The sequence below is a fragment of the Euphorbia lathyris genome, chromosome 2 (assembly GCF_963576675.1).
Source record: "Euphorbia lathyris chromosome 2, ddEupLath1.1, whole genome shotgun sequence".
In the NCBI taxonomy this organism is placed as follows: Eukaryota; Viridiplantae; Streptophyta; class Magnoliopsida; order Malpighiales; family Euphorbiaceae; genus Euphorbia; species Euphorbia lathyris.
The window spans coordinates 4,042,129-4,113,916 of NC_088911.1; the positions used below are offsets into that span (position 1 = coordinate 4,042,129).

General features: G+C 35.9%; 4 protein-coding genes, 1 long non-coding RNA gene and 1 other non-coding gene across 10 annotated transcripts in view; 4 read left to right on the plus strand and 2 right to left on the minus strand.

The window, feature by feature from the left end:
• Positions 1 to 2,532: 2,532 nt before the first annotated feature.
• Positions 2,533 to 2,614, minus strand: TRNAS-UGA (transfer RNA serine (anticodon UGA)). Its single transcript has one exon. It is a non-coding gene; the product is annotated as a tRNA-Ser (tRNA).
• A 7,753-nt stretch (positions 2,615 to 10,367) lies between these two features.
• On the plus strand, positions 10,368 to 21,154 carry LOC136220842 (flap endonuclease GEN-like 1). Its single transcript, XM_066008657.1, has 8 exons — positions 10,368 to 10,616; positions 10,698 to 10,874; positions 10,967 to 11,137; positions 15,054 to 15,235; positions 16,349 to 16,595; positions 17,838 to 17,970; positions 18,682 to 19,169; positions 20,479 to 21,154. The coding sequence occupies exons 1-8, from the start codon at positions 10,422 to 10,424 to the stop codon at positions 20,713 to 20,715; spliced, it is 1,830 nt and encodes a 609-aa protein (XP_065864729.1). The 5' UTR covers positions 10,368 to 10,421; the 3' UTR covers positions 20,716 to 21,154.
• Positions 21,155 to 21,634: 480 nt separating this feature from the next.
• LOC136220843 (uncharacterized) lies at positions 21,635 to 38,648 on the plus strand. The gene is made up of 3 exons (XR_010684746.1): positions 21,635 to 23,032; positions 23,130 to 23,457; positions 38,154 to 38,648. It is a non-coding gene; the product is annotated as an uncharacterized lncRNA (long non-coding RNA).
• Positions 26,733 to 32,801, minus strand: LOC136220841 (uncharacterized). 2 transcript variants are annotated; one of them, XM_066008655.1, is made up of 4 exons: positions 32,702 to 32,801; positions 29,964 to 32,115; positions 28,047 to 29,643; positions 26,733 to 27,193 (listed from the first exon to the last, which is right to left on the minus strand). In XM_066008655.1, exons 2-3 carry the CDS (start codon positions 31,026 to 31,028, stop codon positions 28,972 to 28,974), a joined length of 1,737 nt encoding a protein of 578 aa, XP_065864727.1. In that variant the 5' UTR covers positions 31,029 to 32,115; positions 32,702 to 32,801; the 3' UTR covers positions 26,733 to 27,193; positions 28,047 to 28,971. The 2 variants fall into 2 exon arrangements, with proteins under 2 accessions (XP_065864727.1, XP_065864728.1); XM_066008656.1 differs by having other exon boundaries at positions 29,964 to 32,801.
• Positions 38,649 to 42,865: 4,217 nt separating the features above from the next.
• On the plus strand, positions 42,866 to 51,135 carry LOC136216622 (two-component response regulator ARR2-like). Its single transcript, XM_066003177.1, has 5 exons — positions 42,866 to 42,971; positions 44,704 to 44,856; positions 47,039 to 47,365; positions 49,593 to 49,669; positions 50,833 to 51,135. Exons 1-5 carry the CDS (start codon positions 42,866 to 42,868, stop codon positions 51,133 to 51,135), a joined length of 966 nt encoding a protein of 321 aa, XP_065859249.1.
• Positions 51,136 to 63,241: 12,106 nt separating this feature from the next.
• The window catches only part of LOC136220845 (ribosomal RNA small subunit methyltransferase, chloroplastic), a 10,232-nt gene continuing 1,685 nt past the window's right edge, over positions 63,242 to 71,788 (plus strand). For 2 of the 4 annotated variants that reach the window (XM_066008664.1, XM_066008663.1), the window contains exons 1-10: positions 63,242 to 63,496; positions 64,085 to 64,234; positions 65,375 to 65,431; positions 65,551 to 65,649; positions 66,677 to 66,772; positions 68,135 to 68,219; positions 68,756 to 68,808; positions 69,816 to 69,899; positions 70,055 to 70,165; positions 70,253 to 70,432. In XM_066008664.1, the coding sequence (XP_065864736.1) occupies positions 63,290 to 63,496; positions 64,085 to 64,234; positions 65,375 to 65,431; positions 65,551 to 65,649; positions 66,677 to 66,772; positions 68,135 to 68,219; positions 68,756 to 68,808; positions 69,816 to 69,899; positions 70,055 to 70,165; positions 70,253 to 70,318 (1,008 nt within the window). In that variant the 5' untranslated portion in view covers positions 63,242 to 63,289 and the 3' untranslated portion in view covers positions 70,319 to 70,432. Of the gene's footprint in view, positions 63,497 to 64,084; positions 64,235 to 65,374; positions 65,432 to 65,550; positions 65,650 to 66,676; positions 66,773 to 68,134; positions 68,220 to 68,755; positions 68,809 to 69,815; positions 69,900 to 70,054; positions 70,166 to 70,252; positions 70,433 to 71,525; positions 71,595 to 71,788 lie in introns of all 4 variants that reach the window. The other 2 variants (XM_066008666.1, XM_066008667.1) reach the window with 2 other exon arrangements.

Here is a 71,788-nt window from a genome sequence, read left to right on the forward strand (position 1 = left end):
TTTCCGATCTAAGAAAAAAAAAATACTTCAATATTAAGTAGGGCTTTTAATATAGATTCAAAATATGTTGTTAAAACTTTTTTAAAATTTAAAATTGGAGCGTGATATTCTTAACTATTTTCAAATGAAATTTTATGTTTCAGTGATTAAAAAAATATAAGAAAAAGTTATTGAAGGAATTGTTAAAATTAAAATATTGAAAATCATGGATTTAAATGGTTTAGGTGAAGCTACAAAATATTAATAATAGTTCATTTTCAATGTTTTGAAATTGGAAATCTACTACTACCAAAATAAAATTTTAATTAGCTTGAGTAATTCATGCTTTAATTTAGACTATTATAATTAAGAGCGGATTAGTAAATTAACAAGCTAAAACTCATATGCAAAAATATCATACGATGTAGATCATTATAACAACCCAAATTAATGATAATGGCAAACCATTATTCCTTCTAAAAGAGATATTTATGCATGATTAATGTAAAATTAATGCAGGGGTGAATATGCAAATAATGAGGAAAGGGAAGGAGTCTCTAGCATTATGCCACGCCACGTGGACCATGGCGAGATACGCCATAACGAGATACGCCCGATGAGAGCGAGTAGTGGAGACCCGCCATAGCTCTCAAGAAGAGCGTACATACGCCTTGGCGGATCAAAGAATACGAAAAGGCGCCTTTATTACCATCCATGAATGGGAATAAATACAATTAAATGGCAATTAATAGCCATTAAAGAGGAATAAAGACTTGACTGTTCGAATACCTCAACTCTGAGGGTTTCGATGCTAAATGCTGGGATTAATGGAGAATTGATGGCAATTAAAGATGAGTAATGACACGACTCTTTACCTGCTTCCCCATTAATGCTGAAGGTTACAGAAACTTATATAAATACCCCAGCTTCCTAGGATCAAAGGTACACTTATCGATTCTCTACTTTTGTGCTTACAGTTTATTCTCAGAAATATTACTGACTTTGGCATCGGAGTGTCCCCGGCCGATCCCAACGGCGCCTCACAGGGAAGTGCTCCGATCAAGGATTTTTCCACAAGTTATCAAATGATAATTGACCAAAGACATTACCAAGTGTGCTCCATACTCGATCTCATAGATACCTAAGAGAATGATTCCGAATTTGATTTTTTCCACTGATTTGGTTTGTGTAAGCCTTCAAACTGATTGAATCATTATATAAAATGAAAGATAGCGAAACTCTCATCGTGTTCCGAATCACATTTCGTGTATTGAAAAGGAAAGAGTCGAAGGAAGCCTCAAGAAAACAAACAGCCTACCCCAATTAAAACTCCACCCAATCTCTGCTTTCCGCGAGAAAAGGAATGAGATCCTCAGGTAAATGCTCTAAGTCAAGGAAAGCTTCTACGCGGAAGACCCGAGAGTAGTCTTATGCTTCTTTCTAGATTGGCGTGTGAGGTGATATATCCGGAATGGGAAAGTAAGGAAGGATGAGATAATGTGATCTTGGTCATTAGGATTAAAAAGTAAATAAGTAAAGGGAAAAGGTCGCCGATTTCGTCGGGCCGGAGCGGAAGCCACTTATCGAATAGATGCATTTTCCACAAGAAAGCATCATGGCGTCTATTCTTTCTGTATAAGAGGTGAGAGCTCCCTTAGCTCGAAAACTTATTCAATGGTCACCGCTAACCGCTTTTGGTCTCAAATCTTTGGGGTTAGGATGTAGATCTAATGATGACTGACCAGGTGAAAACCACCGGACGAAACTGTTATCAAAATTTTCTTATCTCATAATTAAATTTTCAACCTTAAAATAATGAAAATAAATGATACATTACCAAAAAAAAAAAAAATTTGAAATTACCATATCCATTGAAATAATTAAAACAATATAGCTTGTTTAGATCTGTTCACGGGTCCAGGTATCCGTCTAGACCCGTTTCCCTTGGACCGGGTTTGAACATGATAATTTGTCTCTAGGTCCAATCCGATCCAGGCCCGCTAAAGTCCGCCTCTTTTTTGGATGGGGTTAGGATTTATAAAAATAGTATGGACCGGTCCAGTCCAGCCCGTATATTGATATTAATTAATAAATTTTATATATTTATATATATGAATATTTATTTTTAAGTATAAATTTAAGGCTTAATACAACATTTGTCTCCTGAACTTGTCCAAAATGGTTGATTGGCCCCCTAAACTTTCAAAGTGTCTCGATAAAAAAAAAAAGAAATTCTAAAAATTCCAAAATGGTTGGTTGGATCCGGTCCGAGTCCAACCCATGACCAGGTAATTAAAGGTTTTTCCACCTTAAAATTCTAAAAATAAATTGTAGATTAAGGAAAAAAAATGGAATAATTAAAGGAGTTTTGCACCTTAAAATAAAAAAAATAAAAAAATAAAAAGGAAAAAAACGTCAACAGCAGGGTTTTCCACCTTAAAATTCTAAAAATATTTTGTAGATTAAGAAAAAAAATGGAATGATTAAAGGGGTTTTGCACCTTAAAATTATTAAAAAAAAAAAAAAAAAAAAAAAAAAAAAAAAAAAACAAACCGTCAACAGCAGGGTTCGAACCTGCGCGGGCGTAGCCCAACAGATTTCAAGTCTGTCTCCTTAACCACTCGGACATATTGACTTATTGATCAAGACTGATGCATTCTATATTAAGTTATATAGCTATTATATTATAAGTATATAGTGACTGACTACTACGTGAAAAATGGAGGTGGTTAATTTTATTAAAATATTATATATTTTTGGCTTAATACGTTTTTAAACATTTTATATCATTTTTAGATTAGTATGTTAACACTAATTATCGAAAAGTTCGATAATATCATGTTAGAGGGTCATATAGTTTGTTTATAACAATTTAGGAAATTCAAATCAATATTTGCAATTAATAATTATAATTTTATTATCTTTATCAATAAAGTGACATAAAAAATACGAGATAATATAACAATAATTTTCAATATCCGTGTCGTTTTCGGGTTCACATATCAATACTAACCCAACCCAAAAATTTGCGTGTCAGTTTCGTGTCAACCCAAAAATGACCCATTACCTATTAAGCTCAACACTGACACTAAAAATCTATGTCGTGTTCGTGTTGTGTAATCGGGTCGTGTGTCATTTTGCCACCTCTACCTATAATTGTCCCAAAAAAATCAACTGGCCCTTGTATTTTAAAAGGGTTCTATTTACCCCCATAAATTTGCTTAAATTGACCTATTAACTCTCTTAAAGGTATATATTTGCCCCGTAAACTTTCTTAAAGTAATATATGCCTCCTTAAACTTACTTAAAACGTACACATTAATTTTTCCAAAACCTCCTCTTACTCTGTCACGTGTATTTTAGGGGGTTAATAGATCGATTTAAAAAATCGATAGGTAAATAGGATATTTTAAAAGTATAAGGGCAATTGATTTTTTTAGACAAGTAAGAGGAAGTAAATATATATTAAGTCTATATATTTTTTAATTTATTATAAACAATATTTTTCTTCGGTACAAACTTCTATTGGTTCTTTTAGTATGGTGGTTAGGGATTGTCATGGCTTTGTGTCGTTGTCTGGTGGTGGACCAATTGGTACTATATTATTGGCCCTATATACAGAGCTTATAGCTATTTTATCTTCGTTAAGGGTGGTTTGAGATTGTGGTTACCAGACTATTTTGGTGGCTTCTGATTCTGCATCTGCTATTCGGTTGCTTAAAGGTGATGTTGCTTTGTCAAATTGGTTGGGGATCATTTTAGGTGATATTTTTGAAGTGGCCCGATCTTTTACATCTATTGAGTTCGTGCATTAGAGCCGATAAGCGAATAATGTTGCACATATCTTAGTTGCTTGGGTACACTATTGATAACATCCACCATAAAACATGAAGGATTAAAACTGAGAATATTCCCACAAAGGAGGACCTGAAGGGAGAAAAGACAAGATAAGACCTGCCTCCCTGACATATAGGGCGTACGACTGGAAATACGGCGTCGTACCATGAGTTCATCCTGAGATTCGCCTAGAAGGGTACATCTGGAAATACGGTGTCGTATCATAGATCCATTCCGAGATTCGCCTAAAGGAAAAATATGGGATCCGCCCCACATGACGGTCCGCCCTTATGGAAAACTAAGCAGGCATATAGCGAAACTCATTATCATTAAGTTAGCACTAATGATACCTTAAACACAATAACAACTCGGAGGTAAAGGTCAGAGTTAAGCTGCATTAAAGGTCTCTAAACCACTATCAAGGAGAAACCTCCAATATTGATGATAGTAATAACTCCATTAATACTTAAACTCTCAAGTATAACTAAAGTAACATCAAAACCCACATCCAAGGACAATGAAGGGGATTAATGCGATTGTTACAGAATTGCATATAAATACTCAGCTTCCTGGTATCAAAGGTACACTTACACACTATTCTCAACCCTACTTTGTCATTACAGTTTATTCTCTTGAGCAGTTTACTGACTTAGGCATCGGAGTGTCCCCGGCCGATCCCAACGGCGCCTCACAGGGAAGGGCTCCGATCAAGAATCTTTTCACAAAATATCAACTATCTTTCTCAAATGGAAATCCTTGTTGAAGATTTCCCTAGTTGTGTTTCTGTTTGTATTCAAAATGATATTAACTCGGTACTTTCGTAATATATGCTTTGGTTCATAAAAAAGGGTAATTAATTTATTAGTCCCTATATTTTGCCAAAACACATTGCTTAGTCCATGTATTTTCAAAAACACACGATAAAGTTCCTAACCTTTTTCTAGGTGAACTGTTTATTCCTTCCGTCTGTTTGTTAGATTTTTTACCGTTTATGAATTCGGAAATGACTAAATTACCCTTTAATATTTATCAGTCAAAAGCAATTCACACATCTATGTCTTTCTCTCATAACTCACGCTCACAAAAAATGGAGAAATGATTGAATCCCTAACCCATAATTGAATCACTCATGCTCACTCTTCCTGTTTGAATTGAAGGTAGAAATCGACTCAAATATCTCTCGCTTGCTCTTCTTGTTCGAATTGAAGGTGGAAATCCTCTTACACTCAAAGTTGATTTCAGATGCAGTAAAGTCTAAAAGAAAAGAAAACAATGGAAAAGAAGAACGCATAGATGAGAAACAATGAAGATAATGGTCTTATATATTTGATTTTTTGGTAAAGGGTAGTTAAGACATTACATTTTTATTTTAAATAGATTTTGACTCAAATCCAAATTGACTAACAGAATCTTCATGAGAGTCTAACAACAGGGACTAAACAGTTCACCAAGAAAAACGTTAGGGACTAAAGAGTTCATCAAAAAAAAGGTCAGGGACCTTACTAAACAGTGTGTTTTGTCAAAACATAGGATTACCCTAAAAAAAATTGTACCATATTGTGAATTTTAATTTAGACTATAATTGTAGGAGAACATGTAATATAACATTTTAGTAGTGTTATTTTTGTCAACTTGATGTTTAAATATACAACAAATAAGTGGTACTTAGAATAATTTGAAATACGTCAATGTATTATATAGGGGTGGGAAAAAACTCAACCAAACTGTAGTCGAACTGGAAACCAAAAATTCAAACCAAAAAACCGGTTAACCGAACCAATAGATACGGTTTAGGTTTGTATATGTTGATTATAACAGTTAACGGATTAGGTTTTGATTTTGTACTTTTCTATTAAAAAAACCCAACGATTTTGGTTAATCCAACCGTTATATTATTATTATTATATTATATTTTTAATTTAATTATTAGTTAAAGTGCTTTATTATAGGTATGATTGTGTTTGTATATTAATTATGATATGAATATTTATCTAATTAAGTTATATTCGAATGTGTTTAATTATGTTGTAAGAATTAATTTTGTTTTAATATTTAAAATAATATTGAGTAAGTATTTTGGTTTAAACATTTAGATAAAAAAAATACGGTTAGCCGTTATATTGAAAAAATATGCTTAACGAATTTGGTTAACCGTTATATTTAGGTTTAGATAAAAAAAATATGGTTAATCATTGTTTTTGTTTAACCATTGAGATAATGGTTAAAACCCATGGGAGAAAATCTGTTGTCCCCATTTCGGTGTCCCCATTTCGGTGTCCCCTTCCATGTTCCTCTCACAAAAGTGGCCCCTTTTAATTAAAATAATATATTTTATGAGTCAAGAGGACCCACATGATTAAAAGGGACCACTTTTTGTCAGAGGGACATGGAAGGGGACACCGAAATGGGGACAGCAGATTTTCTCCCAAAACCCATTGATCGAAAATTACGGTTAACCATTGGTATAGTTAGCCGATATACTTGGACTGGTTTAAGGTTTAATTTCTCATTAATTCTAAAACGTTTTCCAGTTGACTCTATATTAATAAGTTGTACTTGTTTATCCTAGACACATAGAGAATTGCAAAGTCTCAAAATTCCTTCCAAACAGTCATTGTTCTTGTGCTTGTGCTTGTGCTTGTGCTTTTTTTTTTTTTTTTTTGCTTCCAATGGTAATTTTGCATTCGGTTAAAGTTCACCGATGGAGTTCATTGTATACTAAGAGACAGTCACCAATCACGGTATATTATGTCTTGAGGGAACTGATTATTCAAGATTCAGATTCAATCTTTTCGTTCTATTTTCAAGTTTGGTAAAAGTTTTTGTTTCATTTAATTTCTATTTAGTTTTATGTAATTTCTATTTATTTCACTTGAATTTCAGTCAATTTTATTTATATAAATATATATTCTTTAATCATATTTATTTATATAATAATATTGGTGTATCTTCGTTTATATCTTTCGGAAGTATATGTTTAACCAATTATAATTTTATTCCCCAAAGTATCTATTTAACCAATTATAATTTTATTCCACTGTAATTTTGTGGTACCTGTCTCCCTAGGATGACTCGTATCGGTTAGTTTCTTTTGTTCTGTCGGGGTTCTACCCTCCATGTTCACAAAAAAAAAAAAAGTATTTCTATCCAATTATAATTTTTTCCTTAAATCTCTTTTAAATCAAAATGTAAATATTAAATGTTATTTTTTCAAAAAAAAATGTTATAATTTTTTTTCCATCATTTATCTAATTATAATTTTTTTCTTAAATTAATATTATTACACAATTTAATTATCTTTTTTCATTATTATTAATTAATTTATTTTAAGTCTTCTTCCTTTTTGCATATGAGACCCATCAGTCTTTGTAATGTTCTTTACAAAACGATTACAAAGATTGTGGCTAATAGAATCCGGGACATTCTTCCGATGATCATTTGTCAGAATCAGGGTAGCTTTGTACCCGGTAGACAAATGATGGATAATGTGGTGATTGCCCAAGAAATGGTGCATACTATGAAGATTAGGAAAGGAAAGAAAGGCATTGTGGCTCTTAAGCTGGATTTGGAGAAGGCCTATGATCGCATCAACTGGAATTTCCTGATGGAGAGTCTGGAGAGAGCTAGGATTCCGGACAGTTGGAGAAAGCTTATTAAGGTTTGCATTACTTCTCCTGTGTTTCAGGTTATGGTAAATGGGGATATGTCGGAGGAGTTCTCTCCGGGTCGGGACATCCGTCAGGGTGATCCTATGAGCCCCTTCCTTTTCGTTATTGCTATGGAGAGGCTTTCCCACCTTATTCAAGATGCCATTGATATTGGGAGTTTCCACCCGGTGGCCATCAACAGCTTCTGTCCCCAGGTGACTCACTTATTCTTTGCTGACGATGTTCTTATCTTTCTGGAAGGTAATGAGGAGCAGTTGAGCATCATTATGGATATTCTGGATTGTTTTTGTTCGGCCTCTGGTCAGAGACTTAATATCCAAAAGTCTAGGATGATGTGCTCTAAGAATATGAATCCGAGAATTTGTAAAAGATTAAGTGATTTGTCTGGTATTCCTCTTACTAATTCTCTTGGGAAGTATCTGGGTATTCCCCTCCACAGTGAGAGAGTGTCTAAAGTTTCCTTTAAAGAGACTTTGGACAAAGCCAATACGAGGTGTGCCACGTGGAAAGCCAAGACTCTCTCCCTCGCTGGCCGCCTGACTTTAATTCAATCGGTGAATTGTGCAGCTCCCAACCACATCATGCAGGCTTGTCAGCTTCCGGATCCTGTGCTTAATGATCTTGATAAGATTAACAGGAGGTTCCTGTGGGGGGAAGCGGCGGAGGGAAGAAAGATCCATCTGGTGCCTTGGAGTGAGGTTTGTCAGCCCAAAGATTCAGGTGGTTTGGGCATTAGGAAAGCTAAGGATAGTAATAAGGTTTTATTAATGAAACTCCTTTGGCGTATGTGGTAATGCCCCTCCTTTCTCTGGGTTCGCCTTCTTTGTGGTAAGTATCGAAAAGATAAGATCTTCGGGGGCCCTAAAGAGAGAGTTGTCAATTGTTCCTTCCTCTGGAAAGGGCTTAGCGCCATATTTGCTGAGTTCTGCTCGGGGGTTGGTCTGGAGGTGGGTAATGGTAAGTCCATTAGCTTCTGGTTTGATACCTGGATTGGGGATAAACCTTTAGTGGATGTGTGTACTTCCCCCCGCCTAGTGATATCCACAACTGGAGGTTAGCCGATGTGGTGGACTCTGAAGGGGACTGGATTTGGCCTAAGTTTGATTCTTTCTTTAGCCTTGAGACTCTCCTTAGAATTAGAGGAGTGAAGGTGAGTAATCAAGAGGAAGATATGGATAGGCATTGCTGGGCGCTGACTAACAATGGAGTTTATTCTTGCAAATCTGCCTTTGAAGCTTTTTCCCTTAACAGGACTGATAATCCCTCGGATATTTGGAAGACCATTTGGTCCCTTAAAGTCCCCTACCGTATGAGGAGCTTCCTGTGGCTGGGCGTTAAAGACAGGTTACTTACTAACTCAGATAGGTACAGAAGGCATTTGGCGACCTCTGGAGCTTGCGGTAGATGTAGAGGCCATATTGAATCTTTGTGCCATGCTCTTAGGGATTGCCCTAAGAGTGAAGAGATTTGGAAGAAAATTCTCCCACAACATACTTTCTCTTCCTTCATGTCCCATTCAGTGAACGACTGGTTCTCTGATGGTATTAGGGGAAAGTTATTGTCTTATATGGAGCATGGGGACATTTTCTTTGCCATTATCTGTCACCAAGTTTGTAAATGGAGAAACGATGAGATTTTTGATAATAAAGCTGTGCTTTTGCCTAACTTAGCTTAGCGTTTCTTGAAGAAACTCTCCTCTATTATTGATAGTTTCAAAGGTGAGTCCCTTGCCAGATCTTCCTAGAGTAGTGATGTCCACCTTGTGAGTTGGAGCAGGCCGATAGAGGGGGTTGTGAAGCTGAATACTGATGGATCCTGCCACAGTAATGGTAAGATTGCTGTCGGAGGTGTTCTTAGGGATGCGGGAGGCGCCTGGCTTTCTGGGTTTACCCAGAATTTGGGTTTGGGTTCTTCCTTCTCTGCGGAGCTCTGGGGCATTCTCTCTGAAATTCAGCTGGCGATTAGGCTGGGTGTTAAGAGGCTTTCTGTGGAGTCTGATAACTTGGAGGCCATCAATATGATTTTGGGTAATCATGCCATGGGTCTTCATAGCCGCAACCTTATTAAAGCTATTAAGAGGTTTAGCTCCTCATTTAAAACCCTTAGTTCAGCCACATTTTCCGGGAACAGAACCGTGTTGCAGATCACTTGGCGGCGGCTAGCCATGAGGGGGTGTTAGGTGTTTCTACCCTTACCGTTCCCCCTATCGCTCTTTCTCCTCTTCTTTTAGAGGATAGGATTGGGGTTAGCTTCCCTAGGCTAATCCCGGTGTAGTTGCTTTTGTTTCGTTTGCTTTACTTTCCTTTTCTACCAAAAAAAAAAAATAATTAATTAATTTTTTTTCCTTTAATAGAAAATGTGAATATAAACTTATAAAAATTAAATATTTTTAGGGTAAATAATTTATTAGTCCCCTCATTTTTCCTATCACATTGTTTAGTCTTTCTATTTTGAAAAACACATTATGAGGTCCCTATCTTTTATCAATATTAACTATTTGGTCTTTATATCTATTTATTTTTAGATTTTTAACAGTTATATTTGGTATAAATAGACACACAGAAAATAACAGAGTAACATGATCTTTTTGTGTAGTACTATGGTTATCCTGAAAACAAAAATATATTCGGTTTAAAATCTAAAAAATATATACAAAATGACCAAATGATTAATATTGATAAAAGATAGGGATTTTATAATGTTTCTCAAAATAGAAGGAGTAAAAGGTGTGTTACATAAAAATATGTCAACTAATAAATGATTTACCCATATTTTTTTTGAAAAGAATTTACCCATATTTTTAATCTTTGGGTTCAAATTTTTTTTTTTTTTTTTAATCTTTTGCTATTCTGCTTTCTTTCATTTCTTGAAATTGAGCCATTTGAAGCTTCCATTATTACCTTGAACCAATCTTCTACTTCCTAACAAGTACATTATATGGGTGTCGGAGGCAAATTCTGGGATTTACTAAAACCCTACGCCCGATATGAAGGTCACGATTTCTTGAGAAATAAACGGGTCGCCGTTGATCTTTCTTATTGGATTGTCCAGCACGAGACCGCTATCAAATCCTACGTCCGTAGTCCTCATCTCCGCCTCACATTTTACCGTACCATCAACCTTTTCTCTAAGGTCTGTGTTCTTTTTGCGTTTTGTAATTATTCCCCTTTGATTTGAACGATTTTGGTTAATTTTGAGAATTATCGGTTGCAGTTTGGTGCATTTCCTGTTTTTGTTTATGATGGTACTCCTTCGCCATTGAAGTCTAGGGCTAGAATTGCGCGATTTTATCGTTCTTCCGGCATTGATGTTTCCAATTTTCCGGTTGCGGAAGAAGGTGTCTCTGTTGAGAGGAATGGGGCTTTTGTGAGAATGGTTGAGGAATGCGTGGTTAGTTGCTTCTTTTGATCCCTAACTGTCGTTTAAAGCTGTTTTTGCCGAATTGGAAGGTTAATTAGTTGTTAGCTTAAGTGGTTTTGTAGGAATTGCTGCAACTCTTTGGGATGCCTGTGTTGAAAGCAGATGGTGAAGCTGAAGCTTTGTGCGCCCAGCTAAATTCACAGGGTTATGTAGATGCTTGTATCACTGCTGATAGTGATGCTTTCGTTTTTGGGGCGAATTGTGTGATTAAATCCCTCAAACCTAACTCAGTGGTAAGTATTACTTTAGACTTTTGATTTTTTGTGTAAATAACTTGATGCTAGCTTCAAATTCTGAAGCATAGTTGTGAAAGGCGAGCCGAGGCGATAAGGATAAAATACCGCCTCGAGGCGACAAACAAGTTAGAAGAACACAAAAAATAAAACTATAACTCAAATTGACTAGTTTAACTTCTGAATCATTTGAATTCCTTGCTTGACCTCTTGCACATACTTCCAACAAGGATTTGTCGCTTTCCATGTGTTAGAATTACTAATACTCATGTCCAAAAGCCTGCAAAATTTGGAAAATTACACTTGTAAGCCACTGTTTCATACATTTTCACAAACTTTCATACAGTTTCAAAACACTTTCACACATTTTCACTTCACACACATTGATAAACTTGCATAATAGTATCATTAGCATAAAATTTCACACTTTCACTTCACACACTTTTATAAACTTCATACAAAACTTTCATAACTTAGCAATAATAACAGAAATCACAAAATTTGGGCAGCATAACAGTAGGATGAAGAAAGAAAAATAGAAGAAAGTACAAGAGTATGAAAAGAAAAATAAAAGAAAGGAGAACAGAGAGTACCTGTAATCGGCGGTGGGTGGTTGCCAGCCTTCTGTCTATCGGTGCTGTTGGGTGGAGAGTAGGGACAACGGGTAGTGTACCCGTGGGTACCCGGCACTACCCGACCCTAATGGGACTACCCGTACCTAGGGATGGCAACGGGTAGGGTACCCACGGGTAATGTCATTCCCAAACCCTTACCTTTTTATTTTTTAATTACCCGTACCCGTCCCATTACCCTAACGGGTATACTTTTTGCATCCCATGCCCTTCTCATTTAATTCGCGGGTACCCGCGGGTACCCTTACCCGTTAAGAATCAATAAATAAATAAAAAATTACAAATTTAACAAACTATAAATTTAATAAATCATCAATCTAAAAAATCAAGGTTATCAAACCCGGACCGGCCCGGCCGGTTCAACCGGGTTGAACCGGACCCGGTAGGTATTCCGGTCCGGAAGTGACTATTTTATTACATCTTAGAAAACCGCTAAAAAACCGGTGACCCGGCCGGTTGAACCAGCGACCCGGAAACCCGGTTACGGTTTTTACGGTCCAAACGGTTCAATATTTGAACTGTAATTTTAAAAAAAAAAAAAAAAAATTTAACTTTCAATTAAAATTACTAATCCAATTAAGAAAAAATTAACTTGAATTTCATTTTAAAAAAATAACTTTCAAATAAGTATTGATGTAGTACTGGAATATTTTTTTTTTGAAGAAGGAATATTTGTTAATGGTTTGGTATTCATACTTTCATTTGATTCCGTTGATAATTGATTTTTGTTTGTTCACATCGAACAAACCAATAAATTAAATCATGCTTGATGAATATGTAATAAAAAAAATATTAATAATATATGTAATAAAATCAAGTTATATTATTTAATTTCATAATTTGGTTATATAACTTATATATATCAGAATATAAATTAATCAAGTTATGTTAAGCTTTTATTACATTCAGAATATGCAAGTTATAATTGGTCATGATAATTAAGTTATATATTAGAATATAAAATTCAAATTAACATTTTTATTATGTTGGAAGGTGTAAATAAAATGAAAATTATAATTTTTTAGGATTATTTGAACCTCGGTTCAACCCCGGTTTAACCCTGGTTAAACCTTAAACCCTTCACCTCTTCCGGTTCTTTGACCGGTCCGGTTTTGATAACCATGTAAAAAATTGAATAAATTGAACCTTAATTAATAAGAATAAAGTAGCTTAGTGGTATCACTCAATTGTTGAAAAATAAATGGTTGGGGTTTAAATTTCATGTTTTACATCTAAAAAACAATGGTATTTATTAATATAATTTCTTTTTATGACGGGTAACGGGTACCGGGTACCCTAGGGGGTATTCCCATACCCGTCCCATTACCCTAACGGGTAATGATTTTGATCCCATACCCGTCCCATACCCTTTTATACAGGGTACGGGTAGGGATGGCAATGGGTAGTGTACCCGTGGGTACCCGACCCTAATGGGACTACCCGTACCCTGTATAAAAGGGTATGGGACGGGTATGGGATCAAAATCATTACCCGTTAGGGTAATGGGACGGGTATGGGAATACCCCCTAGGGTACCCGTTACCCGTCATAAAAAAAAATTATATTAATAAATACCATTGTTTTTTAGATGTAAAACATGAAATTTAAACCCCAACCATTTATTTTTCAACAATTGAGTGATACCACTAAGCTACTTTATTCTTATTAATTAAGGTTCAATTTATTCAATTTTTTACATGGTTATCAAAACCGGACCGGTCAAAGAACCGGAAGAGGTGAAGGGTTTAAGGTTTAACCGGGGTTGAACCGAGGTTCAAATAATCCTAAAAAATTATAATTTTCATTTTATTTACACCTTCCAACATAATAAAAATGTTAATTTGAATTTTATATTCTAATATATAACTTAATTATCATGACCAATTATAACTTGCATATTCTGAATGTAACAAACGCTTAACATAACTTGATTAATTTATATTCTGATATATATAAGTTATATAACCAAATTATGAAATTAAATAATATAACTTGATTTTATTACATATATTATTAATATTTTTTTTTATTACATATTCATCAAGCATGATTTAATTTATTGGTTTGTTCGATGTGAACAAACAAAAATCAATTATCAACGGAATCAAATGAAAGTATGAATACCAAACCATTAACAAATATTCCTTCTTCAAAAAAAAATATTCCGGTACTACATCAATACTAATTTGAAAGTTATTTTTTTAAAATGAAATTCAAGTTAATTTTTTCTTAATTGGATTAGTAATTTTAATTGAAAGTTAAATTTTTATTTTTTTTAAAAAAAAATTACAGTTCAAATATTGAACCGTTTGGACCGTAAAAACCGTGACCGGGTTTCCGGGTCGTTGGTTCAACCGGCCGGGTCACCGGTTTTTTAGCGGTTTTCTAAGATGTAATAAAATAGTCACTTCCGGACCGGAATACCTACCGGGTCCGGTTGAACCGGCCGGGCCAGTCCGGGTTTGATAACCTTGATTTTTTAGATTGATGATTTATTAAATTTATAGTTTGTTAAATTTGTAATTTTTTATTTATTTATTGATTCTTAACGGGTAAGGGTACCCGCGAATTAAATGGGATGCAAAAAGTATACCCGTTAGGGTAATGGGACGGGTACGGGTAATTAAAAAATAAAAGGGTAAGGGTTTGGGAATGACATTACCCGTGGGTACCCTACCCGTTGCCATCCCTAGTGGAGAGGAATTTTCTGTCTCGATCGGTCGGTGCTGTTGTGGCTATTTTGCTTTTTTCTTCTTCTTTCAATCGAAAGTTTCTGATTTTTAACCTAAAAATCCCTTTTATACTTGTTTCTAATATTTTTTTAGGAAAAACTGCAACTTATGGCCCGAAGTGCAGAAGGCAACCGCCTCTCGCCTGCAGCGGCCTGCGGTCGCCTTCTGCAAAACGCCCGCCTTCTAGTGCAGAAGGCGGGGGAAGGAATGCCTGGGTCGCCTCAGGCAACCCAGGCGATCGCCTTTCACAACTATGTTCTGAAGTCTGACCTCTTATGGAGTTTGTCTACTGGTTATGAAATTATTCTGAGAAGCATATATATTAGAGTAATTGGTGTTGATCATATGTTTGAAGGATGAGATGATGACATAAAATGACTATGTTAGAGTAATTGGTGTTGATCATATGTTTGAAGGATGAGATGATGACATAAACTGACTATGTTAGAGGTTCTAGAAGACTACAATCAGTCAACTGTTCTGTTTCTTTTCTTGGCTACGCGAATTTCATTTCGAATAATTAATTGAGGCATTGAAAATTCACCTTGTGCAGGAACCATTTGAATGCTACCTAATGTCTGATATTGAAGCTGGTCTTGGGTTGAAGAGGAACCACTTGGTAGCCATTTCTCTTTTGGTTGGAAATGACCATGATCTAAATGGAGTAGAGGGGATTGGAGTTCATACAGCTCTTCGTTTCGTTCAAACTTTCAGTGAGGACGAAATCTTAAATAGGTTTGATCCTGCATTACGCCAAATTTTCATTTATTAGTTGAAATCGAAAGTATAAATAAGGCCTAAATCATACGTAGCCCCCTGAACTTGTCAATTTTGGTCATTTTGTCCCATGAACTTACGGGACGACCTATTTGCCCCCTCAAATATTTAAAAGTGGTTTTAGCAACCCCATATTTTCATTATAACGGACACAATCATGACGTACTCGTTGCAAGCACCAAAGTCATAATAAAAAGGGTCGCGCACTACTAAAACAAGCTGCAAATCAGGTTAGTATAGACAGTACACAAGTTCTCTTGTAAAAATTGCATATAGCTTTAACTCTTTCTAAACTCACTCAAGCTCTTGAGTTCATAGGTGTGTAGGTGGGTATAGCATCCAAGCTTGTCGAGTGCCGTAGATCATGCCCTTTTTAAGGCTCTTTTCCCATGTTCGGGATGCCTGATGTCGAAGGTAAAGTGGCACCATTCGATTAAGGATGTTGTGTGAGTTCCCAAATCGCGTATTCCTTCTTTGCTTCGACCTAGCAGAGCGGATTCCCTCACTTGCACTAGTTCCAACTTCTCTCGTCTTAGTTCACCCTGACAAAAAGAAGAATCCAAAGACGATACATTTAGTAACTCTAGGGGTACCACCGGGCAGATAGCTCAGTGAAGTCTATCAATGAGACAGACTAGCGCTCGATCTCTCTCCCTCTAGTCAGTTCCAAGACTCAATATCGACCCTCTTTCTAAGACAAAAATTGATAATTCTCCAATCAAATGAGGGACATGATCTTGCTCGTGAGGGTAATGAAATTATCCTTGAGGCCGGAAAATGAACCCATCACTTTGCATTATCTGGATCCAAAAAAAGAATCGTCTACATATTTGCAGGATGGTTCCAACACTTCCATGAACACTTGTACTAATGTTGGACTTCATCTTGTTTCAGTTATAATGGACAAAAGAGGTTGCTAATGCCACTTTTAAATAGTTGAGGGGGCAAATAGGTAGTCCCGTAAGTTCAGGGGGCAAAATGACCAAAATTGACAAGTTCTGGGGGCTGCATATGGTTTAGGCCTATAAATAAGGATCATTATCATATAAACTTAAGGTATGCTCTTTTCAGTTTACGTGAAATTGGCAAAGGAAATATTCACATAGTTCAAGGTGTCTCAAAGGTAGCAGAAAATTTTGTGCCTGATCCAGATGAGAGCTCACCAAAGCCGAAAACTTCTCATTGCTCCTTTTGTGGTCATCCAGGAAATAAAACAACACACTATAAGTTCTGTTGTGAACATTGTGGCAACGGTATCGGTGAGGGCTGTACAAAAAAGCCGGAGGGGTTTAAATGTGATTGCTACAGCTGTAGTCAGGTGAATATTTATGTTTCCCTTTTTATTACTCTCTCAGTCCCACGAATATATGCAAAATAATTATTCCCCATGTCCCATGAAATATGCATAACTTCTTTTTTTTAATCAAATAATTATTTTTATTAACTCGAACAATCTTTATAAAGAATGGAACCTAGCCAACTAGGTAAAACTGAAGATGAAAACTCAGTAGCATAGGAATGAGAATGACGAGCAACAGCATGCGCCGCCTCATTCGCTAACCGAGGAGTAAAAACAACACTAACATCCTGTGTATTCATAAGAAGGCTGTGGCATTCCTGTATAATTTGACCAAAAACCGTTCTATCTTCCTCCTGCGAATAAAAACCGTACACAACAGATTGCGCATCGGTTTCAAAAATAATGCAGCTATCCTGATACTGAAGTGCCCAAATTATAGAACAGCGAAGTGCCATAGCCTCTGCCGTCTTAATTTCTACCAGCCCATCCACGAAATGCAACCAAACTACCATCTTCCCTCCTCAGTACTGCTCCCTGCCCTGTTCGTCTCTGCTCTCTGAACGACGCCACATCCAGATTACACTTCAGAAAACCCCGAGGAGGACACTGCCACCGCGGAACCGGTCCCCTGCATCTGGCAACAGCAGCTCCCGCCTTACAGTTAATACGCTGCCAGTCAGAAACAAACCGCCAGGCCGCAGCAGCAGCTAGACAACCCAAAACAACTTGATTCTGCCACAACACATTGTTCCTTTGCTGCCATACCGCCCAAAGCGCTACTGCCACTTTCTCCATTTTTTCCGAGCTCTCCGTGCTGCACATTCGCAAAAACACATCATGGACTTCCTCATTGCCAATGAATTCTAACCGTACTCCGAGTGCCTGCCAGCAATCTTTTGCAAAAGAACAATCAAAAAACAAATGCCAGTCTATGCATACCTTCTTTTTTAACTACACAAATAATCACCACTTTCCTAATGAACACTTATTTATTTTGGCTTAAAATTACTAAATATAGAAGAAATTAAATGCTTTATTCATAAAACACTTCATTAATTGAGGGTATATAAGTAAAATATCAATAACATTTAATGTTTTCTTGTTCAGTGTGTAAACACATTTTTGCATATATTGTGGGACGAATGGAGTAGTATGCAGCTTTTTTGAAGCTTGAGTTTTTTTAGTTACATTATGGACAATTCAACCTTTTGTCCTACGCAATTTTACCATTTTTAAGAGGTTTTGATTTTTCTGTTGCAGAAACGCGAGGAAAAGGAGCAGCAAAAGCGTGAAAATTGGCAGATAAAAGTTTGTAACAAGATTTCCGTGGTGCCAAATTTTCCGAATGAGGATATCATCGGAATATATTCATGCAACATCCACAGATTAACCGGTAATTGTAATTAAGCTAAACTGTTATTCATGGTATGCTTCTTGTTAAGCCATTTACCGGAGGCATAGCTTTGAAGTTTTTCAAACGATAGGACGTGAACAGATTACAGAATCTTAATGAGATTTATTGACGTTGATGCTATAATCTATGATTTCAGTTCCTTGCCTTTGTTGTATTCTCTTGTTTTAGTATTTGGAGCAGGGATGAAACCATGTATGTTCTTTTTGTTTGGGGTGTTGTTGGGCTAGTGATCAGGGGCGGAGCCAGCCCAGGGCTCGGGGGGGCCGGAGCCCCCCGGCCACCGGCTCCGCCCTTGAGTATTTGTCGTTTTGTCCCCCGTAGCCCCCCCTCCCTAAAATTAATATACATTGATTCTATGTAGTATCATTTCAATGTTTAAAGGTGGATGAGATGGTTAAGGATGCATGCTCTTATTTAAGAGATCTTAGAATGCGTTGGAGGCTAAAAAAATTTTGCAGGCTGGACTCTGAAAATTTACCCTTAACCCCCACGGCTAAAATTAGCCCCGCAAGTCTGAATTCCTGCCTCTGCCACTGCTAGTGATGGTCTCTAAATCGAGTAATATATGATGAGTTGGAATCGGTTTTCTCTAAATCGACTCTTACCCTTGTTGTGCTGTTACATCATCTCTTTATTTTATAATTATTCCTTGGTCCTATTGCTGAGTATTGAGTTATTTCCATTTTACAGAAGATCATAGTCCACGTTTATCGTGGGAAAGCCCAAATACGGATATGCTGGTTGATTTCTTGGTTTTTCATCATCTTTGGGAGCCATCACACATTAGGCAGATGATGATTCCAATGCTGTCGACTATATATTTGAGAGAAATGGCAGCTAAGCCAGAGAAAACAATGTTATATGAGCAATATGAGTTTGATTCTATTCGACGTATCAAAATAAAAAATGGGCACAAATATTACGTGATCAAGTGGAAGAAAGCTGCTCACACTGTCAGCAGCAGTGATATTTGTAAAAGGACTGTGGAAGAAGAATCAAATAGGCAAGATGAAGAAGAAGAGATTATGGAAATTGACGAGTCCATTGATGAATTAGAAGAATCTAATATTCTTGAGAGCTATATTGAAGATGGATGTTGGTTTTTGTTGACAGATGAAAATATGGATCTTGTTCGTGGTGCCTTTCCAGATGCTGTTGACAGATTTTTACAGGAGAAGGTATTTTTTTTCCATGTCCTTCTCAATCTGTCTGAAATTGTTTTTGTTTGTGGGATGTTCTGTGATGAAGTATTGGGGTAAATTACACTAATGATAGTTTACACTTTGGTACCTAGATTACATTTTGTCCCAAAAATATATATGAAGTAAAATGACCGGACAATTTAGTTAATGACCGGTTAACGCGAGTTTCATGAGTTAATTACATTAATGGTACCTAAACTTTACCATAATTCAAACTTTGGTACCTGGATTTTATTTTATCCTAAAAATGTAAGTTTTCATTTGATCGGTTAGTGACCAGCTAACGTGAGTTACGTGTGTATCTATATATATATATAGAGAGAGAGAGAGGGAGAGCTAAATAAAGTATTGTAATTTTATGTTAATTGAGTGTATGATGTGTCTCAATTTTTAATCTAAAACGGTCAAACTCGCGTTGACCGATCATTGCTCGGTCAAATGTACTAAAATTTTGAGTCATCTTTACTAATGAACTCGTTTTGGGTCATGAACAATTTTACCCCTAACGTCTAAAATGGTGCACATTTACCCCTAACATTTGTAGCCAAGAGTAATTTTACCTCTAACGTTGATAATTTGGGTCAATTTTTTTAGACACTATTATAAAATGCAGATATTTTTGTTCCTTATTTTGCATCAATTGCATATCAATTCGTTCTAAAAAAAAGGATTTCATGTTTTTTTTAACTTAATAATAGAATTGGAGATTAATATTTATAAATTCTGTGAATTTTTTGAATTTTTTTGTCTAATTCGTACAAAAGACGGTATATTTTTTTTATTTTTTATTTCACGTCCCAACATATGTTTGTGATTTTTTTACTGATAAAATGACGCACATGTGAAGATTCATGACCGAGCAGACAGTTTGATGAATTATTTCTCAAATTGACCCAAATTATCAACGTTAGGGGTAAAATTGTTCTGGACCCAAAATGTTAGGGGTATTTTTGCACCTTAACCCTTGAAATTGTTTTTGTTTGTGGGATGTTCTGTGATGAAGTATTGCCCTGGTATTAGTTGATACAGTTCATGCTGCCCAACTTTTTCTGAGCAACAACACATAGCAATGTCCGAATGTAAAAGTCCCATGTTTATATAATCTTGAGAATTATATTTATGCCCTTGTAAGACGTTTGTGTTCCTTTCGTGTCGAACTACGTTTGGATTTTATGAAATTGAATCGAATCTTACAATTCACGAGTCACAAAATCAGGATTTTGGATGTTAGATTTTCGTCAAGATGTGTTGTGTGATTATTTGTGTTTGTGACTTGTTATGTCAGGAACTGAAGGACTCGAAACGAAGAAAGCCCTTAAGCTCCGAATCTGTGAAGTCAAAAGGTATCCAACGGAGTTTAACTGAATTTTACCGTTCCACCAAAGTACAACTTGAAGCAACTGGAAGTGAAGATTTAGCCCAGAAATCTAATAATCTAGAAGACTTGACCTCGAAAGGGAAGAGGAAGATCTCAAGTTCAAACCTTCCTAAGTCTGTCAGACGCCGACTTCTGTTCAATTAGGACGAGATATTACATTTTCTTCTTCTTCTTCTTCTTCTTCGGATAGGTGTGTCGTAGGTTATTTTGCTGTATAAGTTGTTGTCTGACAATAGTTTAAGCTATGGAGCAGCTATTGTAAATAAATGATACTGAATTTAGAGATTTGGGGGTTAGTAGTAGCTATGTTGCACGGAAACTCTTCTTCACTAGCGTTTCCGTGTTTCTATTAACGTTTCCGCTTAATTTTTCTTAGAAATAACGTTTCCTAGTGTCCGTTTCCGTGCAACATAGAGTAGTAGTTATGTAATTAGTGAAGGGATGTGCTCATGCTGTGTACAAGCTTAATCGGTGAATTTCTAAATTATAGTATTCGGAAGTTTGTTCCATCTTTTCTCTTTCTTTGGATATCGAACGGAACCTGGATGTAATAGCTACTTATTAACATATTCCTTGTTTCTTTCGGATATCTGTTTCTATGCTAGCAAGGATTTGTCTTTTCAGGTTTCAGGTTGATGGAAATGCATTTTATGCTGGAGACGCACGTGAAGAAAACCATAATTATTTAGAAGAAGCAAAGGTATTGATGCATTTTCTATGTATGATAAGTATGGCATCTTTCTTATTAGGCTTAATACATCACCAGCTCCCTAAAATTGTCCATAATAGTATATTGGCTTCCTAAACTTTGCAAGTGTCTCACCAACTCCCTGAACTTGTCCATAAAAGTAGATTAGCTCCTTAACTTTATAAGTTTCTCATTAACTTCCTAAACTTGCTTATTCCATAACAGCTAAGTATAAAAACCTATTAAACCTAAATTCTAAAAATACATCTTCGGTAAATTTTTCTCTTCTCATACCTTTCAACGTTGCAGGTTTGAGAGATCGAATGGATGATGATTGAGAGTTAGTATTATGGTTTTTGTATTTAGTTATTACCGAATAAGCAAGTTTAGGGAGTTGGTGGGACACTTATAAAGTTTAAGGAGTTAATCTACTTTTGTGGACAAGTTCAGGGAGTTGGTGATACAGAATAATCAAGTTTAAGGAGCTGGTGAGACACTTGCAAAGTTCAAGGAGCCAACAAGTTCAGGGAGCAGGCCTTCTTATTATCTATTGATCTATTGACCTGAATTCTTACCAGGAACATTGTACATGTCAGCCTTTTTAAAGATAGATGAAATGCCAACTATGCTCTTTGACTTTGACATTGCCTTTCAACGTCAAAGCCTTAGTCATCAAATGATTCGGGGTCGGCTAAAATTTATGGTAAAACCAGAATGATTTAGAAGAAAAAAAAGGTATTTATGCATTTGCTATTTATGATAAATTATGCATCTTTCTTACTATGGAAACTTATTATCTATTGACAGAAATTGTTACCAGGAACATTGTATATGTCAGCCTTTCTAAAGATAGATGGAATGCCAACTATGCTGTTTGACTTTCTATAGACATAATAGTTGTCAAATTGAGATTTGACTCGTGAATCAAAATCTTCATTTTGTGAATTGTGACTCATGAATCGAATTGTAGGATTTGGTTCAAATTCATAATATTATAAAAAATAAAATATTTACCATGTTGAACTTAAAATATTATCAAATATTAGTCTAGAGTGAATTTAGTAGTTTGTGTTGCTGAAGTTTTTAATAAACTTGATGATGAAGATAATTTGGTTTTGATCAACTTTTTTTGCACCACGACAGAGTATAGACGTTTTTTAAATGGAATGGGATGGGACTTGCGTATTGAAATTGGAAAATCATGTTAATATGTTTTGTTTTGTAAATTAATTATAATAATTTTATTTTTTTTTCTTTAAATTTCTAATTGGTTCCTTTTCCACTAATTTATCTCATACCTTAACTAGAGTTATAGTTCTCCTAAATAACAACCTGGAATCTGTGATAATTTAGATTCGCCCCCATAGATCCGATCATCCGATTCTAAATATCGTACGATTCGAATTGTGAATTGTAAGATTGTGTGGCAATTACAGATCGGCTTGAAATAGAGTTGAATCGACTCGAATCGTACAAATTGAATCGTGAATTGTAAGATTCTAATAACAGACATTGTCTTTCATGAATTTGCTATTTATGTGAAAACCAGAATGATATGAAGCACCGACTCGGGTGCGGACATGGGTGTGGGTGCGGATGCTGGTGCGGCAAATGGCATTTTAAAAAAATATAAGACACGGGTGCAGCGGGACACAGTAAACTTTATATAATTAATTTTATATATATTACATATAAAAATATCCCAGGAGAATCGCAAAAAAATTTGCAGAAGAAGAAAGAAGCCCTGAAAGTTTAGAATCGTGATAACATCAGGTGAGAATTAGATGTATTTTAGGTTCTTTTGTCAAATTTTGTAATTGAACCATATGTTTTAAAAAAACCCTGAACTTTTGCATTTTTTCACCATTAGCCGTGTCCCGCCATGTCATTGCCGAGTCTCCGCAGTGTCCCGAGTTCCGCCGTGTCCCCGGCGAGTCCCCTAGTCCGACGGGTGTCATCTGACACCGCCACGGCAACCTCGTGGAAGAGTCCGTCCTTCATAAAAGGTATTTATGCATCTTTCTTACTATGGAAACTCATTATCTATTGACCTGAATTCTTATCAGGAACATTGTATCTGTCAGCCTTTCCAAGGACAGATGGAATGCCAACTAAGCTGTTTGACTTTCCATAGACATTGCCTTTCATGAATTTGCTATTTATGATAAAACCAGAATGATTTAGAAGAAGAAAAAAAGGTATTTATGCATTTTCTATTTATGATAATTATGCATCTTTCTTATGGAAACTCATAATCTATTTATGATAATTATGCATCTTTCTCAATCTGTCTTTTGAAATTGTTTTTGTTTGTGGGATGTTCTGTGATTAGGGCTGTAAATGAACAGAGCCGCTCATGAGCGGCTCGATAAAAGCACGGCTCGACTCAGCTCGATTTGTAAACGAGCCGCTCGTGAACACGATTTACTGGCTCGGTTCGTAAACGAGCCAAGTTTGAGCAGGCCAAAGCTCGGCTCGAAAGCTCACGAGCAGGCTCGAATAGAACATTTATGGACAAATTTTAGTTTTGTAGAAAACTATATAGTTTTGTGTTAGTTCACAAATATCTAAACTTAATATTATTTCATTTGCTATTAGATGAGTTCGTTCACAAACATAATAAATGAGTAATAAACGAACTATTTGTAAGCATCTTGTTTATTTATTCACGAACTTTGCTTGTGAGCTTGTTTATGTACACAATTAAAGAGTTATTTGCGAGCAAACTTCACAAATATAATTAACAATTTACTCACAAACAATTCATGGTTAGATAATTTTCTTAATAAACCAAGTCCAAAAGAGGATTTTGGGCTCGAAACAAGCTCGAAGCTCGGCTCAAGCTCGTTGAGCAAGCCAAAGCTCGGCTCGGGCTCGGCTCGTTAATTCTATAGCAAGCTCGGCTCAGGCTCGAGCTCGTTAATTTTATAGCGAACCAAGCTTGAACAGGCCAAAGCTCGGCTCGGCTCGGCTCGATTACAGCCCTATCTATGATTAAGTATTGCCCTGGTTAGCGGTTCAGAAAAAAATGCTTTTCTCTTGCGACCATAAATGGAATCGGTTTGACTGAATTTCTTACCGCAGTCAAAGCCAATAGGGAAAGTCAGGGGCTGTCCCGTCTGAAAGTGGCTGTCCCAATATAATAATAAGAATTTTCTTATAGAAATAGGCATTAATTCATAGACATTTAAAAAAAAAATATGATAAACCACAAATCATATTCAAAAGTTGTTATAAAACCACAAATAATATTAGTAACTAACAACTAATAAGTCATTAATTCATCAGAAAGAAACATTTAATACTTCAAACTATTTAAACTACCAAGTCTAAAGACTATTCTAAAACATTTTCATGATCTTCATTTACAAGCATTTAATATGGGTGCAGGCTGGTTTAGTTAATTTTTTGGGAAACAATTATTTAGTCCCTAAAGTTTTACTTAGAAAACTGTTTAGTCCCTTGTTTTTTGAAATAATTATAAAGTCCCTCACCTTTGATTCTATTAAACTAGTTAGTCCCTAAACATATTTTCCATCCATTAATTCATGTTTGACCATTTCAAAGATTAAATTAACTCTCAAAATGACAAATTTGCCCCTGTCTCATCATTTGTTACACTTTTGGAACTCCAGCCCTTTTTCTTTATTGATATCCCTGACCATCCACGGCCTCTTTCACACTCTAAATCATTTGAGTCCATTATTCTTTCTGTTGAGAAAATTAACTATTAATTTAAAATAATTAAATTAAAAAAGAAAATTGTTGTGAAATTCTAATTAATGAGGGACTATTTTTATAATTTATAGTTATGAAAGATTATTTTTGTAATTTGTAAAAAAAATAATAAAAAAAAATTAATGGATTGACCACCGTCGGTGGTCAATGTTTCAATTAATTGTGCCAGCATTGCTGGCACAATTAATTGAGGATGGTTGCTCCTTGGCTTATAAAAGCCAGGGATGCTCCATCAAAAATATTAGTGAAAATAAGCATAGTGGGAAAAAATAAAAAAGAGATTGGAGAGTTGAGGAAGATGTAGTGAGAGGAGGCACAATTGTGCTTTATGAATTTTGAGGGTTTATTTTAGAGGGTAGTCTAATTATTTTGGGGAGAGATAAAAATAGTAAAGATAATTATTTTTGGTATTTTTGGGAAACACCCGAGTGCTACTATTTTTGTTTTATCTCATTGTAACTCTAGAAAGTTTCTAGAGAACACCTTCTTGTAAACCTCATAAATTCAATAAAATTGTTTTATCGCTTCCGCTAAATTGTCGTAATCGAGAAAAATTCCCAACAGTGGTATCAGAGCTATGGTTCAATGTTGGGGCTCCTGCTGATGTTACCGTCACGCACCAAATGAATTGGGCGTGAGAAAATGGAGAAAATAAGCAGGCAGAAGTTTGGGCACGTGCAAAGGAATTGCATGAACAAGGGGAAGCCTCAATGTTTCGTGTAAGAAGTTTGGGCACGTGCAATGGAATTGCATGAACAGGAGAAAAGAAAGTGTCAATGTGGCAAATCATGTTGACGAAAAAGAATTTGCTTAATTTGGAGAGAAGTGCTCCAATAGTTGAAGGTTGATGAGAAGTGTATCAACAAATCGATTTGGAGAGAAGTGCTCCAACAGTTGAAAGTTGGTAAGAAGTGCATCAACAAATTGATTCGGTGAGAAATGCTCCGAGAAGTGTCTGCGGAGAGAAGTGCTCCGGTATGAAAAAAAAAATGAAAGTTTTAAATTAATAGTTAAGGGGAAGATTGTTGAGAAAATTAACTATTAATTTAAAACAATTAAATTAGAAAAGGAAATTGTTGTGAAATTCTAATTAATGAGGGACTATTTTTATAATTTATAGTTATGAAGGATTATTTTTGTAATTTGTAAAAAAAAAATAAATAAAAAAAAAATTAATGGATTGACCACCGAAAATCGGTGGTCAATGTTTCAATTAATTGCTGGCACAATTAATTGAGGATGGTTGCTCCTTGGCTTATAAAAGCCAAGGATGCTCCATCAAAAATATTAGTGAAAATAAGCATAGTGGGAAAAAATAAAAAAGAGATTGGAGAGTTGAGGAAGATGTAGTGAGAGGAGGCACAATTGTGCCTTATGAATTTTGAGGGTTTATTTTAGAAGGTAGTCTAATTATTTTGGGGAGAGATAAAAATAGTAAAGATAATTATTTTGGGTATTTTTGGGAAACACCCGAGTGCTACTATTTTTGTTTTATCTCATTGTAACTCTAGAAAGTTTCTAGAGAACACCTTCTTGTAAACCTCATAAATTCAATAAAATTGTTTTATCGCTTCCGCTAAATTGTCGCAATCGAGAAAAATTCCCAACACTTTCCTCTACGTTATCATTAAACAAAGATGAAAATTCATTCATCATTAAACAAAGAAGATAAATCCAAAAGAGAGTTCAAAATAAACTGGTTGCCCTTTTTAAATAAAAGGTATAATGATGTTTTTTACAACCAATAATGCAAAAAAATTCCAGGCAGCATGTGTAGCAAATCCAAAAATATGTTTTCTACAACAACTATAGTCCAAAAAGACACAGAACCATGATTCTCTAAGCCGTAAGTCCAATTTATGGCTTTCAACCACCTTGGTTGGTAGCCATAAAAGTTCTCCTGCCTCTACTATATGGAGCACCAATTCCTCTCCATCTAATGGATCCACCTCTTAATGTGGAAGATGATGGTTGAAGCCTCTACATTTGTTGGTTGTGAGTTGTTAAAGCTTGTTCTCTCTAATGGTTCAAAGTTGGCTCCCCTACCTCTTCCGATTCCTTATTTCTGCTGGCTGCTCTACCTCTTGCTCCTCTACCTCTTCCGGTTCCCCTACCTCTGCTGGCTGCTCTACCTCTTGCTCCTCTACCTCTATTAGTTGCTTGCGGTTCAGTCCCTTCATTTGTCTGTCTTGGTTCCTACATTAAAATACAAGGTTAAGGAATTTTGTCCTAATCTTGGTTCCATTACACTTTTTCCTTTTCCTTTTTCACTGATCATGGATATATAGTTTATCTTTAATTAGTGGCCTAATACATCAACAGCTCCATGAACTTGTCCAAAATAGTAGATTGGCTCTTTGAACTTTGCAAGTGTCTCACCAGCTCCCTAAACTTGTTTATTTCGTATTACTAGCTCACTAAACTTATCCATAAAAGTAGATTAGCTCTTTGAACTTTGCAAGTGTCTCACAAACTCCCCAAACTTGCTTATTCTGTAACAACTAAATACAAAAACCATAATAATAACTCTCGATCCTCATCCATTCAATCTCTCAAACCTGCAAAACTAACTCTTATAATAGGTTGAAAGGTAGGAGAAACGAAAAATTACATCTCGAATAGATGAAGACGTATTTTTAGAATTTAGGTTTAATAAGTTTTTGTATTTAGTTGTTACAAAATAAGCAAGATTAGGGAGTTGGTGAGACACTTGTAAAGTTCAGGGAACTAATCTACTTTTATGGACAAGTTTAGGGAGCTGGTGATATGAAATAAGCAAGTTGAGGGAGCTAGTGAGACACTTGTAAAGTTCAGGGAGCCAATCTACTATTTTGGACAAGTTCAAGGAGCTGGTAATGTATTAGACCTTAATTAGTAGATCATGAATTAAATCCTATGTATCAAACTAATCCATTTATATATGATATGGGATGTAGGAACCAAACATTAATTAGTAAATCAGAAACAGAGCAAAACACATTGAAATAGAAAAACAAAGGTATAAGAAACAATGGAGATCGATGGAAAGATAATGAAAAATAAAGTTTACCCTTGCATCTTGTGTAGATCTTTGGCATGTTGCCCTGTTATGGCCTAATTTCTTGCAAGTACCACATCTCACAGTTGAATACGTACTAGTTGCTGCAGAAGCTTGCTCGCCACCTTCTTGTCTCCTCCTTGATTGTCTAGGTCTACCAGGTAGTCTTTTAAGAGGAGGAGGAGGTTCAATTGTTTGTAATGGATTATCACTTAAGTCCGCATAGCTTGGAACTGGGTGAATTGCACCATCATATGCCTTCATATATGTTTCAACAGTAAAATACGGATGCACATTATACCCTATGCATAGGGCAGCCAGGGGTGTAAACGAGCCGAGCCGGGCCGAACTCTAGGTAGGCTCGGTATTGGCTCGTTAATATCTCGAGTTGAGCCCTCACGAACCGAGCTTTGACCGAACCTGATCGAGCTTTGATCGAGCTTCTAATGAGCTTTAACAAAGTTCATCATACACGCATAGAATAAGTGGCGAAGAAAATAAAAAAAAAGCCTCATAACATACTTCATATGAGTTTAAAATATTTATGGAGGAAAATAATCATGTTATTGTCGAGATTCCAGAATAGAACATGGTACTTGTGGTCGAAAAACACAAACTGGGAGAAAAATTTCAAACATGAAATATATATTAAAGTTTGTAATATATATGTTCCTTATCAAACCTAATTGTCTAGCTAAAGACTCAAATGTCTAAATTTTTTTTTTGCATTTTTTATGGGTTAAATCTTATTTGAGTTGTGAATTGTAATGATAATAACCAATGAAATATATATATATAATGAAATATATATAGTAATTAAAAATAATCAAGTCTGCTCGCGAGCTTTCGAGCCGAACCTGAGGAAGTTCGGACTCAGCTCGCTAGTGCTCGAGCCGATCCCGAACTCGAGTCGAGCCCTATCGAGCCGAGCGTTGATCTAGCTTTCATCGAGCCGAGTTCGAATAGTTTGCGAACTACCAAGGCTCGTTTGCACCCTAAGGGCAACATGCCTACAGGGAATTCCACTTACTTCCCACCATCCACAGTTACATTTTTTATTTGGCATACTAACTGCATAACTCGCATTGCCATCCTTCACTTCGAACTCTCCATTTCTGCCAGGAATTAGTTTGCATTGTCTGGCACCCTTTATCACCACATTCGTTGCTTTCTTTGTACCGGGTACTAGTTTTCCTTCCATTGCACATCCTTTTGCATGTCTTTTGTGCAATATGAACATACATTTTTGCCTGTAGGATTCGAGAAGATCAACAATTGGACTACTTCTAATTCTTAGAATCCAAGCATTGAATGTTTCTGTCATGTTGTTAGTTATATGCTCAGACTTTGCTTCAGGCCAATATGCGTGTTTAGACCATTCTGATAACGGAAGTTTCAGCAACCATTCATTGGGTTGTCCATCAGATTGATCCTTCATTTTCCTCATGTAACTCCTGAAATCAAAGGCACTAGTTGCCGTCACAGCACCCCAAAACTCTTTCCTTAAGCCTGAACCCGGAAACTTTGATTTGAAGTTCATCCACAAGTGCTGAGCACAATGTCTTTGGCTAGCATTCGGAAATATTTCTTTTACAGCATCGATAATTCCCTTTGAACATTGTACAAATAAAAATTGATTAGAATACAAGATAATTGTTATATTCACCACGGACTTAACAAACAAACAACTTTGACCTTTGTAGGTACTTGTTTATTTTCATTTATCCAAAAGCACACAATACATGTGAAAGTAAAACAGATGAACATTACAAAAACCTAAAAGTGCCAAATCCTAAAACAGATGAACATTACAAAAACCTAAAAGTGCCAAATCCTAAAACAGATGAACATTACAAAACCTACAAATGAATTATAATCAGCATGCCATCCAAGAACAAGTATATCAGAAAATCATAAAATGATACTTACTTTTTGTTGATCAGACATGAAAGTAAATGACTTATCTTCATCCCCATCACCTATGCATGACTTGAGACTATCCAAGAAGAAAATCCATGAACTATAACATTCAACTTCAACTATCCCAATGGCCAAAGGATAGATACCTTTATTCCCATCCATAGAAACTGCTGCTAATAAGACACCACCATAAGGACCCTTCAAATGACATCCATCCAATCCAATAAACGGTCTACATCCTTCCAGAAAGCCCTGTTTCATGCCCTTGAAACACACAAATATACGTTTAAACTGTGGTGGATGATCCAAGTTATCCCTTGGTTGGTATTCTAACTGAAAACATGTGCCGGGATTTGATCTTTGTATTCCAGTGATCCATGTGCGTAGTTTCTTGAAAGATTCAGCATGCACCTTTGCATCAAAACATCTAGCCATATTCCTAGCCTTATATAACTGCCACAATGGAGCTTGGATGCCCCAATCATTTTCTAAAGTCGCTTGCATTGACTTATACATGACACTCGAATCTCCTTGCAGTAAAACTTTTAGTTTGTGAGCAATCCATTTGGTCCTCGCATGAGGATTTTTATTTCCTAATGCTTGAACACAAGAATGCACATCATTGAGTTTCTTAATCATAAATGTTCTATTATCTAGTAGCACAGAAGCATGAATTCTCCATTTGCAAGTCACATTAGAACACTTAGCAGTAACCCTTTTTAAGTCGTTCTTTTTATAGGTCAAAAGAAATCCACCACGGATTGAAAAGTCTCGTAATGCTCCCCTGAATATTGTTACGTCATCAAAAACTTGACCTACTTGAAAATTGATGTAGCCATTTCCAGGATCAATAAAGGTGTTGTCATACAAACTCTCTAATAAATCCTTCCTCTTCTTTCGTCTCTTAGAATGGACAGCTTCATTGTCATTGTCATTGTCATCACTTGAAGAGTATATTTCCACCTCTTTTTCGGATCCCACATCACTCAAATCAGAATCATCAGCTTCAATACAACAACAACAACAAAGCCTTAGTCCCGAAATGATTCGGGGTCGGCTAACATGAACCATCATATAAAACCGTGAAATCAAGTCGTGTCAGTGACACAAATTCGCTCCCTCCACTCCGTCCTATCCACTACCATATTTTCCTCAATTCCCAGTAAACTCATATCACTCTCGATCACCCTCCTCCAAGTTTGCTTAGGTCTTCCCCTACCCCTCACCACTACATCTCTTTCCACTCTTCAGTCCTCCTAACCGGCACATCAAGCGCTCTACGTCTCACATGGCCAAACCACCTTAGTCGGTTTTCTCTCATTTTATTCTCAATAGATGTAACCCCTACTTTTGTCCTAATTATTTTATTACTCACCCAATCCTTTCTCGTATGAGCACACATCCATCTCAACATACGCATCTCCGCCACCGACATCTTATGGATGTGACAGTGTTTCACTGCCCAACACTCCGTACCATATAACAATGCTGGTCTGATTGCCGTGCGGTAGAATTTTCCCTTCAATCTATCAGGCATGCCGGGGTCACAAAGGAAACCCGTAGCACTCTTCCACTTCGACCAACCAGATTTAATCCTATGAGCAACATCTCCATCTACTTCTCCATCCGTTTGGATAATAGATCCTAAATACCGGAAGCAATCCAAGGCATGAACAATTCTCCCATCTAGAGTGATTGTCCCAGCCTCCCTACTCCTAGGGCCGCTAAACTTACACTCCAATATTTTCATCAAAAGTATAATATTCATCCCTTCCTTGCATATGGATATTTTCATTTGCATCTCCTTCATCGTCTGATAAATGATAGTCTTCATCACTATAACTATCAGTACCGATTTCTTCCATTTCATTTTCTTGATCCACACCCTGAGTTCTCATTGCTTCTATGTTAGAGTAGTCGCTACTGCCCCTTCCTCTATTAATTTCTTTACGAGGTCTTCCCCTTCTATTTTGTGCAAACTTCTCAGTCACAACTTGAGGGAATATGTCTCTATCCATAACCTGGTTCAGATCATGGTTAACAGCTTCCTCCTGAATGACATCATTTTCCTTTAGGAATCTCAGATTGACATCGAAAGCATTTTCAGTTCGACTAGGAGATTTTTGGCCCCTTCCATCTTCATTGACATCATTCTCCATATCTAAAATATACAAAAACTTAGAACCATTCATCAAACTCTATTCATACTAAAAACGATCAGACTAAAAAGAGGTTAAATGAGGGAATTGTGTAACAGTTTGATTAGATGATACAGTATCATGAGGATCTTTGATTTAAGTTCTATTTATAGGATTTTATAACCATTAACTAATCATCCATGTTGATTTAGTGCCATTAATCTGTACAGATAACAATTAAGAGAAATGAATTATAGGAGTGGCCCAGGTGGTTCTCATTTTTCAAATGCATTTGTGTTCAAGGATTACACGATAGAAATTAACTAACCAGGGTGCAAGGTTGCCTTGCCATTACTCACCTTTTTCCGACATTGTACAGCAGCAATAGATTAGTAGCTAGTAATAACCACACTGTACTTTGAAGTTCGAAATTCAAATGGGGAAACAAATTAAAATCACAAGAAATATTGGCCCCGAGAACCAGTCCGTTATAATCAGGGGAAGCAGAAAAAATAACCCCTAAAAATCAGGGGAAGCAGAAAAATGGAGAATGCAAAGATCATTTTGGAAACAAATAAACATCTGGATATATAGAGAGAGAGTGCTTACCCTTCCTGAGATGAAGTTTTTTCCTTCTCAACCTCCTCCTCCGATAGAGTTACAGAGACAGAGAGAGTTCTTCTCTTGGTGATTTTGGAGGAGCTCAGAAAGAGAAAGGTAGGTCTTTTAAGATAAGCAGGGTCATTTTGGTCTTTTAATGTCACTCAACAGGATTTTTTCACAGAAGGACTGAAGTTGGAAGTGAAAAAACTAAGGGACTTTATAATTTAGTGAGGGATTAAACAGTTTGTTAGATAAAATCTTATGGGACTAAATAGTTGTTTACCCTAATTTTTTTTATATATTAACCAGAACGATTTAGGTATTTATGCATTTTCTATATATGATAATTATGCATCTTTCTTACTGTGGAAACTCATTATCTAATGACATGAATTCTTACCAAGAACATTGTATATGTCAGCCCCTTTCTAAAGATAGATGGGATGCCAACTATGCTGTTTGACTTTCCATAGACATTATTGCCTTTCATGAATTTGCTATTTATGATAAAACCATAATGATTTAGAAGAAGAAAAGGTGGTGTTGCTGGAGGGTTGGAGATGGTAGGTCAATTGATATACTGAATTCGCGGTGGATTCCTAATGTTCCGTGTAATAGACTGATAGGGACGCCTTTATTAGAAGGCATTACCAAAGAACGAAGAAATCTCCAGCCTAAATACTTTCCTATTCCAAAATTCAAATTTATTTTCTTTTGTTATTTCAGTTTTGTTTCCTTCAATTGTTAGTCTTGATTCCTAAATACGGATGCCTTTATTGGAAGGCATTACCAAAGAAAGAAGAAATCTTCAGCCTAATTACTTTCTTATTCCAGAATTCAAATTTATTTCCTTTTGTTATTTGAGACATTATTTTGTTTCCTTCAACTGTTAGTCTTGATTCCTATAATTTAGCGGGTGATATAATTATCCCTATAATTTAGGATCTAGAATTCTCTTGTATCTGCCTATATATAAAGGCTTTTCTATTCAATAAAATAGCAATTTTCATTCTCTCAAACTCAGAATTAAAAAGGGGCTTTGTCTTTGTCAATTCAATATAGATTCGAAGAAGAATTCTTTTGTGTCTAGACCTGTGACTAGATCCTATGCCAAGGTTCATAACAACTTGGTATCTGAGCTTGGCGTCATGGTGACACACAAAATTTAGCGTCGAAGCTCGATGCTTTTATGGAACAAATGTAATCTCGTCAACGTGCATTGGAGGAACAAATCGAAGAATTATCAGTTTCAGTTCGTGAAAATGAGAAGGGATCCAGTGGCAATAATATAGAGGGACAAAACAATGGAATTCCTGGCAGCAGTAGAAACTCGGGTTTAGGTGGCAGACCTGAACCACAGGCGGGTGGTACCCCGCTATTCCAAGATGGAATTTCCGACCTATGACGACACTGATGACCCTTTAGGGTGGTTGAAAAGGTGCGAGAAATTTTTCTTCAAGAAAAAAACTGCTGAAGGAGATAAGGTGGGTCTAGCTACATTCCATCTATTGGGTGAGGCCCAACTATGGTTTGATCAAATTGAGCAGGAGGAGCCGGAACTAAATTGGGGGCGGTTTAAGGAGTGTTGTCATGTGAGATTTGGGCCAGCTATGAGTAATAATCCCTTGGGAGAATTAGCCAACTTCAAGCAGTCTGGTTTAGTCGAAGAGTATCAACGACAATTCCAATCATTATGGCTCGGAGTTCATGACTTCTTCCTCGCCAACAAGTGGATCTTTTTGCCGCTGGGTTGAAAGAAGAACTTCGTATTGATGTTGGGTTGCAACAACCAGGTAACCTCGGAATTGCTATGAATATGGCTCGAACATTAGAACGTAAGCACAGAATCTCACAATCAACCTTAACCTCGCGATCCAACACAAACTGGTCCATCCCCAAATCTAACAGAAGTGAAACTCTTATCTCCACTAGCAAGAACATGGTTGCAAAAGGTGGGGAACAAATTGTCAATGGGAGGTGGTAGTAAATTGCGCTCTTTCACGCCATTTTTCAAGAAGCTGACACGAGCAGAAATACTGTGCTATAGTCTTATACCCATGGACATAAATGCAAGCGGTTATTTTGGATTGAGGTAGTAGATTCAAATAATGAAGGGGAAGAAACGATAGGAGATCTTGAGATTTCTCTAAATGCGATTAGCGGAACATGCAATTCTCCTACCATGCAGATACTAGGAAAGATATCAGGTGTTATTGTTTCAGTGTTGGTCGATTCGGGCAGCACACACAACTTTCTTCGCGAGGGCTTGCTTCTAAGTTTGGGACTAAAGATTTGGAAACGACCAGGGCTACAAGTCTCAGATGAGGAGGATGCAACATCAGTAGTGGCAATATGAGCAAATCGAAAACCGATGCTGTGGATTTTTGTTGTGTAGTTTTTGGGTTTTTGGCAAGTACGCTTGGTATGAACAGGCTCATGACAATAATAGCACACAACATAGCGGCTTCCCTCTCCCGAGTGTTTAGCGTCTCGAGTGATACCCTTAGTCGGTCCCGTAGAAAGGGCAGACTCATTCTTGTGACTGATAAGAGCACTAGAGGCGGGAACAACAGGAGGTGAGGAGATAACAAGCTCACTGCGGAGAACACGAGTAAGAGCCTCTTGAGAATAAGGAATGTCAACACGAGAAAGAATTTGAGAAGTAACCCCCTCATATTCGAAGCCAAGTCCACATAAAAATTTGAGAACAAACATTTGGTCTCGTTGAGTCTGCAGGACTTTAGTATTATAACTGTCTGTCAACTGTCTAACACCCTATCCTGTATTACCCCCATAATTGTCTGACATATCCTGTATTAGCCATGATTGTATAACCTATTTGTAACACTCCTGAAGATGCAACATGGGAGCCATTAGAACACTTTCAAGAAGCTTATCCAGGGTTTGAGCTTGAGGACAAGCTCAAAATCGAGTTAGGAAGTGACGATACAGACGCTTTTATTGGAAGGCATTACCAAAGAAAGAAGAAATCTTCAGCCTAATTACTTTCCTATTAATTACTTTCTTATTCCAGAATTAAAAATTTTTTCCTTTTATTATTTCAGACATTATTTTGTTTCCTTCAATTGTTAGTCTTGATTCCTATAATTTAGGGGGTGATATAATTATCCCTATAATTTAGGATCTAGAAGCCTATATAAAGGCTTTTCTATTCAATAAAATAGCAATTTTCATTCTCTCAAATTCAGAATTAAAAAGGCGACCTGTCAAGGATGAGCCTGCCTTTGTCAATTCAATATAGATTCGAAGAAGAATTGTTTTTTGTCTAGATCCGTGACTAGATCCTACGCCAAGGTTCATAACATAGACCTCTTTTTCTGTTGAATGCTACACCGAATCAGTGAGTTTCATCTTTAATTGATTTTGACAGCTTCTGTCGGAAAAGGGATTTAATTTTTTATTGTTTTGAACCAGAGGTTGCGGAATCTATTATTCGTTTGCCTTTGAGTCGACGAATTGAAGGTGATATTATGTTTTGGGTTTATTAAAAAACTGGGGAGTATCGGGTTCCAAGATTGCTCTAGAGGCTTTGAAGGTTAGTTTGAAGTTAGCATCATCATCTTTAACTAGTTATCCTTTTTGGAAGAATATGTGCTATTAAAGGTAGGGTTGTAAATGAGTCGAGCTGCTCGTGAGCGGCTTGGTGGTCGGGTCAATTTGTAAAAGAGCCGTTCGTGAGCACGATGTAATGGCTCGGTTCGTAAATACGTTGAGCTCTAGCAGGTCAAAGTTCGGCTCTAAAGCTCGTGAGCAAGCTCGATTAGGACATTTATGAACAAATTTTAGTTTTGTAGAGAACTATATAGTTTTGTGTTAGTTCACAAATATAAACTTAATATTATTTCATTTGCTATTAGATGAGTTCGTTCACAAACATAATAAATGAGTAATAGACGAACTATTTGTAAGTATCTTGTGTATTTATTCACGAACTTTGCTTGTGAGTAGAGCTGTAAATGAGTTGAGCCGCTCATGAGCGGCTTGGTGGTCAGCTCGATAAAAGCTCGGCTCGACTCAACTCGGTTGGATTGGTAAACGAGCCGCTTGTGAGCATGATTTACTGGCTCGGTTCGTAAATGAGCCGAGCTTGAGCAGGCTAAAACTCGGCTCGAAAGCTCGTGAGCAGGCTCGATTCGAACATTTATGAATAAATTTTAGTTTTGTAGAGAACTATATAGTTTTGTGTTAGTTCACAAATATCTAAACTTAATATTATTTCATTTGCCATTAGATGAATTCGTTCACAAGCATAATAAATAAGTAATAGACGAACTATTTGTAAGCATTTTGTTTATTTATTCACACAGCTTGTTTATGTACACAGTTAAAGAGCTATTTGCGAGCAAACTTCATAAATATAATTAACGATTTACTCACAAACAATTCATGGTTAGATAATTTTTTTAATGAACCAAGTTCAAAGAGGATTTTGGACTCGAATCTCGGGTTGAGCTTGTTTATTTTCTAATGAGCTGAGCCGAGCCGAGCTTGACCAACCTAAAGCACGGCTCGGGTTCGAACTCGTTAATTTTGTAAAGAGCCGAGCATGAATAGGCAAAAGCTCGGTTCGGTTCGATTACAACATTAATTGAAGTAGAATCATTGCTTCATGTTTTTAGGGATTGTCGGGTTTCACAAGAGTATTGGAAATTACACTAATGATACTTGGATTTTATCCCAGTTCAAATATCGGTACTGAAATTATATTTTGTCTCAAAAATATACCTGAAGTAGATGACCAGACAATTTAATATATTTTACTGGCTAATGACCGGACAACTCGAGTGTCATGAGGTAATTACATCAATGGTATCTGAACTTTACCATAATTCACACTTTGATTTTATTTTATCCTAAAAATATAACTCAAGTAAAGGTGATTGAAAAATTTAGTTCATTTGATCGGTTAGTGACTAGGTAATGTGAGTTTGACCATTTTGAACTAAATATTGGGACTCAACCTAAATTTAATTAACATAAAATTACAATACTACTATTTAATATATACATATATAGATAGATAGAGAGAGACAGCGCGAGAAATGACAGTATTGTAATTTTATATTAATTGAGTGTATGATGAGTTTCAGTTTTTAATTTAAAATTGTCAAACTCGCGTTGACCGATCACTAATTGGTCAAATGTACTAAAAGTTGAGTCATCTTTACTTAATGTGTATTTTTTGGATAAAATTAAATCTAGGTACTAAATGGTGAATTAGGGTAAAATTCAGGTACCATCAGTGCAATTTACTCGTCAATCTCGCATTGACCGGTAAAATATATTAAATTGTCTTGTCATCATTACTTCAGGTATATTTTTGGGATAAAATATAATCTAGGTATCAAAGTGTGAAATAGAGTAAACTTCAAATACTATAGGTGTAATTTACTTGACTAGGGGTAATGAGTTAACTATGTTTTGTGGCTTATTATAGTTTTTGTGGCTCGAGAGAAACAAAGTAGCGTATAAGCAGAAGCAACTTGGCTGTCGAAAAGTGCTGGTGTCCTTGGAAGAAAATTTTAATTGTTTTGTTGCAGGTGTGCATTCCGACGGGATTCGGACGGATGAAGCTGCTGTTTCGGGTGGACAATTGCAATGGTCACCGCCACTGGATTCAATAAAGAGCGGTCCGGTGCACTACACGTTCCAGTTAAGCGACAGCCCGAGGAGGGGTCCCACCATAAAAGTGTATTGGGGGCAAGTCTTTCCCTGTCATTTTTTTTTGGCAAGAGACCGGATTCAATATTCAAAATAAATTGCGATTTAATAATTGATGTTCAGTTTGTTTTCTTCTTCGGGATTGCTATAGTCGAGTGGCTATGTCTGTCTGGTGGTGGTCCTCTTGGTTCTGCTTTCTCTGCTGAATTACATGGAATTTTAGTTGTTATTCGGACTGTAAAAGAGGCTGGTTTTTTCAGCGATTCTTGCTTCAGACTCTATCCGTAATTCGGTTGCTTCAGACTCTATCCGTAATTCGTTTTTTTCTCAACTTGTATAAAATGTTCAGTTAACTTTCTGAACTTGCGTAAAATATAATCAATTGATCACTCGGTTGTAAAAAAGTAAGTTAAATGCGAAAAATGTATTTCACGCATCTTAGAATGTTATTACATAATTTAAAAATAGATTAAACAAGGAAGTTATTACTTGTTCAACTATAAAACATGTCTTCTCAAATATTGAACCACATATTCCGATCTTAGTTGTTTTACTTTTTTTAAGACGTGTGCAATAATTCTTCTACATTTGATTTATTTTTTTTGCAACCGAGTGATTAATTGATTATATTTTATTTAAGTTCAGGGGGCTAACTGAATATTTTATGTAAGTTAAAGGAGCTATTGAGACACTTTGAAAGTTTAAGAGGTCAATCAAGCTTTTTGGACAAGATCAGGAATCAAATGATGCATTAAACCTATTAAAAAAGAAAAAAAAAAGGTATTTATCCATTTTCCATGGACGACAAATACTGTATCTTTTTATTTAGGTTTAATACATCATTTGCCTCCAGAATTTGTTCAAAAAGTTTGATTGTTCCCTGAACTTTCAAAGTGTTCTGATAGTCTTCTTAACTGGCATAAAACGTTTAGTTAGTCCTCTGAACTTACGTAAAATTTAATAAATTAATTATTCGTTTGCAATAATGTAAACATAACTCACATAAGAAATTAAAAAGGAAGTTCTTACTTGTTCAACCGTAAAATTTGTGTTTTCTAATATTGGAACTGCATACCCCAATTTTAGTCGTTTTACTTTTTTTTTAAGATGCGTGTAATACATTTTCCGCATTTAACTTACTTTATTTTGTAATTGAATAATTAATTGATTATATTTTACGTAAGTTCGGAAGAGTAACTGGACATTCTATATAAGTTCAGGGGTTAATCAAGTATTTTGGATAAGTTCAGAAGCAAATGTATTAATCCGGAAACTTGTTATCTAATGACATGAATTCTTACCAGGAACATTGTATATGCCAGCCTTTCTAAAGATAGGTGAAATACCAACTATGATGTTTGACTTTCCATAGACATTGCCTTTAATGAATTTGCTATTTATGTTAAAACCATCAATTTTAGTCGCTTTGCCCATGAACTTACGAGACGATCTATTTACCCCTTTAAATATTTAAAAGTGGTATTATCAACCCCCTCTATGCTGACCTGTCATGGGTTGTTGCAACCAGGGGCGTAGACAGGGGGGCCCGGGTCCCTCCAGCCGCCAGAACCACCTTGACCCTGGGTAATTTCGGCCCCCTGCCTCAATTTTTTTATCGGGGTGTTAAATTAGTCCCCCCAAGATGGGCCATTAAGTGTTAGCTTGTCCAAAATTCAAAATTTTAATATTTTGGGCCTATTAAGTACTCCCTAAATCCAAATTTCTATTTTTTTTTTGCCTGTTAAGCCTCTTTAAATCCAAATTTCTAATTTTTTTTGACTTGTTAGGCTCTCCTTAAATTTATTGATTTTTTTAGCCTATTAGACCCTCTCAAATCAAAATTTTTAATTTTTTTTACCTGTTCGGCCCTCCCTGAATCCAATTTCTTTTACATGTTAGAATCTTAAACAAAATCTAGCTTAATTTTGAGAAATTGTACATTAATACTTCAAAATTGGTTCTTGACTACTCAAATTATAACACACATATATACAAAAAAAAAAAAAAAATTAGCAAGTTCGATTTAGCAAAAAAAAACTTGTAAACGCACGTGTAAAATCAGCTCTCAATAAAATAATCCAGTATTCGCCACTGATTGCAACAACACTTTAAACGTGCATGAAGCTCTAATTTTTTCCACTGATTCATGTGATTTCGTTTGTAATTGCAATTAACCACTGATTTTTTCATTTGATTCATGTGATTTCGTTTGTAATTGCAATTAATCAGCATAAAAAAAATGCTGACATGGCTTTAAAGTCTTCAGTCAAATGCCACGTGTCTTATGCGAGTCAAGTTACCAGATCAAACTTGTTTTCGTTTAATGAAAAGAGATGCTGATAATACCACTTTTTAAATAATTGAAGTAGCTTGCCCCCTAAGTTCTGAGGGCAAAGTGACCAAAATTGATAAGTTAAAGAGGTTTCATATGGTAGAAGAAAAAATGGCATTTATGCAGTGACATAGATAGGGGGGTTTGGCCCCCTCTGGCCGCCGGAACCACTTTGATACCGAATAGTTTCGGCCCTCATGTCTCGAAATTTTTTATCGGGTGTTGAATTAGTCCCTTTCAAAATGACCCATTAACTGTTAGGCAAAATTCAAAATTTTAATATTTTTGGTGATACTCCCTAAATCCAAATTTATAATTTTTTTTTTGCCAAAAATTTCTAATTTTTTTGGCATATTAGACCTCCATAAATCCAAATTTCTAATTTTTTTTTTGGCCTATTAGGGCATTTTTAAATCCAAATTATTAATTTTGTTGGCATGGTAAGCCCTCTCAAATCAAAATTTTTAATTTTTTTTTACCTATTCGGCCCTCCCTAAATCCAAATTTTTTTTACATGTCATGAATCTTAAACAAAATCTAGCTTAATTTTGAGAAATTGTACATTAATACTTAAAAATTGGTTCTTGACCACTCAAATTATAACACATATATACACACAAAAATTCAACAAGTTTGATTTAGCAAATTTTTTTTTTTGCAAACGCACGTATTAAATCGGCCCTCCCAACCAAGTAATTCAGTATTCGCCACTGCATTTATACATTTTCTATGTATGATAATTAAACAGGCTTAATACATCCGGTGCCTCCTAAACTGGTTCCAAAACGCCAACTGACCCCTGACCTCTATACTTGCTTAAATGACCAATCTAACTTTCCGGATGGTACCTATTAAGCCTAATTATGCATATTTCTTACTATGGAATGCCAACTATGCTGTTTGACTTTCTATATAATGAATAATTTTTGTTAGGATAAATAATTTATTAGCCCCGTAGTTTTTACCTAACACATTGTTTAGTCTTTTTATTTTAAAAAATACATTTTAAGATCTCTATCTTTTGCCAATATTAACCATTTGGTCCTTTTGTCTAGTTTTTTTAGACTTATAACCGTTATATTTTAGCATAAATAGACATATATAAAATAACAGAGTAACATGGTAAACTTGTATTGTACTGTAGTTGTCCTAAAAGCTAAGATATGTTCGGTTAAAAATATAAAAAAAATAGATAAAAGGTCCACATGATTAATATTGGTAAAAGATAGAGACCTTAAAATATGTTTTTTAAAATAAAAGAACTAAACAGTATGTTAGATAAAAACTAGGAGATTAATAAATTATTTACCCATTTTTTTTATAAACTTCAAATTCACATTTGCATCATCAGATAAATACTCACTTTACTTTTGCCTCGTTACTCATATTTTATATTTACTGCTGCTGAGTAATTTGGTCCTTATATTTTAGGGTTAAGGCGCAAAAATACCCCTAACGTTTTGGGTCAGGAGTAATTTTACCCCTAACGTCTAAAATGGTGCAATTTTGCCCCTAACGTTTTTAGCCAAGAGCAATTTTACCCCTAACGTTGGTAATTTGGGTCAATTTCAGACACTATTATAAAACACATATATTTTTGTTCATTATTTGCACCAATTGCATATCAATTCATTCTAAAAAAAAGGATTTCATGTTTTTTGTAATTTAATAATAGAATTGGAGATTAATATTTATAAATTCGGTGAATTTTTTGAATTTTTTTGTCTAATTCGTACAAAAGACAATATATTTTTTTATTTATTTTTTAGTTTTTTTCACATCCCAACATATGTTTATGATTTGTTACTGATAAAATGACAGATGATAAGATTCATGACCGAGAAGATAATTTGATGAATTATTTCTAAAATTGATCCAATTTATCAATGATAGAGGTAAAATTGCTCTTGGCTACAAACGTTAGGGGTAAAATTGCACCATTTTAGACGTTAGAGGTAAAATTGCTCCTCATCCAAAACGTCAGGGGTATTTTTGCACCTTAACCCTATATTTTTATCAATGTTAACCATTTGGTCCGAATATATTTTATTCTATTATTTTCTATCTGTCTGCCTTCTTACTCTATTATTTTGCGTCTGTCTGTCTCATTACTCATATTTTATATTTCCTTCTGCTGAGTAATTTGGTTATGAAAAATGACTGCTGAATCTGGTGCTACAGGTGTGAGAGTATTAGTGGTGGATTGCGATTCTACATGTCTTGCTGTTGTTTCACATATGCTGTATGCACATGGATATAGAGGTATGTAATGGAACCAGTTTTTAATTTGACATATTTTGTTCATATAGTGGTATGATGGATCCATGATTCGGTGGGAATGGATGTCTATCATGGTGTATGGTTACTAAATTAATATTTTTTAGTATTTTACATTAAAAAAAAAAGTTAAAGCCCCTTTTCATAGAATTTTTTAACGTTTTTCAGTGATCAGTGGATGCTCAAACTCCCCCAAATCCTTTGGATCTGTTCCTGCATATATTGATGGTGACTGATCCAAGATTCAAAAAGGGGTGCTTATCATGATTTAAAAAATTAAAGCTCTTTTTACAGTTTATCGGTGTTTTCTAGCGACCAATGGATGCTCAAGCCTCCCCAAATCCTTCCTGGATTCATCCCTGCATATTGGCAGTTAAGGATCCAAAATTCAGTAAGAGGGAGTGCTTATTGTGATTTATAGGTGCTGAATTGATTTTTTTGAGTGTTTTTATGTAAAAAAAACAAAATTAAAGAGATGTTCATTAGAATTTTCAGTGTATTCTGGAGTGGCTGGTCAAGCCCCTTCCAAAAACCCCATGGATCCGTCCCTGCTTATCATGATTTATGATGTTGAATTGATATTATTTTTTTAGTGTTTTTGTTTGTTCATATAGTGGTATGATTGATCCATGATTTGGTGAGAATGAGTGTTTATGGTGATTTATGGTTGCTAAATTGATATTTTTTTAGTGCTTTTACATAAAAAGTTTCATAGCATTTTCGAAGTTTTTCGGCTAATAATGAGTGCTCAAGCCCCCCAACCCATGGATCTGTCCCTGCATATTGGCATTGATGGATCCGTGATTTAGTGAAAGGGGGTGGTTATTGTGATTTATGGTTGTTAAATTAAAATTTTTGAGTGTTTTTATATAAAAAAAATTAGAACCCTGTTCACGGTTCCGTAGAATTTCCGGCGACCAGTGGGTGCTCAAGCCTCCGTAGAATTTCGGTAGAATTTCCTTGCATATTGGCAGTGAATTTGGTGAGAGGGGCTTATCGTGATTTATAGGTGCTAAATTGATATGTCAGAGTGGGACTTATCGTGATTTATGATTGCTAAATTGATATATTTTTTTAGTGTTTTACATAAAAAGTAAACCCCGTTCACAGTTTAGAATTTTCAGCATTTTCTGGTGACCAGTGGGTGCTCAAACTCCCCCAAACCCCTGTATCCGTCACTGCATATTGGTAGTGACGGATACAAGATTTAGTGAGAGGGGGCGCTTATCGTGATTTTTTGGTGTTTTTACATTAAAAAAAAAAGGATAAAGTACCAAAATAAGCCTATGGCAATTTAGGCTCCATTTACAAAATAACACCAATATAGACTTAACGTTTAAAAAATGGTACCAATTTAGGTCGCAATAACGGAACGAGACACGTAATTGATATTACTCCATTAAGTTTTGTCAATTGTACATGGAATGAGAAATCAGAGGAGTAATAGAAATGACGTGTCCAATCCGTTCTCAAGACCTAAATTGATACATTTTTGAAACGTTAAACTTATATTGGTACTATTTTGTACGTAAAGTCTAAATTGATACTTCTCAAAAACCATAGAACTATTTTTATATCTTACCCCTAAAAAAGAACTAAAACCCCATTCACAGTTTTTATAGAATTTTCGGTGTTTTTCAGTGACAACCCCGTGAATCCATCAATGCATATTGGAAGTGAGATTAAGGCAAACGTGTTATATTTATTTGTCTTGCAGTCATTACCGCTACAAATGTCGGTGACGCAATGCGCATTTTGCGGGAGAGAAAATACGAACTTGACCTTATTCTAACAGAGTTTTACTTGCCTGATATGGATAAATATGAGCTCTTTGAAACAATGGGAAAAATATCCAGCTTGCCTATTGTCAGTAAGTAAATGACTAAATAGCCCTCTCTATGGTTAAATATATCATTGGTTACTGAATTTACATGGTTGTCTTGGTTGTTTTAAAATGGTTATGTCTCAATAAAATAACTCAATTTGAGTTTTGTATCAATTGGATCACTCTGTCGATTTTAGTGGTTAAAACGCATCAAAATAATGAAATGAGTGACACGTCAACATGAGTTAAATCAAATATCTAACCGAAACGAAATGTGAGAGCCACATGTCGGGTGTTTTTATGGAAAAAAAATAAATTTTGTTTTTTTTCTATAAAAATAACCGACACGTGATAACTAGATGGCTCATACATGGATGTCATATGTCGGTTTGGTCAGAGGTCTGATTTGACTCATGCTAACGTGTCACCTATATTATCATTCTGGTGCTTTTTCGTCAGAGTGGCCTAATTGAAATAAAATTTATAGTTGAGTGATTTTATTGAGATAAATTGAAGTTGAGTAACCATTTTTTAGATAACCATATAAATTCAGTGACCAATCATACATTTAATCCGCTTTTTATGTGCTATTTATAATTTTAGAGCGGTCTTATGGGCATTCTGGGAGTTTGACTTCCGGAACGATTCGTCTGGAACTTAGAGTTTCGGACACTTTAAATTTTTTAAAGTGTCCGGACTCTCCAGGACAAGCTTTTTTGAGTCTACTTAGGGTCCGAGACTTAGAGTATGTTTAGAATTCGAGACACTTTAATTTTTTATTTGTCCGGGGAATGTATTGTAAAGTTTAAAGGGCCTAATAGATCCGCTGCCTCTTGACTTGGACTAAAACTTCAATTGCCATTTTGAACTTTCAAAAATTCCAAATGATCCGTATTCTTGTCTAATAACCTCTTATTTTTCACATTCCGCCGTGTGTCAAAAAAATGTTAAATAGACAAATAATTAGGAACTTTTGAAAGTTCGAGTTGAAGTTTTGGGGTTATTGAATGTAATTGGATAAGAACAACAGGTTATTGAATGCAATTGGACAAGAATAGATATTATTAAATGTAACTTGACAAGAATAAGGGGTTATTGAATGACATTAGACGTAATAAGAGTCATTTGGAACAGTTGAAATTTTGAGTCAAATATAGGGGGGTTAAATGCATTATCGGTCACTGAACTTATATGGTTGTCTTAAAAGGATCACTCAACTTCAATTTGTCTCAACAAAATCACTCAACTTTGAGTTTGTCTTAATTAGGTCACCCCGTCGATTTTAGTAGTTAAAACGCATCGAAACAATGACATGGGTGACACGTCAAAATGACTTAACTCAAATCTCTGACCGAAACGAAATGTGACAGCCACATGTCGGGTATTTTTATGAAAAAACTAAATTTTACTTTTTTTTTCTCATAAAAATAATCGACACGTGATAGCTAGGTGGCGCATACATGGTATCATGTGTTGTTTCGGCCAGAAATATGAGTTTACGCATGCTGATGTGTCACTTATACCATCATTCCGATACTTTTTAATCGCTGAAATCGGCAGAGTAATGTAATTAAGACAAAATCCAAAGTTGACTGATTTTATTGAGACAAATTGAAGTTGGGTGACCATTTTAAAGCAACCATGTAAGTGTAGTGACTAATGGTGCATTAAACCCGTAGTAAAACGTATCTTTAACACCAAATTAGAGCTGGGCGCGTATTATATAGATAATGGATTCAACTGAATATCCGTAAAAAAGAAAAGAAAAGGAAAATTGGATCAAATTCTAAATCTTTTTCTCAAATATTCGAGTATTCTATAGATAATGTATTGAACCGAATATCGGTGAAAAAAAAAAGAAAAGGAAAGTTGGATCAAATTCTAAATCTTTTTATCAAATATTCGATTTAATCCCGTTTGAAATCGTCTAACCATGTTTGATTTAGGATTATGTAGTTTTTACGGCGGATGATTTTTTCACAATCCTGTAATTATATAATTAGATTTTTCACTACAATAAACAATATCTTTATCTCGATATTCGATTCAATTCAGTATTTTTAGATTCCGTGTCTAGCCCTAACTGAAATCGTCTAACCAGTTTCCACAACCTTTTATTTCTATAATTAGATTTTTCCACTACAACAAACAATATCTTTAACCCGATATTCAATCTTTAGAATCCGTGTCCAACCCTAACTGAAATCGTCTAACCATATTTCTGCAGTTTTGTCAGCGGATGACGATGAAAATGCAATGCTAGGCTGTTTGTTAAAAGGGGCAGCATTGTACCTTGTGAAACCAATCACCATGAACGATGTCAAAATCCTCTGGCAATTTTCTATAAAGAAGCAAAAGGAAAAGGAAAACATTGACTCTGAAAGATCATCAACAAGCTGTGAAAACGGATCAGCTCCTGAGAATTCGTCGTCGAATGATGACGTGTTGGAATCTGATAGGTACAGTTCATCTCTTTCAAAGAAGTCAAAGTTGATCTGGACTAATGAGCTGCATTTCAAATTCTTGGAAGCTATCAAAATACTAGGCATTGATGGTAAGCAATTTTAAGGCCTAAACATACGCAGTTATTGAATTTGAAAATTTTGATCATTTTTTCCTCTGAACTTAAAGAGACTATTTATTTGCCCATCTCAACTATTTAAAAGTGGTATTAACAAGCCTCTATTTTCATTATAACAGAAATAAGATGAAGTTCCAATATTAGTACAAGTATTCATGGAAGTATTGGAACCAACCTGCATATATGTAGACGATTCAGGAGTTAAAGGTGTATACAATTTTTAGGAGTTAGAACTTGTGTATCGTCTATACTAACCTCATTTGTAGTTTGTTTTAGTAGTATACAACTTTTTTTTATTATGACATTCGTGCTTGCAATGAGAACATATCATGATTGTTTCCGCTATAATGGAAAAAAAGGGTTGCTAATACCACTTTTAAATAGTTGAAAGGAAAAATAGGTTGTCTTGTAACTTTAGGGAACAAAATGACCAAAAGTGACAAGTTCAGAGATTGCATATGGTTTAGGGGCAATTTTAATTCTTGATTTCCAAAATTTTATTTATTTGGTGCATATGTTGGGGTAAATTACATCTCATGGCCTTTGAACTTTGGACTTAATTTCACTATGGTCCTTGAACTTTGGTCTTACTTATGGGGTTAAGTGCACTATTTCGTCATTAAACTTTAATGGTTGTCTCAAAATGGTCATCTAACTTCAATTTTTCTCAATAAAATTATTCAACTTTGAATTTTATCTCAATTAAGTCACTTCGTCGATTTTAAGAGCAAAAAGACACAGAAATATAAGGTGGCTTCCACGTCTACACCGGTCACATTTTACCGTTAATTGAAACGACACGTGGCTACCATCTTGCGGAGTGAAACAATATGTGGCTTCTACCTAGCTAACATGTGTCGTGTGGTCATCTAGGTGGGAGACACTTTGTTTCGGCTAGCGGTGAAAGTTGACTATGGCCGATGTGGCATGCACGCCACTTTTTTGGTATTTTTTTTACTCTTGGACTCGCTAGAGTGACTCTATCGAGACAAAATTAAAAATTGGATGATTTTATTGAGACAAATCCATGTCAGCACTGGTTAACTTTTATTGCTGATCGAATTGATACCTGACTACCATCTAACTGACCGAAACAACACATGGTTGCTATTTAGCGCACACATGTCGTGCGGTCACCTAGGTGGCAAGCCACATGTTTCGGCTAGCAGTGAAAGTGACCAACGATACATTTAACCTCTATATCAACATAATGACTCCTCTTAACATTGATCAATCTAATAGATGTTAACCATCATTATATAACTTTAATTCTTAAATGTTTGAGGTTGTTGGAGGTTATTTAGTTGTTTGTTTGTAAGGTAAATTACATCTATGACCATTGAATTTTATCCGTTTTAATATTGTGGCCATTGAACTTCAATTCTTAACTGCATGACTACTGAACTTTATAATTTTTAACATCGGTAGCCACTCAACTTTAACTAACTCCTTAAAATGACTATTAATGACATCAAAATGAAAATATTCAAGAATTAAAGTCGTTCTAAACGGCATTTACCATGAAACCATATTTTTTATTTTCCAAAATCACTTTTTTTGGAGTTTTCTCTCTCTAACAAATCTCTCTCTCCTAACCAAACCATACCTAAATAATCTTAAAACAAAAATTTTCAAGATTTAAAATTCCTTATAATATCATTAACTCTTCGAATTTTTACTTTTGAGGCCGTCAACTGTCGTTTTCAGGCATTGAGTGACCACCAGTGTTAAAAAGTGTAAAGTTCAATGGTCATACCGTTAAGAATTAAAGTTCAGTAGTCACAATGTTAAAATAGGTAAAGTTTAGTGATCATGAGTGTAATTACCCTTTGTTTGTGGGAGAGAAAATAGGAAAAATATTCAAAAATTGTAATTTAGAAAATTAAAAATAATGGTTCCATTAGAAATGTGGTTCTAAATAACTTCATTCATACATTTTTTTCATTTTGAAATTATCATTGGTCATTTTAACATGCTCAACGTTACAAGGGAACATTATATTAGTAAAATATAAAGTTCAAGGGTCATAATGTTGGAATTTAAAGTTGAAAGACCATAATAAAAATAAATGCAAAATTCATGAACCGTAACATAATTTACTCCCATAAATTTAAGTTTCTAATAATAACACCTTTATTTATTTATTTATTTATTTATTTATTTATTTATTTATTTATTTATTTATCTTTGCAAATATCAGATGCCCATCCTAGGGAAATACTGCAGCATATGAATGTCCCAGGACTAAATAATGAACACATTTCAAGCTACTTGCAGGTCCGTCAAAGATTTGGTTCGTTAAGTTTTTGATCTTTCAATTTGATACGATCAAGTTATAATCGCACATTAAGCCCTTGGTTAATGTGAGTGACTCATTAAATTTTTGTTTTTACAATTTGAAACAGGTTTTTACAATTTTCTTATAGCATATTTGTAAAAATACTGTTTTGAAACTATTTAGAATGCAAATGATGATAAAATAAGTAACTGGCTTCAACGAAATTGCTTCAATTTATTAACAAACTTGTCTGGAAGCAGTAGCGAATCTAGGATTTGAGGGAGGGGGGTAAAATTCTACGTAAAAAAAATTTAGACAAAAAATGTAAAATTGTTCAATTTTTTATGACAAAAAATACAAAATTGTTCAATTTTTGGTGACGAAAAATGCAAAATCGTTCAATTGTCATGCATTATTTTCATGATTTTTTTTTTGATAAAAAACATAAATTATAATGTTTCTGACTCGTAATCATCCATTTCCGGGATTCTCGGGGTTGTTACGTATCAAATATCCCTAACGTTTTGGGTCAGGTGCAATTTTACCTCTAACATCTAAAATTGTGCAATTTTACCCCTAATGTTTGTAGCCAAGAGCAATTTTATCTCTAATGTTGATAAATTGGATCAATTTCAAACACTATTATAAAATACAGTCATTTTTTTCTTTATTTTGCACCAATTTTACCCCTAACATTGATAAATTGGATCAATTTTAGACACTATTATTCATGATCGAGAAGACAGTTTGATGAATTATTTCTCAAATTGACCCAATTTATCAACGTTAGGGGTAAAATTGCTCTTAGCTTCCAACATTAGGGATAAAATTCTACCATTTTAGACGTTAGGGATAAAATTGCTCCTGACCCAAAACATTAGGGGTATTTTTGCACTTTAACCCTTATTTTTGGACTTAATTTTTCTTTTAATGGGATGAAGGGGGGCAAATGCCCCCTTTACCCACTCCATCCGCCCCTCCCTAGAAGACCTAGTGGGACATTTAAAATAGCCTTTTTAAATTTTCGATAGCGTAAGATTAAAATTGATTTTGTTTGAAAACATTAGAATTACAGTTACATTATTTCATACGTTGGTGCTAAATCTGCACCTCTTTTACTATTGTATTTGCAGAAATATCTCTTTTACTATTGTATTTGCAGAAATATCGCCGTACGTTGAGACGTGAACAAGATGCAATAGAGAGAAGAATGCTTGGAGGAGATCACCAAATGTCATCCTTCAATTTTCATGGAGAAACATTTAATGTCCCAGAATTCATAGGGTCTTCTTCTTCACAGCAGCAGGAGCAGCTATTTCTGCTGCCGCCGCCGCCGCCACCTGGATCTCCTCCACGGATGTGGGAGCAACAGAGAAATGGGATTTTTGATGCAGAAATTGGAGATTTTGAGCAGAAATTTCATATGTCAATAGGATGTGAAGAATTGAATTTCAGCCATGGTTGAAGCTGCAAAGATGAATGAATGGAGATATACAAAATAACATCAATGTATGAATGGAGATACGGGGTAATATGAATGGTGTGTCACATTTGTTACCAATATCTAAATTGGTACACTTTTTTAAACGTTAACCATATATTGGTGCTATTTGTATGTGGAGTCTAAATTGATATTTTTTCAAAAACCATACGTCTATTTTGGTATTTTATCAATTTAGACTCTACGTACAAAATAGCACAATGTAGATTTAACATTTAAAAAAAAAGTACCAATTTAGGCCTTTGATAATGGAACATGGCACATCATTTATATTATTATGTTAAGTTCTGTCAATTGTACGTGAAGAAAAAAATCAGAACGGTACGAAATAATACGAAGGGTTTGTCACATTTTGTTATCAAGATCTAAATTAGTACTCTTTTTTAAACGTTAAGCCTATTGGTGCTATTTCGTACGTAGAGCTTAAATTAATATTTTTTTTCCAAAAGCCATAGACCTATTTTGATATTTTATCACATGTTTTTGCTATTGAAAAGTTTTCCATTCCAGACTTTGGTAGGTTTGGTATTTGACGGGGTAATTAGTCTTGACCGTCGGTCATTAAGTTAATCTTCAAAACGTCACAAAAGTTCAATTTATTCTGAAGAAAATCATTTGCTTTTGCTTTTGCTTTTGTCTCAATAAAGTCATTTTAACCGTTTTTCGATATGTCAAATGAGTTAATTTGTGTTTAAAATTTTAATTGACAATCCTTATTTACTTGAGTTAATTTGTGGTTAAATTTTTTTTATCATGCCACATGACTTTAAGACATGTGATTAGTCAATCCCGGTGGGAAAATAATCGGAAAAAATCTAAAGTCACTTTATTGGGATAAAAATAAACTTTTGTGACCATCAATGCTAATAACCCTATTGTTGAGGATAGAGACAATGCTAAAAGTTTGAGTTTGAGTTTGAGATTGAGATATAAATAAGATAATGAAAATTATTATTCATGTTTGCGATGTTGGATACAGACAGAGATAGAATAATATATTATGCTATATTACTTCTAGAGGTGTGCATTGGTTCGTTTAAATCACATATCGAACTAGACTGATTAAATTTGGTTTTTTAGTTCGGTTTTTTTTAATGTTGGTTCGGCGTCGATTTTAATTTTAGGTGCATTTCGGTGTTCGGTTCGGTTTGATAAAAATGTAAAAACTGGTATGTTGATTACTGTTGGAAAAACAGAGATTTCATACTGCTTAAAAAAACTAATTTTCATGTATAAAAGACAAACAACAGTTCTCTAATCAAACACCTAAAACTTCACGTAATATAAAGCATTTAATTTGTGGATTGCTAAATACTGCCCCCATTTACTTATTGCAGTTCCTATATGGACTTTGTTGTCATTCTCATAATTTTGATCAAAAAACTGAAAATGCTCTCTTCAAAATCACAAATCCGAACAACAATAATTGAAATTATGAAAATAATTGATGCATGACAACGCAAGAACCTCGGAAATGGATGATTACGAGTCGGAAACATTAAAATTTACGTTTTTATAAAAAAATATCATGAAAATAATGCATATTTTTTTGTGACGATTTTACATTTTTCGTCACAAAAATTTGACAGATTTTTATAAATTTTTTTTATGCCTAGGCGGATGAAACCAGGCGAGAGCCCATAGGCCAGGCGGGAGAATCTCTCGCCTGCCCATAGGCCAGACGGCAGATTCATCCGCCTAGGCATAAAACATACGAATTCTCTAAAAAAAAAATTCAGTTTTGAAAAAGATATATGAAAAGGGGAAAATTGTCCAAATTGGAATGGGGATAAATAATTTAGAGCGGTAAATAGCAACACCCTTTAATTTTACATTTTTTAACATTATAACCACTAAAGTATAATCAACGTCTCAAAATGACCACTGAAGAAAATCATTTGCTTTTGCTTTTGTCTCAATAAAGTCATTTTAATCTAGTATCTTAAAGTCATGTCAGCGCCACCTAGTATATTAAAAAAAATGTATACATATTTTAATTGACAATCGATATATCAAATAAGTTAATTTGTGGTTAAATTTCTTTTTTATCATGTCACATGACGTTAAGACATGTGATTAGTCAATTTCGGTGGAAAAATAATCGAAAAAAGTCCAAAGTAATTTTATTGGGACAAAAATAAACTTAAGTGATTTTATTGAGACAACTAAACTTTTGTTACCATCAATGCTAATAACCCTATTTGATGAGGATAGAGACAATGCTAAAAGTTTGAGATTGAGATTGAGATATAAATAAGATAAGGGTAATTAATTTATTAGTCCCTATATTTTGACAAAACACACTGTTTAGTCCCTGTATTTTTAAAAGCACACAGTAAAGTCCCTAACGTATTTCTCGATGAACTGTTTAGTCACTAACGTTTTTCTCAGTGAACTGTTTAATCCATGTCGTTAGACTCTGATGAAGATTCTGTTAGTCAATTTGGATTTGCGTTCTTCTTTTCCTTTATTTTTCTTTCCTTTAAACTCTAATGCATCTAAAATCAACTTTGAGTGTTCTTCTTCTTGATTTTCTTCTTAATCGTTCAAATTCGTAAGCATTGAGTCTGTTCTTTTTCTTATTCTCCATACAACTTCTTCTTCTAAATTGGATTTTCTCTTCTGAAGTTTGAAGGTAAATAGTAAAGGGTAATTTAGTCATTTTCGAAGTCATAAACGGTAAAAAATCTAACAAACAGACGAAAAAACTAAACAGTTCACTGAGAAAAAGGTTAGGGACCTTACTATGTGTTTTTGAAAATACAATGACTAAACAGTGTGTTTTATCAAAATATAGGGACTAATAAATTAATTACCCATAAGATAATGAAAATTATTATTCATGTTTGCGATGTTGGATACAGACAAAGATAGAAAAATATAGGGTAAATAATTTATTAGTCCTCTAGTTTTTACCTAACACACTGTTTAGTCTCCCTATTTTGAAAAACACATTTTAAGGTCATATCTTTTACCAATATTAATCATGTGGTCATTTTATCTATTTTTTTAGATTTTTAGCTGAACATACATTAACTTTTAGGACAACCACAGTACAATACAAGTTGACTATATTACTTTATTATTTTATATATGTCTATTTATGTTATAACCATTGCATGTCTAAAAAAACTAGACAAAGGGACCAAATGGTTAATATTGGTAAAAGTTAGGGACCTTATAATGTGTTTTTCAAAATAGGAGGACTAAACAGTATGTTAGGTAAAAACTAGGGGACTAATAAATTATTTACCCAATAATATATTATGCTATATTACTTCTAGAGGTGTGCATCGGTTCGTTTAAATCGTATATCGAACTAAACTGATTAAATTTGGTTTTTTAGTTCGGTTTTTTAATGTTGGTTCGGCATCGATTTTAATTTTAGGTGCATTTCGGTGTTCGGTTCGGTTTGATAAAAAATATAAAAACTGGTATGTTGATTAATGTTGGAAAAACATAGATTCATACTGTTTAAAAAAACTAATTTTCATGTATAAAAGACAAACAACAGTTACCTAATCAAACACCTAAAACTTTTATTTTTACTATGAAAAGACAAATAAGAGGAGAACATTGAGTAAGCAAACACCCCCTTAAATTACATTATGCCACTAAACTTCGCGTAATATAAAAGCCATTTAATTTGTGGATTGCTAAATACTGCCCCCATTTACTTATTGCTGTTCCTATATGAACTTTTTTACCATTTTCATAATTTTGATCAAAAACTGAAAGTTCTCTCTTCAAAATCACAAATTCGAACAACAATAATTGAAATTATGAAAATAATTGATGCGTGACAACGCAAGAACATCGGAAATGGACGATTACGAGTCAGAAACATTAAAATTTACGTTTTTATCAAAAATATCATGTTTTTTGTGACGATTTTACATTTTTCGTCATAAAAAATTGGACGATTTCATATTTTTCGTCACAAAAATTTGACAAACTTTCATAATTTTTTTTATGCCTAGACAGATGAAACCCGACGAGAGCCCATAGGCCAAGTGGGAGAATCTCTCATCTGCCCATAGGCCAGACGGGAGATTCATCCGCCTAGGCATAAAACATACGGATTCTCTAAAAAAATCAGTTTTGAAAAAGATTTATGAAAAGGGAAAAATTGTCCAAATGGAGGTGGTGATAAGTAATTTGGGGTGGTAAATAGCAACACCCTTTAATTTTACATTTTTTAACATTATAACCACTAAAGTATAATCAACGTCTCAAAATGACCATTAACGATATTAAAATGAAAAGTTACAAGAATTAAAATTGTTTAGAATCACATTTACCATGAAACCTCATTTTACATTTTCCGGAATCACCGTGTTTATACTTTCTAAATATTCACTTTGTCTCTTAACTAAACAATACTTAAATTACTTCTCAAGAATTAAAGTTATTTAAAATATCACTTCCATCAGTTTTAGATTGAAATATGTGAGAAAGTGTAAAGTTAATAAACTTTTATTGGCGGCGGCCTGGTGGTTTGGGGCGAGAAGGGTGAGGCAGGTTTTGTTGGCGGCGAGCGTGCGCCTGGTGTAGATCGGGACGGGGCGCTTGGCGGGGTGGAGGCAGGGGAATCCAGGGGCATCGGTAGGGATCTCGTGGGCATAGATGGTGCGTCGGTAGGGTTCTCGCGGGCGCCGCCCGTGCGGCTGGGGACGGATCTTTGCGATCCACTAGCGGCAGATTCGGCAAGGTTGTCGCGACTGGGTGCGGATCAATGGGAGATACGGGCGGCTGGCTTTTCTGATGTCGGGGGTAAGGCTCCCCCAATCTCGGGGGGAGAAGTGGGGCGGGGGTGCCTAGCGCAGGGCTATGCGCCGATAGTTCCGGGCACTGCCCAGGCGCTGCCGGCTCCTCGGCCGGGCAGTGGGCTGGGGCTGTCGGCGCAGTGCCTTGCGTGGGATCCTCTCCTCCGGGCAGTGAGGGGCAGGCAGGGGCTACGACGGGGAGGCATGCTGCCTCGGGTCTGGATGTTTCTAATAATTCGGGAAGGGTGGGTGTTGTAGGAGTAGCTCATAGGAAGACGGTCTCCCCCAGACCTAGGGTTCAGATGAGCGAGATTGGTAAAAACTCTTGGAAGGACACGGTCATGGGGGTGGCTGAGGAAGAGCCGGTTTTAGAGGAAGTTTTAATGGTGGGAGATTCTGATGATATGTTCTCGGATTCTGATGAGGAAGATAATGGCCAGGAGGATCCTCTCTGTCCGGTCATTAGACTTTCCGCTGCAGAGAAGCGTGAGCTTAGAGAGAAGTGGAAGGTGTCTTTGATTGTTACTGTCCTGGGTAAGCGAATTAGTTTTAACTATTTTGCCCAAAGAATACAAGCGCAGTGGGCAAGGAAAGGTAAAGTCAGTATTACTGACCTGGAAAATGACTACTATGTCATTAAATTTACCAGGGTTGAGGATTATAATTCGGTTATCAAGGGAGGCCCATATATCATTTCCAATCATGTTTTGGCCTTAAGGCCTTGGGTTCCTAATTTTAATCCTCACGACTGTTCGGTTAACAGGATCTTGACTTGGGTAAGATTCCCGGGCCTTCCCATTGAGTACTACAGTGAAAACTTTCTGAGTAAAATAGGAGGTTTGGTTGGTAAGGTCCACCATGTGGACAAGACTACAATTGGGGCCATTAGGGGTAAGTTTGCTAGGGTATGTATAGATGTTGATCTGGCTAAACCTTTACTTTCAAAGTTCTGTGTTCAGGATAAAGTGTTCTTTATTGAGTATGAAGGTTTACATAATATCTGTTATGATTGTGGCATGTATGGTCATTCTCAGGAGGGTTGCCCTAAAAGGGAGAGGGTTGTTATAGAGAGGGTTGAGAGTAGTGTGCGGATTACTGGAGGGAACCAGGGGTATGAAGGGAACTTTGGTCCCTGGATGGTGGCAAAGAGGCCCGTTAGACGTAGGAATCAACCTGTAGTGGTTCACAATCGTCCTCCTGATATCAACACAAATTCTAAGTCCCTTTCTCCTAAAGCTATTGTTATTCCAAATGTCAAGGAGAAGCCTGTCCTCAAAGCTAGAAAGGAGGCTGGGGTTTCTTCAGTAGCCTTGCCTGGGTCCAGATTTGGGGCCCTGATGATTGAGGAAGTTCAAGAGTCGGACCAAGATGAGAATCATATGGATGAGAGTATTCCAGGATTGGAGTCTGTAGTTCCAGTCGAGAACGTGGTTGAATTTGTGAACCCACTTTTTGTCTCTAAGGATGAAGCCCAGGGGGGGACCCTGACCCTTGCAGCTAGAAGGATGAAGAAATCAAATGAGGTTAGTATTCCTGTTCCTGGTATTGATCCTGGGATTGGGAAATCTATGGGAGTTAACAAAACTAATATGAAAAAGCTTAAAGGAAAACAAAAAAATGGCCTTAACACTTTGGCGTTTCCAGATAAGAGGGGGCCTGGGGGTACCTCGGTAAGGCTCTCAGGAGCCCCTAGTAAATACCTGGCTTAGGGTAGGGGTGTGGTAAGTTGTCCTCCTTTCTATGGATTTGTTATTTTGGAATGTTAGGGGTGCGGCTAGCAAGGCTACCCGTATCCATATTAATGATCTTATTAAGCAGTTTAATCCATCTTGTTTTGCTCTTTTGGAAACTAAGATTAGTGGTGAGAAAGCAGATGAGGTGGTTAAGAAGTTTAAGAACTGGCACTGTGTTAGATCGGAGGCAACTGGCCGGGCTGGGGGGATTTGGCTTTTTTGGAGGCCAGATCGGATTCATTTTGATATTCTTAGCATGGATAAGCAGTTCATTCATTGTAAAGTGAGTATTTCCGGCAATACTCCCTTTTTTATTACCCTTGTGTGTGCTGACCCTATCTTGTCTAATCGAAAACGGCTCTGGGAGGTTCTCTATTCTATGAGTGTCAGCATTTCGGAGCCCTGGTTTGTGGTGGGTGACTTTAATGATATCGCCTTTATGAGTAATCAGAGAGGAGGATCCAATCATTATATTAATCGCTGTCTGCATCATAAGAATAGTATGGATTTATGTGGGCTTTCCGATCTGGGGGCTTCTGGTCATAAATTCACTTGGAAGCGTAATAATACTTTTGTTCGATTGGACAAAGTCTACGCTAATGTTTTAGCTCTAACTTCCTTCCCCGAGTGCTCTGTGTTGAACCTCCCGTTCCGTCATTCGGATCATTGTCCTATTTTGTTTAGACTTTTGAGAGGTAAGCATCCTAGGGGTAAGAGACTGTTCCGGTATCAGTTGGCTTGGGAGTCCCATCCTAAGTTTAAGAGTTCGTTTATGAGAGTTTGAGACCTCATTCGTATGTACTGCAAGCTGCTGAAGGGTTCAGGAATAAGGTGCAGGGGTGGAATAGGAATGTGTTTGGGCATATTATCAGAAGGAAGAACAAGTTATTAAAGAGGATGGAGGGCATTCAACGTAGGTTGGAGGGGAGGTTTGATCATAGTCTTGAGGGCCTCCTCAGAACCCTTCAGAAGGAGCTGGAGGCTGTGCTTAGGCAGGAGGAGTTCCTTTAGTTCCAGAAGTCTCGGAAGTCCTGGATTAGAAATGAGGATCGTAATACCAAATACTTCCATCTCTCTACCCTGATCAGAAGGCAGAGAAATAGAATTGAGGCCATTAAGGATTCTAATGGTGATTGGGTTTATGAAGATGAGGTTATTCGGAACTTAGCCCTGGATTTCTACAGAGAGTTGTTCAAAGAGGAACCTGTTCTTTTGGAGAGGGCTCACTCTATTGCTACATTTCCTTTAATCAGTGAGGATTGTAGTCAGGAGGCCTTTCAACCTATTTCCCGAAAAGAGATTGACCAAGCTATCTTCAGCATTGGGGCTTCTAAAGCTCCTAGGATTGATGGTCTTCCGGCGGGCTTTTACCATAAGCATTGGGATGTCGTGAAGGAAGGCATCTATAATTTTGTCTTGGGGGTGTTCAGTGGTTCGAAGGATATTGAGCTGGTTAATAGAACCCTCCTGGTTCTGATTCCTAAGATTGATAAGCCTTCTTCCTTTTTGCATATGAGACCTATCAATCTTTGTAATGTTCTTTACAAAATTGTTACAAAGATTGTGGCTAATAGAATCCGTGGCATTCTTCCTGCGATCATTTGTCAAAATCAGGGTAGCTTTGTGCCTGGTAGACAAATGATGGATAATGTGGTGATCGCCCAAGAGATGGTCCACACGATGAAGATTAGGAAGGGGAGGAAAGGCATTGTAGCTCTGAAGCTGGATTTAGAGAAGGCTTATGATCGAATTAATTGGGATTTCTTGATGGAGAGCCTTGAGAGAGCTAGAATCCCGGACATCTGGAGAAGTTTAATTAAGGTATGTATTTCTTCTCCTGTGTTTCAAGTTATGGTCAATGGGGATATGTCGGAGGATTTTTCCCCGGGCAGAGGAATCCGTCAGGGGGATCCTATGAGCCCTTTCCTTTTTGTTATTACTATGGAGAGGCTCTCTCACCTGATTCAGGATGCGATTGATAATGGGAGTTTCCACCCTGTGGCGATCAACAGCTTCTGTCCCCAGGTGACTCACTTATTCTTTGCAGATGATGTCCTTATCTTTCTTGAGGGTAATGAGGAGCAGTTGAGAGTCATTATGGCTATTCTGGATTGTTTTTGTTCGGCCTCGGGCCAGAAGCTTAATATCTAGAAATCTAGGATGATGTGCTCTAAGAATATGAATCAGAGAGTCTGTAAGAGATTAAGTGATCTCTCAGGTATTCCTCTTACTGATTCTCTTGGGAAGTATCTGGGCGTTCCCCTCCACAGTGAGCGTGTGTCTAAAGGCTCCTTCAAAGAGACTTTGGATAAAGCTAATTCGAAGTGTGCCACTTGGAAAGCCAAGACTCTGTCTCTCGCTGGGCGCCTCACGTTAATTCAATCTGTTAATTGTGCTGCTCCCAATCACATCATGCAGGCTTGTAAGCTTCCGGATCCTGTGCTTAATGATCTTGACAAGATTAACCGTAGGTTCCTGTGGGGGAAAGCTGCGGAGGGAAGGAAGATCCATCTTGTGCCTTGGAGTGAGGTTTGCCAGCCTAAAGATTCTGGGGGTCTGGGTATTAGGAAAGCAAAGGACAATAATAAAGTTTTATTAGTGAAACTCCTTTGGCGTATGTGGCAAAACCCCTCCTCTCTTTGGGTTCGCCTCCTTTGTGGTAAGTATCGGAAAGACAAAATCTTCGGGGGCCCGAAAGAGAGAGTTGCTAATTGTTCCTTCCTCTGGAAAGGACTTAGTGCTGTGTTTGATGAGTTCTGCTCGGGAGTTGGCCTGGAGGTGGGGAATGGTAAGTCCATTAGTTTCTGGTTTGATAACTGGATTGGGGATAAACCGTTAATTGAGGTGTGTTCTTCCCCCCCCCCCCCCCCCCCCGCCTAGTGATATACGCAACTAGAGGATTGCCGATGTGGTTGACTCGGAAGGGGACTGGATCTGGTCAAAGTTTGATACTTTCTTTAGCCTGGAGACTCTCCTTAGAATGCGGGGAGTGAAGGTGAGTAATCAAGAGGAAGACTTGGATAGGCACTGTTGGGCGTTGACTAACAATGGAGTTTATTCTTGCAAATCGGCCTTTAAAGCTTTCTCTCTCTTTAGATCCGATCCTCCCTCGGATGTGTGGAAGTCGATTTGGACCCTTAAAGTTCCTTTCCGTATTAGAAGTTTCCTGTGGCTGGGCGTTAAGGACAGGCTTCTTACTAATTCGGATAGGCACAGAAGGCACTTGGCTGATTCTGGAGCTTGCAGTAGATGCAGAGGCCATGATGAGACTTTGTGCCATGCTCTTAGAGATTGCTCTAATAGTAAAGAGGTTTGGAGGAAAATTCTCCCACACCATATTTTCTCTTCCTTCATGGCACATTCTGAGGTCGACTGGTTCTCTGATGGTGTTAGAGGAAAGTTGCTTCCATACATGGAGCATGGTGACATTTTCTTTGCTATTATCTGTCACCAAGTTTGGAAATGGAGAAACGAGGAGATTTTTGGAGATAAAACTGTTTTTATGACAAACTTAGCTGATTTCTTCTCGAAAAAACGTTTCTCTATTATCGATAGTTTCAAAGGAGAGTCCCTTGCCAGAGCCTCTCAGTGTTGTGATGTCCATCTCGTGGGATGGAGCAGGCCAAGAGAGGGGGTTGTGAAGCTAAATACTGATGGTTCCTGCCTCAGTAATGGTAAGATTGCGGCTGGAGGTGTGCTTAGAGATGCAGGGGGCGCCTGGCTTTCTGGGTTCTCCCAGAATTTAGGGTTGGGTTCTTCCTTTTCTGCGGAGCTCTGGGATATTCTTACTGGAATCAATCTTGCTAAAAGTCTGGGTGTTAAGAGGCTCTCTGTGGAGTCTGATAATTTGGAAGCAATCAAAATGATTTCTGAGAATCATTCTATGGGTCTTAACAGTCGCAACCTCATCAAAGCTATTAAAAGGCTTTGCTCCTCCTTTGAGTTCGTAGAGTTCAGACACATTTTTAGAGAGCAGAATCGTGTTGCTGATCGCTTGGCGGCGGCAGGCCATGAAGGGACGTTAGGCGTTACTACCCTTCCTGTTTCCCCTAGTTTCATCTCTCCTCTTCTTTTAGGAGATAGGATTGGGGTTAGCTTCCCTAGGCTAATTCCTGGATAGTTTGTTGTTGTTTGTTTTTCTTTTTCTTTTCTACTAAAAAAAAATAAACTTTTATATTGTGTTTTGAAATTTAATAATAATAATGCTAGTATAGATAAAGTTCGGTAGCTATATGAGTGTAACTTACGTATTATTGATGTGTTAATCAGGTTGTTAATGACTTTTAGTTACTTAATTCAACTGGTTGAAACTTCACGTAACGGCTTAATGATTTTATTAAAATAAAAAGTAAAATTTATTGATTTTATTAAAATAAAAGGTTAAGGTGTAAAATTACTCTTAACGTTTTGGGACAAGAGTAATTTTTACCCTAACGTTTAAAATGGTGCAATTTTACCCCTAATGTTGGAAGCCAATAACAATTTTACTTCTAATGTTGATAAATTGGATCAATTTCAGACACTATTATAAAACACAAATATTTTTGTTCCTTATTTTGTACTAATTGCATATCAATTCGTTCTAAAAAAAGATTTCATGTTTTTTTTTGCAATTTAATAATAGAATTGGAGATTAATATTTATAAATTCGGTGAATTTTTTGATTTTTTTTGTCTAATTTGTATAAAAGACAGTATATTTTTTTCACATCACAATATATGTTTGTGAGTTGTTACTGATAAAATGTCGCACGTGTGAAGCGTAAATGACAAGATTCATGACCAGGAAGACAATTTAATTAAAGGTAAATTCTAAAAAAAACCCATGTGGTTTCACTTATTGACAAAAAAGGATCTGGGCTTTTTCTTTTGTCAAAATGGGGATTGTATTTAAGACCGTTAACCAAAACGCGGAAAAACAGCTAACCCCGTCAACTGAGCTGACGTGGCAGAGGGTATTTTTGTCCAATTTTTTTTCCTTTCATATAAAAGGCATCCCTTTCCATCAATAATCGATCACCAATTTAATTTAAGGTTTTCCCCCAATTTAGGATTTAACTTCTAGGGTTTCTCAATCTATGAAGAAATTGGGGAAAAACCCTAAATTGAATTGGTGATCGATTATTGATGGAAAGAGAGACATTTTATATGAAAGAAAAAAAACTGGACAAAAATACCCTCTGCTACGTCAGCTCAGTTGACGGGGTTAGCTGTTTTTTCGCGTTTCAGTTAACGGTCTTAAACACAATCCCCATTTTGATAAAAGAAAAAGCACAGATCTTTTTTGTCAATAAGTAAAACCACAAGAGTTTTTTTTGGAATTTACCATTTAATTAATTATTTTCAAATTGACCCAATTTATCAACGTTAGGGGTAAAATTGCTTTTGACTTCCAACATTAGAAATAAAATTGCACCATTTTAGACGTTAGAAATAAAATTACTTATTTTTGCCCCTTAACCCTAAAATAAACTTAAGTTTAGTAATATTTTAAAAAATGACGCTAAATTTCAATTTACCATTTCCTTTCCCCTAAACGACACCGTGTCTTAGCCCGTTTGTCTCCGGCAGCATGTGCCATCCTTGTCTGCAGCAATTTTTCAGCTAAGAGAAGAATACAATGAGCTTAGCACCTCATCTCCTGCCAATTTCGCCTCCGGGAAGCGGCAGAGCGAAGCCTTCATCCCCGGCGCACAATAGCATCGCAGCCCTGCAAAGACGAACTTTAACGATATGTTGTAATACAAAAACAAGCTCAGATGACTACTACGCCACACTCAAAGCCCTCAATTCCAGAGGCCGGAGACCTAGAAAAGGGCTTGGCCAGGTTTTCCATAATCCTCGTCTCTTATTCTTCCATATCTACTTATCAATGTACTTTTCTTGTGTCATTTCCGAGTTAAACCACTCCGAGTTAAACTATTTCCGATTACCTCTTTGTGCATCTATGGCGAGCTTTGAGTATATGTAACGCAATTTGCAGCATTACATGTTCAATCCTTCATTGTTATTCTTCCGTATCTACTTATCTATTTACTTTTCTTGTGTCATTTCCGAGTTAAACCACTCCGAGTTACCTCTTTGTGCATCTATGGCGAACTTTGAGTATATGTAACACAATTTGCAGCATTACATGTTGAATCCTTCATTGTTTTTCTTCCATATCTACTTATCTATTTACTTTTCTTATATCATTTCATTTCCGAGTTAAACCACTCCGAGTTACCTCTTTGTGCATCTATGGCGAACTTTGAGTTTATGTAACACAAATAGCAGCATTACATGTTCAATCCTTCAATGTTATTCTTCCGTATCTACTTGTCTATTTACTTTTCTTGTGTCATTTCCGAGTTAAACCACTCCGAGTTTAAGCGATTTCTGAGTTACATCTTTGTGCATCTATGGCAACTTGCAGCATTACATGTTGAATTCTCAAGTAAACCAACAACTTGTTGATGCTGCTAATGTTCAAGAGGGAGATGTGGTTCTTGAAATTGGACCTGGTACTGGTTCTTTGACTAATGTTCTTTTGGATACAGGAGCCACTGTTCTTGCAATTGAGAAGGTATGTTTTTGTTTCTGTATTTTTCCAGATTATGGGATTCAACCTCCGAACTTTAGAGATGTTTCATTACTTTTTGATTAGGCTTAAAATGTTTGATTAACCTCCTAAGTTCAGGTGGCTGAACAATGCGTATATGGACAAATTAAAACGAGTATCACTTTTAGTAAGTTTAGAGGCTAATAGATTATTGTAACCACTTCACGAGGTAATATGCCACTTTAAGCAAGTTTAGTAAGCCAATAGGTCATTGTTAGCAAGTTTACTCCAAAGTTCATTGACCCTCTGAACTTTAGGATGTTTCATTAGTCTTTGAACATGCTTAAAATGTCTGATTAACCTCAAAGTTCACGTGGGAAAGCAATGCTAGATCTGTACAAATTAAAACGTGTATCACTTTTAGTAAGTTTAGAGGCTAATAGATCATTGTAATCACTGCACGAGGTAACATGCCATTTTAAGTAAGTTTAGGAAGCCAATAGACCATCGTTAGCAAGTTCACTCCAAATTTCAGGATCAATCAGATAATTTGTATAGGTAGAGGAGCCACCTGATGTATTAGCCTTTCTTTTTTGTTTTTATTAATTCAAAACTCAATATTGTTAAGGTATGTTTATAAGTCTATTTAATTTATTTTTTACTTTTAGTTAGAATAGAAATTGAGAAGTTCCTTTTTAAGTAAATCCTACTTGGAAAGAGTTGTTTGCTTATTTATTTTTTCATGAGACGTTTGTTTGTATTTCTGGGATATGCATGTGTGAGCTTTATGTGTAATCTGGTTTTATGGGATTGAGAGTTAGAAATTTGAGTGAAGGATGTGATTTTCTCACCCTTGTGCCAACTTTCAGATTACTAATGAAGTAGATGCTCTTCCTCGTCCATGGATATATAGGGTAAACTACATATGTGGTCTACAACCGTTGTCCTGTTTCATACTTTGGTCGCAAAATTGAAGGTTGTACACCAAAGTGTGAAATAGGATAAAGGTTGTACACCAAGTATGTAATTTACCCTCATATATAAATAACCGAACCACATAAATATCTTGTTTCTTGATTATTTGTCTAATTTCTTACTCCGTATATCAAGCTTATTGTAATCAACTATAAATCTAATTCCTAACAAAGATGATAATGACCCTAGGATCTCCACATGGCTGCTCTAGTTGAGGAAAGATTTGCTCATACAAACCGTTTAAAGGTAGATTATGCTTTTGCTAATGAGGTTTTGATTTTTATGTTTGTCTTTTATTTTTCTCATTCTAGTTTGATTGTGGTTTGTGAATAATAAGCTGTAAAAATCCGGTTGCAAACTCTTAGGTGGTGCGGGAGGATTTTGTCAAATGTAATATTCGTTCCCACATGTTGGCGTTGTTCCAGAGCACGAGTTCATTGAATACAAACTCAAGATATTCCAAAGTGAGAATCCTATTTTGCAAAGTGACCTTGGATGAATCTTTTTAGATATGTAAGATTGTTTAATTGGATATATATGTGAGACAATCCTATTTCTTTGAGGTATGTTTTAGGAGGAGTTAGGTAGGGCTGTTCATGAGCCGAGCTGTTCAATGAGCAGCTCGTCGTTTGGCTCGATAAAAGCTCGACCGTGTTCGGCTCGATTTATAAACTAGCCTAGCTTGAGCGTGATTTTGAGGCTCGATTCGTAAATGAGCCAAGCTTGAGCATGGCGAAATTCGGCTCAAAAGTTCGTGAGCAGACTCAGTTATAGATTCGTGAACAAGCTTGATTATAATGTTCATGAACATGCTTGTGAGCAAGTTCGGTTTGATTTTTTTTTTTAATAATAGTATTTCTATGAAGGAGAAAAGTAAAACTACGTAGTTTTCCATGAAACTTTAGTTTTGTAGGTTTCAAAACTACATAGCTTATGAACATAATTAGTAAGCTGTTTGCGAGCAAAGTTCATGAACAGAGCTGCTCGCGAGCTCGTAAACAAATAAACGGGCTTTTTTGCGAGAAGATTACGATCATATAGTTTTTTTTTTAATGAACCGAGCTCAAACAAGATGTTCAGCTCGAACCGAGTTCGTCCATTTTCTGACGAACCGAGCATGAGCAGGCCAAAGCTCAGCTCGGCTTTGCTCGATTTTAACCCTAGAGTTAGACCTTTGTTTTTATGGTATCAAAGCTATGTATTCAATGATGAGTTACCCATGGATATTTTCTGGACGTTGGTGTGTGTTAAATATCCTGCATTGCTTCTATATGACTTCTTATATACGAGGGAATCCTCTTTCTTTGAGATACATTTTGTTTACATGATAACAGAGATAGGTATTCATTGTTGGATTACCTATAGATATTTGTCACTTTATATATGTGAGACTTCCTCTTTCTTTGAGGGACTTTTCGGGGTAAGTTACGTCTTTGTTTAGAAATCTTCTTTTTCTTACAGAGTATTGATAAGATAAGTTTATCTTTGCAGGTAGTTGCTAATATACCTTTTAACATAAGCACAGATGTAGTTAAAGAACTGCTCCCAATGGGTGACATTTTCTCAGAAGTTGTTCTTTTGCTTCAGGTAAAAATTTCCTCTTCTAAATTCCTACATTAATTATCTTCTGATCTTGGGATTTCCAATTGTGTTCAAATGTATGTGATTTCTTTTCATGTTTTGATGCAATATAAGATGTAGTACAAATTCTTCTTGTAGTTTCGCGTTTTGACACTTTAAGGATTGTTGAATTTTTTGGGGCTTAATACATCATTTGCTCCCTGAACTTGTCCAAAAAGCTTGATTGACGCCTGAACTTTCAAAATATCCTGATAGCCCCTTAAACTTGTGTAAAATGTTCAGTTAGCTCCTTGAACTTGCGTAAAATGTAATACCACGCATCTTAGAATGTTATTAAATAATTCAAAAATAGATTAAAAATGAAGTTATTACTTGATGAACTATAAAACTTGTCTTCTCTAATATTAGAACCATATAACCCGATCTTGACCGTTTTATTTTTTTTAAGACATATGCAATAATTCTTCTGCATTTAACTTACTTTTTTGCAACCGAGTGATCAATTGATTACATTTTATGTTCAGTGGGCTAACTGAACATTTTATGCAAGTTAAGGGGGCTATCGGAACACTGCTGAAATGGATGATGTGGCAGAGAGGATTTTTTGTCCAATCAACCTTCCCTTGTGTAATTCATTTAAAAGAAAGAGAAGAATGAATAATCCAAGAGAAGAGAATTTTTAAAATAATAGTTAAGATAAAATATATTGTTTGCTCTCAGTCGATATAGTTTTTAGTGATATTGCTACATAAAACAGGTCTGAGTTATCTACATAAATAGCTGTGAAGCACCGATACTTCTTGGAGGTTAACGTAGGTATGCGTATCCGACACTCCAAGTACGGGGACACGGCGGGATACTCTTTTTCTTTTTTAATTAGGGGACACGGGACATTGCGGGGATACGCCAGGAATACTTTGGAGATACTTTAGGGTTTTTTTTAAAAAAACTCAGAAAGTATAAGAATTACCATTAAATTAACTCCAATACACACCGTTTATGCACAAAAGGAAGAAATTCCCAAATTGATTTCTTCTTCTCTCTTCTGTCGAGGGAACCTAGATCAAAAATCTCCTGGTTCTAGTCTTCTTTCTCTTCTGTTCTGTCCAACTTCGCCTTCTTCAATTTTGTCGACTTCGACTTGTTAGTTAATATTATAGATGTTATTTGTGGTTTTATAATGACTTTGAATGTGATTTATATATTTATGTATCTTTTAAAATTTTCATTATAAATATATTATTACTTGTATATAAAATTTGCCATATCCCCGCCGTACCCGTATCTCACCGTATTCGTGCTTCATAAATAGTGAAATAGAATACTTCGGCAGAGAAAAGTGATCACACAAAAATGTCATTTCTGCAGGATGAGACAGCTTTGCGATTGGTTGAATCATCCATAAGAACTTCGGAATACCGGCTTATCAATGTCTTTGTCAATTTTTATTCAGGTGCTTCTGGCTCTCCAATATAAAATCTCAATTATGGGTTCTCTTTTCTTTTCAATTCTGCATATAATGATCAAAACTACCTTTACAACTAATTTATACTCTTCCGTTTGCTATTGACACATTTGTGGTCAATCCATAAACTATTTCTCTATTATGATGGATTTAAAACTATTTCCGGTTTTATAGTGCTTTTGGTTCACTCTGCCAGTCATAATGGCGTACCAGACATTTTCTGCAGACATCCAAAGCAGTCAGACTGGCGGACTGATGTCGTCAGCTTTTCTGACAAGCAGACTGGTGGCTAGATTCTCCTGTTCTTTGTGGTTTCGGGAACATACAAGTGGACTACTCCGAATGTCTGCAGAAAATGTTGGACAAGCCATTATGTGAACTCACAAAACCGGAAATAGTTTAAAATTCACCGTAGATAGAGAAATAGTTTAGCGATTGATCATAAATGTGTCAATATGTTTGAATTACTTCAGTATTATAACTTCTTTAAGGTCTACTTTAAACATGCTGATTTTGTTCTGCAGATCCTGAGTACAAATTTAGGGTCCCAAGGTCAAATTTTTTCCCTCAGCCCAATGTAAGTATCTTGTTTCCTTAAGGATGCATATACATGATTTAAACAGCATTGTCTAAAAAAGCTACAGTAGTCATTGAAGAATGTAACAGAATGTATAGTGCCGTTAATTTCTGATAAGACAACACGAGTTTTAGATTTATAGATACAATTCGGTTGACACGCCTTGTTTGACTATTATCATTTCTATCTTATATAATTCTGTGAATATATAGATGACATAACATGATTATGACATGATAATCCGTTTTGGCTAGAGTTGTCAAAATGAGTTATGTGATTTATATATTCCTTATGAGTCTATATGATATAAGTTACATAAAAATGATAATTGTATCAGATAGGTTGGTTAAGCGGTAAGGCTGTTAATGAGGTGTAGGGCTCAATTTATAAACGAGTCGAGCTTGAGTACAATTTTGAGGCTCGATTCGTAAACGAGCCGAGCTTGAGCACGGTGAGACTCGCTCGAAAGCTCGCGAGCAGGCCGGGTTTCATGAACAAGCTCGATTATAATATTCATGAACAAGCTCGTGAGCAAAGTCGGTTCAATTATTTTTCTAATAATAGTATTTCTATGAAGGGAGAAATGTAAAATTATGTAGTGTCATGTGAAACTTTAGCTTTATAGGTTTCAGTGAACATAATGAATGAGCTGTTCGCGAACAAATTTAATGAACAAAATTAACGAGCTGTCCATGAGCAAGGCTCGTGAACAAATAAATGAGTTGCTTGCAAGCAACTCACAATCATATAATTTTCTTAGTGAGTCCAGCTCAAATAGAATGTTGAGTTCGAGCTCGCCAATTTTCTGTTCGGCTTCGCTCGACTACAGCCCTATCAAGCGGGTTGTTTCTCATGTTGTCTTGTCAGAAATTAACGGCTCTAGTTTTGGCACCCTAAGTATATGACTCTACTTTGATTTATATATTCCATACGAGTCTATATGATATAAGTGACGTAAAAATGATAATCCTATTGAATAGGTCATGTCATTACATTTTCTTTTGTAGGTTGATGCAGCTGTTGTTACATTTAAGCTAAAGCCAGCTATCGATTATCCACCAGTTTCCTCCGCTAAAAGCTTCTTCTCCATGGTTGTAGATAATTGTACTCAATGTTGCATGGAAACTTTTTTTCATTAGCGTTTCCACGTTTCCGTTTCCTAGCTATAATTTTTAAAAATGACTTTTTCCGGCATCCGTTTCCGTGCATCATAGCTTATACTAATCAAGACCTTGTGTCAACACAGGTGAATTCTGCATTTAATGGAAAACGTAAGATGTTGCGAAAATCGCTTCAGCACATAAATTCATCATCCGAAATCGAGGAAGCACTTCGAAATGCCGGTCTTCCAGCTACAGTAATCATTTATGTTCCCATGATTGGATGCTTTTGATATGTGATGATGATATTGATTTCAAGAACTGAGTTGTTGTTCATCTTGCAGTCTAGACCAGAGGAGCTAACTTTGGATGACTTTGTCAAGTTGCACAATTTGATTATGAGAGAATAAATAGTGTCATCAGTTTTGAAAGAACAAAGCTGCAGCCGATAATGGAGACCGCAAAGGGGAACCTCCAGTGGCGAATACAGGATTGGTCCGGTGGGAGCCCAATTTTACATATAGGTGCGTAATTTTTTTTTTTTTAAATCAATCTCGCTCATTTTTTTTTGCGTATATATACATGTTATTATCTCAGTGGCCCGGAACCATGTAAGAAAATAGGTTGCTATTAGTCGGTCCTAAAGAAATGTGTTGAAAAGGGGAGATGTATAGAACCTTTCAACGAGATAGTGCTTTTTCGACTCTCTCAAAATGGAATCTATTCCAAACATATATGTCAGTTATTAAATCGTTAGCACCGCATAAAAACATTCCTCACGAATAAGAGAAACTCAGTTATAGCCATTTCTGTACATTCAATGTAATTTTCAAGTAAAACTTTTCAAAATTAAACTAGATTTGGACTACAGAAGTAAGATTGTATCTTTTTGAACAAACTTAGGGAAATTTATCATTTATCAAATATCAATAAAGTTGGATTTTGTAATTAAACACAAACTTAATGAGTTAATTAACCATCCCGAACCTTAATTTACGGACATAAAGGGGCTGAAACCATTCATAGTAGGAGTGGTTCTGACGGCAGAAAAGCCCCACCCCTGCAGGCCCCTTCTGTCTCCGCCACTGGGAACTTCATTGTCCGAGTCACAGTAAATTCACATATTAAAGACATTAATAGCAGGTTTGAGTAATTTGATAAGGATTGTTAGTGTTGAAATATTAAGGATTGTTAGTGTTGAAATATTTTTACATTATGAATTCAATATTTAGCTATTACATATATTCTTGCGATATGGTGCAAAAATACTCTTTTAGGTTTGATAGACAAGATCAATTTTACCTCTAATGTCTAATGTCTAACCTAGTGCAATTTTATCCTTGAAATTGGCGGCCAAGAGTAATTTTACCATCATCTTGGCAAGTTGAATCAATTTTAGATATCATTATAAAATATAGATATTTTGTTCCTTATTTTTTGTGATTTAATAATAAAATTGGGGATTAATAGTTTTTAATTTGATGGAATATTTAGATTTCTGTTGTCCAACTTGTACAAAATGCAATATATTATTTTTAATTAAAAAAAATCGTGTCTATTCATGTGGTTGTGATCTGTTACTAATGAGTGAAAAAATGACGTACATATGAACTTTAGAGGACTCAATTCATGAATGAGAAGATCGTTTGATACATTTCAAATTAACCGAGCTTGTCAACGTTAGAGGTAAATTTGCTCTTTGCTATCTAAATTTTAAATGTTAAGGGTAAAATTGCTCGTGCCTATCAACGTTATGGGTTATTTTTGCACCTTGTCCTTATATTCTTAAAAAGGTCAAAAGGGGGTTAAATGCACCATTGGTAATTGAACTATCATAGTTGTCTCAAAATGGTGATCAAACTTCAATTTATCGGAATAAA

Coding starts and splice junctions, on each gene's coding strand:
- LOC136220841 (XM_066008655.1), bottom strand. CDS start 31,028: ATGATGGTTCATGTTAGCCGACCCCGAATCATTTCGGGACTAAGGCTT. Junction 29,644..29,963: donor TCATGTCTGATCAACAAAAA/GTAAGTATCATT, acceptor CAATGTTCAAAG/GGAATTATCGATGCTGTAAA.
- LOC136220842 (XM_066008657.1), top strand. CDS start 10,422: ATGGGTGTCGGAGGCAAATTCTGGGATTTACTAAAACCCTACGCCCGA. Junction 10,875..10,966: donor GAATGGTTGAGGAATGCGTG/GTTAGTTGCTTC, acceptor GTGGTTTTGTAG/GAATTGCTGCAACTCTTTGG. Junction 15,236..16,348: donor GAGGACGAAATCTTAAATAG/GTTTGATCCTGC, acceptor TGCTCTTTTCAG/TTTACGTGAAATTGGCAAAG.
- LOC136216622 (XM_066003177.1), top strand. CDS start 42,866: ATGACTGCTGAATCTGGTGCTACAGGTGTGAGAGTATTAGTGGTGGAT. Junction 42,972..44,703: donor GTATGCACATGGATATAGAG/GTATGTAATGGA, acceptor TTTGTCTTGCAG/TCATTACCGCTACAAATGTC. Junction 49,670..50,832: donor ACATTTCAAGCTACTTGCAG/GTCCGTCAAAGA, acceptor TTGTATTTGCAG/AAATATCGCCGTACGTTGAG.